General features: G+C 47.7%; 2 protein-coding genes across 3 annotated transcripts in view; both read right to left on the minus strand.

The window, feature by feature from the left end:
- Positions 1 to 15,360: 15,360 nt before the first annotated feature.
- Cpn1 (carboxypeptidase N subunit 1) lies at positions 15,361 to 36,109 on the minus strand. Of its 2 annotated transcripts, none has more exons than XM_055591502.1 (9): positions 35,623 to 36,109; positions 33,932 to 34,128; positions 31,045 to 31,200; positions 29,086 to 29,268; positions 27,518 to 27,629; positions 23,450 to 23,589; positions 21,391 to 21,490; positions 18,459 to 18,577; positions 15,361 to 15,653 (listed from the first exon to the last, which is right to left on the minus strand). In XM_055591502.1, the coding sequence occupies exons 1-9, from the start codon at positions 35,843 to 35,845 to the stop codon at positions 15,537 to 15,539; spliced, it is 1,347 nt and encodes a 448-aa protein (XP_055447477.1). In that variant the 5' UTR covers positions 35,846 to 36,109; the 3' UTR covers positions 15,361 to 15,536. The 2 variants fall into 2 exon arrangements, with proteins under 2 accessions (XP_055447477.1, XP_055447478.1); XM_055591503.1 differs by having other exon boundaries at positions 35,616 to 35,679.
- Positions 36,110 to 52,528: 16,419 nt separating this feature from the next.
- Positions 52,529 to 62,489, minus strand: part of LOC129665075 (cytochrome P450 2C44) — a 22,753-nt gene continuing 12,792 nt past the window's right edge. The window contains exons 5-9 of the mRNA XM_055591574.1: positions 61,810 to 61,986; positions 60,354 to 60,495; positions 59,433 to 59,620; positions 54,697 to 54,838; positions 52,529 to 53,144 (exon numbers count right to left, since the gene is read on the minus strand). Of these exons, the coding sequence (XP_055447549.1) occupies positions 52,963 to 53,144; positions 54,697 to 54,838; positions 59,433 to 59,620; positions 60,354 to 60,495; positions 61,810 to 61,986 (831 nt within the window). The 3' untranslated portion in view covers positions 52,529 to 52,962. The remainder of the gene's footprint in view (positions 53,145 to 54,696; positions 54,839 to 59,432; positions 59,621 to 60,353; positions 60,496 to 61,809; positions 61,987 to 62,489) is intronic.

Raw genomic sequence — 62,489 nt, forward strand, 5'->3', positions numbered from 1 at the left:
CCCCTCGGCGGCGGCGGCGGCGGCGGCGGCGGGCGGGCCGATCCGGGTGACTCCGCGCCGCCCCGCCTCCCTCCGCGCCGCTTCCGCCGGGTGGCCCGGTGCGGCGCTTCCCGCGCCAGCGCCCCCTGGCGGCCGCCCAGCCCGCCGTCCCGCCACGTCAGGGCCGGCGCTCCCCGGACCTCTCCGGGAGACTGAGGCACGGCCCGTTCAGCGCTGCACATCGCTCCGGCTAGGATCCAGCTCCCCGCACCCCCACAGCCGCACCACCGCCAACCAAGGAAACTCAAAATCTCCGCTGCGCGAGGAACTCACCCCGAGGGAAGGCTGGTCTCGAACCTTTGATCCTCCTCCATTCCCCAAATGCTGGATTCCACATTTGGAAGCTCACCAACACCCGGTCTCTCTCCGCTCCCTGTCGATTTTTCCCCCCTTCTTCCTGAGCAGAGTCTCGCAGGACAATTCTGAGAATTTAAAAGCAAGGAAGTGCAGAAGCCAGACGCCCCAGTTTCTCAGAGTCCCTGCAGGATTTCTGCTTGTTAAAAGATCTGCTGGAATTGCTGGGTTTTTCACGGCCAGGGAACCTACTTAGCGGATTTGAGGGATGCAGGAATCATATCACTGTGCACACATAGCAGAGATAAACCTTCATTTCTACTTTTCTTTAGCTGTATTGTTCCTTGATTCCTCTACTCTTTTTAAATCGTAGTAAACTGGACATGGCTTAAAGTGTAGATCACTGTGTCAGAATGTCCTTCCTTTTTACTGCTAAATAGCATCCCATTGTCTACGAATGCTACGTTCCGTTTATGTAACGGTCCTTCGCTGGGCATCTCCGTGGAGTTTCCCTTTCGGCTGTTGTGGACGAGGCCGTGTCCAAAAATGCACACGTGTCTACTGGAGTCCTAGCTTCCAGCTTTTCGGGGCTTGTTATCTAGAAGTGAAACTGCTGAGTCACCTGTATTACTCTCCTCCTTTGTGCTGGAACACTGCTGGAAGATTTTTTTTTTTTTTCCACTAGAACATAAATATTCCAGGTTTTTCTTTAAAAAAAAAAAAAAAAAGCCAGCAGATGCTCCAGTTGCCTGTGTGACAATGTGTGTCGCTACCCCTTTTCAAGAAACACTCACAACCTGTTTCTCACCCACATAATAACCGCCGGGCTTTTTTTGCTGGGCTTTTTTAACACCAGGCTGGCCTCAAAGTCCCAGAGGCACCTCCGCCCGCCTCGCGGTGCTGGGACTAAAGGTGCGTCCTACCACGCCTGGCTGGCAGTGGTTGTTACTCCCTTCTAACCACGATTTTGTTTTCTCTGTGTAGATTTTTCTAATGTGGTTTGGAGCCAAGTAATCCTTATGAAAGCCAGATGAGCTGAAAGCGAAGATTCATTTTGAAACTAAAACAACACTGGAAGGTCTTAATGTAACAGCTCTTTTCCCACATTTGTTTGTTTGTTTGTTTATTTATTTATTTATTTATTTATTTATTTATTTACTTACTTACTTACTTACTTACTTACTTACTTACTGGGGTAGGGGACATTTGAGGCAGGAGTCTTACAAAAAGGTCAGAGGGCAACTCCTTGGAGCCATTTCTCTCTACCATGTTGCCTTCAGGCTTGCCAGCCAGTGTCTTTCGATTTGAGCCATGTCTCCAGCCCCTAATCTAAACATTTTTCTTTCACCCCAGTCAGTCCCAGAATAGCCAGGTTATGAACTCTACTCAGAGGGAGGTTCTTTGGTGGGGCGCTCATTGCCTGAGGGTATCATCAAGGTCCTAAATCATGGCTGGTATAAGGCCGCTCTTCTGAGGCGGGCAGGCGTAGGAAGGGTTTACTGCCCGATGGTTAGGGCTTCACAGCACTCTCCTGTAAGAATGCACACATGCTTTCCATGTCTCAGCAAGAGGGTTCATCTCCAGACCTGGAACCGGCAACCAGGCCGGTAACAATCAATAGTATGTTCCCAAGGTACCCACATACAAAGGGAAAATGTAGCTGATCTGGCCTGACCTCTTTTTTTAAGTATTTCCAGGAGGGAAAGCACCATCCTCCCTTTTAGAGAGACTCTCCTATTACCAACTTGTGTTTACGCATATTGGGTGTGCCAATGATTAAAATCAAATGCATTCCAGGAGGAGACAGACACGCACAGCAAGAGAAACCTAATCTATCAGTCAGAATAGAGCACCACGCAAAACACCCCAAACATGCCCTTTACTGACCAGCCCCTCCCTCCTTTAGGCCACGTGGAGACCTCAATTGCCACCCGGGGGTTAGGCCCTCTCTCCTGGGGCCCCCTGACAGTCTGGCCCTCTCGAATCCCTAGTCTCACTCTGCTCTGAATGAAGTTACCTTGCTTCTTTTGCACATCTGTGTGAGCCCTTGTCTTCAGTCCTTTGGACAGCGGGCTGAGAACGCTGAGACGCCTGTCCGCAGTAACTCGTCCTCTGAACAAGGGAAACTCTCCATACTCTTGACACAAAATGGAGTTGTGCTGGGCATTAGGAAGACAACAGGCTCCCCCCATCATGGAAGTCAAACTCCGCAAAGATGTGAGAGGAACTAAATTATATGCCAGGTCAGCATGGTGTGGGCAGCACCGTGAAGAGAACAAGCCGGGGGCACAGCAGAGGAATGGTAGAGAATTAACTCCTAAGGCCCTGGCCGCGTGTTGTTTCTGAGAATTAACCTCTCTCATAAACGGATAGGGCTGTCAGGGCTGATAGGGGCTGCACAACAGTCCTTGAAGAGATGGAAAAGCAGTTACTCAGTGTATTTTTCTTTTCCTGTTTGGTGGCTCAGATGAAGAATCTAGCCAAAATAGAGGGTGAGAGGTTTCTTTGACTGTAAAGGTAGGTCTGTCTTCGAAGTTAATGTTTTCTGAGGCCAAACTGAGGAAAAGGATTTAGCCGTGCAAAGAGCTAAAGGCAGTGATTTCAGGTAGAAGAAACTAGAAAGCTCTGGAACCAAAAGCAACTTGGCAAGTTTCAGACCCACCAGACGAGCTGCTGAGAGCAAGCAACGAGAGACTCGTGACGTGAGACTAGAAAGCACACCGAGGCCAGCAAAGATGCTCAGCAGTAAAGCCACTAAGGACCTGAGTTTGCTGAAGGATTCCCACATGGTGGAAGAAGAGAATCAGCTCCAGAGAGTTACCCTTTGACCTTTACACGTGCACACAAATGCTAAATAACTGAGTAAATAAATAAAGAGCAATAGAAAGCAAATGGCTGTGAGGGTCACCTTGAGTCTAGTGGGCCACGACGGGCTAAGTTTTGTGATCAGTATCCCTAGTTGAGAGGACTGGGATAAAGAGATCTAATCCGAAGAGATCTCGGTGGGGCTGGGAATATAGCTCGCGTAGCTCAGTTGGTAGAGTGCTTGCCTGCCCAGCAATGCATGAAGCCTCAGGTTCACAGCCGAACAGCACAGAAACTGGCCACTCTGGCACACGCCTGTAATCTCAGCACTCGGGAGGTGGAGGCAGGAGGATCAGAACTTCAAGACCACCTCTGGCTATATAATGAGTTCAAAGCCAGACTCTCCCGGAAGGTGGGAGTTGGGTAGATAGAGAGGGTGGAGGGGACTGCCTTGTAAGACTTAAGGTTAGCATGTAACATTAAAACTTGTAAATAGAGCCCCGCATAGTGGCACATGCCTGTAATCCCAGCTCTCCGGGAGGCAGAGGCAGGTAGATCTCTGTGAGTTCAAGGCCAGCCTGGTCTACAGAGTGAGTCCAGGACAGCCAAGGCTCCACAGAGAAAACTGTCAAAATAAATAAATGAATAAATAAATAAGTAAATAAAACAAAAATATCACCACCAGAAAACAACAAAACTTATAGAGACTGCAGAGATGGCTCAGCAGGTAAGAGCACTGGCTGCTCTTCCAGAGGACCGGGATTTGATTCCCAGCACCCACACGGCAGCTCACAGTCAATCTGTAACTCCAGTTCCAGGAGATCTGACATCTCCTCCTTGCCCCTGCTCAACCCTGACACATATATGGTGCACAGACATACCTACCGGGAAGACACTCATACACATGATAAAATAAAAAAATAAATAAAATAAAATAAATTTTAAATTTATAAATATATCCTTCCTTCCACTTCCAGCAATTTTCAATAAGCCAAAACACAGAATTTTTGCCAGTTTTGGTGACTCACCTGTTTAAACTATTTGGGTGTGTTGACCTTGGGTCTCAGTTCTAAAGGGAGCCCTACCTGCCAGGGTGCTCCGGGTCTGAACTTTCACTGGCATCATGGACGGCATTGAAAAGCAGCAGCCGGTCACGGCTCAGTCCCACATCAGCATTTCTCTTCAATGTGGCATGTCGCAGCCATAAGCTCATTAGAGTATCAGGCTGCTGACGGAAGCTGGCCCCACACAGGGCACAGCCAGGCTTTAATCCTGGAGTGGCCAGGGGCCCAGCCGAGGGTGGCAAGTACAGCTAAATACCCATTCTTACTTGTACTTCTGAGGAAGAAGTGGTCCAGAGCTTAGTGGTCGCATACAGAGGACACAGGCTTGCAACTCAAAATGCCGTGAAGGAAGAGGCATCGCATGGAGATTTTTGAGAACTGGCCATAAAAGGGGGGTCCGAACACATCTGGGGTCCCTGGAGAGAGACACTGAAAGGCCAGAAGCCGACAGGGATGGATGCCAGGGAGGGCTGTGCCCCCTTAGAGAACGGGGGAGTCTAGGACCTGTCTGCAGGGGTTGTGCAAAGGCAGGGCCGGCTCCTAGCAGTGGTTCTGTGGGCCGCAACTCCACTGACAGACTTCTAGCTCTGAAAAGATTTACATTACGATTCATAACAGTAGCAAAATTACAGTTATGTGGGAGCAACAAAATAATTTATGGTTGGGGGTTCACCACAACACGAGAGCTGTATTAAGGGGGCGCAGCATTAGGAAGGGTGAGAACCACTCTCCTAGAGAAACATGACAGACCCCACCCAGGGACCCCGAGCAAAGCCAATTCCTGTTTGTTCTTAGCAAAGTTCCTTGTGAGGAAACTTTTGGGTTGTAGAAAATAAGACAAACCATAACTACCCAGTTTCTTTTTAGGGCCACCTGGTGCTGTGCAGAAGGGCTGCTTTTCTTTTCATCCGCCTTGTGCTTCAAATGGCTTATATTCCATCTCAGCCAGAAAAATAAAAAACCAAGCCAGGCGTGGTGGCAGCTCATACCTGTAATTCCAGCACTTGAGAAGTAGAGGCAGGTGGATCTCTGTGAGTGTGGGTCCAGCCTAGTCTAAACAGAGAGGGATTCCAGGCAGCCTCAGCTACGTAGTGAGGAAACAAAGCAAGTGAAAAAAAAAAAAATAGCCAAACAAATCTCCTTTATTACCAACACCCACAATACACCAAGCCTGTCCCACAGAGAGAGGCTGAACTCAAGCAACATTTTTAAATTTAATTTTTTCCATCTTATTTTTATGTGTATGGGTGTTTTGTCTGCAGGCCTATTTGGGTACCACGTATGTACCTGATGCTGTGAGGGCTAACAGAGGACATCAGATCCCCTGAAACTTGAGTTATACAGTTGTGAGCTGCCATGTGAGTGCTGAATCGAACCCTGGTCCCTCTAGAAGGTAGCCAGAGCTCTTAACCAAGCCATCTCTCCAGTCCCAGAATAGCATTTCTTTAAAAATCCACCCATTTTATGTACCTGCCGAAGATACATCTCTTCCTGTTTCCATAAAGAAATAAGAAAGGGAGGAGATACTTGGGTTCTGAATGAAGGAACTAACGAGCTGGCAATACAGTACTGAAGACAATTTTGTTTTTGTTTTGTGGGTGTGAGTGTTTTGTATGCCTGGTGCTTGAGGAGGCCAGAAGAGGATGCTAGCTCCCTTAAGACTGGAGTTACAGTTGTGAGCTGCCAGGTGGGTGCTGGGAATTGAACTCAGATGCTCTGAGAGAGCAGCCAGGATCACTAAGCCACCTCTCCAAGCCCTGGAGAGAATTGTGTAGAAAATATTTATTATAACCTGACCTATGTAAGGACACAGCATATATTTACATCTTTAGTTTTTCTTCCTTATCAGTAAGAAAGAAAAACAAAAAACAACATTTCTCCAAGGAACAGAACCGAGATTCCTCATTTGAATGGAATTATTTTTTCTTAAAAATATCTTAATGGTTGTTTCTTGTGTGTGTGTGTGTGTGTGTGTGTATGTGTGTGTGTGTGTGTGTGTGTGTGACTATATGTGAGCCTGTGTGTGCCACAGAGCTCCTGTGGAGCCAGAGACCAACGTACAAGAATCAGTTCTCTCCTTCCACCGCGTGAATTCCAGGGATGGAACTCTGACCTTCGGGCTTGGCAGAAGCGCCTGTACTCACAGAGCCATCTTGCTGCCTCCTAGAAGGGATTTTAAAAATTTAATGAAGCTGAGCACAGAGACTCCCACTGTCAGCTCAGCACTCGGAATGCTGAGACAAGAGGGTCTTGAGTTTAATAATACATAATGAGACACAAACAAAACAAAACAAACACAAACACACACACAAATCTTATAGGCCATCTGTTTTCTTGTCATGGTTGTTCTCATTAATGGAGCAAGATAATAAAGTTTATGTTTTTCTCTGTAAATAATGTTGGTTGTTCTCCTTGGCATGTGTCATAATGACGATTAGAGGTGGTCACTATCACCCTTAGCTTATAAATGAAGAGCCAGGGCTCCATGAGGTTGGCTCGCCTCATCTTCCCTGACCTTCCCACAACTTAATCATTCTTTTTACTGTTTGTGTCAGAACACCATTATATATATATGAGGCAAGCAACTATGTTTCTAAAGAGGCCCTTGGACTTCTGAGCCTCTTGCTTCCATCTCCTGAGCACTCGACTGTATGGATCAAAGCCCTGCATGCTAGGCAAGCATCTGCCAGAGGAGCTACATCCCAGCCCAGAAACTGCTGATATGATGCATACCATCTTTCTACTTTTTGATTCAGTGTTTACTTAAACTCACTCTCTTTGTTTTGGAAGAGAAAATTCGTATGACACCTCCAAGTGTGAAACCGGGTAGTGATCACTGCATGTTATCGTCAGAATAAACACAAAAGAAGCAAGCTGATACTAGACTCTGGTTCTGAGCGTGAGGGCCGCTCTTTCCTGTGTTAAGTAAATAAATAACTAAGAAGCACTAAGCTATCCTGTGTTGGGGGCGAGGCTGCCCTGCCCGTCTATTCCATTCTGTGTAAAACTGGTGATTCAGAGGATGTCTCGCCCTGGGGGCTCCGGAATAGGAGCAGCACGTGGACCAGCCACGCAGCACACACTGGCAAATGACTTATTCCCAAGAGTGGAAAGTGGAGACCTTGTAGAGTTGTCTGGTTGGGTTGAGACTGTAGGCTTAACAGGGAAAACAGGCCCAAGGACCTAGACACACCATAGCAAGGAAAGAATGTAAACTTCCTCCCTTGGACCCAAAAGGAGAGAGATACTTAAGCTTGGAGATGGCAGAGCTCTGACGGTCTGGTATGTATCAAGGACCTACCAGGAGGGAACGCTCAGCTCTCTCAGGGCCTGAAACTCGGATCTATCAGAGCACTGAAAGCAGGTACTCAGTTGCCGCGTGCTTACCCTCCTTGTCAGTCTGGACCGGCTCCGTCTGTCTGCCCGTTCCTTCGTCTGGGCCTCACCCAGCCCTTCTGCCTCTCCAACTGGGCTCAGCTTTGCTGTGATGGCAGCCGCTGCAGTGTCCCAGCTTCTTCACCGCAGCGTCTTCTTCACTGCAGCTGTGCTTTAGTGTCTCTCAGCTTCCTGGCTGTACAGTGCTTCAGAAACCTCCTAAACTTGGCCGTGGCCGCTTAGCCCTTCACAGCCATTCTGCAGTCACATGCATGCATCTGGATATAGATGTACTTACTGAATAAAGCATAATGTGTAACCTGAACATTAATGATAATAATTAATTGGAATATTGGAATAAAAGAACTTGTGTTATTGTTTAATGATAACCATATTTTACACACACACGCACACATACACCTTCAGCCTCCATCTTCCAGAGAGCCCCAGACTGATCCACCAGTCACCATGACGGTTTCCCAACTTGTGTTATTGAAAGTCGATACCCAAATGTACACGTGACCCAAGAGTCACAGCTAGTCTGCCTCTAAGCTGGGAGAACACAAGCCTGTAGACCTGTTAGTCACCTGGTCCTCTCCTGGGAGAGACTGTGAGAACGAAAGACAACGAAAGAAAAAGTGGAGAGAGATTTTTAGACCCTGCTCTGCAGGGTACCTGGATCCAACTATGTCTGAAGATGTAGTTACCTATGACATAGAGGCTAATCCGAAGTGAAAGTTGCTGCAGCATGAGGAAAAGGACTTAGTACACTTTTAAAGATGATTCTTTATTTATATTTATTTCTCATTTGAGATAAGGTCTCACTATGAAGACCAGGCTGCATCAAACTCACAGAGATCCTCCTGCCTCTCAGTTGCTGGGATTAAAGGGGCGTGCAGCACCGTGTCCAGCCAAAACATTTTGTTTTTATTTGTGTATCTGAATGGGGTGTGTGTGTGTGTGTGTGTGTGTGTGTGTGTTCTGGATCTGGAGTTACAAGCTCCCCAAGGTGAATGCTGAGAACTGGTCCCAGGTCCTCTGAAAGTACAGCAAGCTCTCCTAACTGCTGAGCCAACTCTCCCGTCCTGGCTCATGACTTTTAATGTTTTTTCCTAACTTGGGATATGAAAAACAATTACAAGTTCTCAAAGATGGAGGATGGCAGGCATTTTCTTCTAATTGGCCTTATTAGAAAATAAGTTACTCCAAAAATAGTTAGTGGGTCCTTTAACTTGCCAGTAAAATTGTTTATTGGTCTGTGGAATAATAAAATAATTTTATGGGTTAGTTATAAGCTAGAGTGTATATAAACGTTTGGGTATTTTGAAAGAGGAATACAGTTGTGGTCCTCTTGTTTCTTAGCCCGTTTTGGCTTGATCTGATTTCAGAGAGGATTTAAGGAGACTCCTCAAGTCCTTTGCTCTCATGCTCAGCATGGTGTCTCCGGGCCCCAGGCCTGGCTAGGGATAGTCTAAGGGAAGTCAAAGAGGCCTTTTCCCTCCCCACAAGGGGAACATGGAGCCAAGGAACAGTTTTATTTGTCTGTTCCCAGGACTGCACGTAGAAGGCCAGCAGAGTGTCAGCAGGAACAGGCAATAGCTCACGCTGAAGAGGCTCTCTGCTTTTTGAGCCCAGGCTGCTTGTGTCCAGGTCTCAGCAGACTCTACCTGCAACCCAGCCAGCCACAGAGAAACTTAGCCAGTGTCAGAGGAAAAGAAAAGTCGGGGAAAGACCCAGGAAGGGAAGAGGCGTGGTGAGGACCATTAATTACATCACTGACAGGTGAGGGGAAGCCTTTCCGAATGGTGAAATTTAACTTTTAGGAGGAGGGAGGGGACTGGTGTTTGCTTAGGCATCTGCCCAGCAACATTCCTCAAGGTTAAACAGAATCTGAATGAAGCCAGTGTCCCAGCAACCCTGAAGCCAGACTCCGCAAGGGGGAGGGCCACTAGAGTGCAGACTGGGTGCTGGGAACGTAGTAGGGCAGCTCATGCAACACCATCCTCCCCCCACAGGGACTTCAGCTTCTTCACGGCTGATGCCAGATTTGCTAGAGCCAGGCGGCCCCACTTTGCAGAACCTTGTTTTGGGGGTGGTCAGGTTCCCGGTGTTTCCTGTTGCCACAGAAAAAGTGCGTTTTAGTCTGTGGTTTGGGTGGCCCGCCCTCCCATGCTGGGTCAGACCTGGAGCGTGCTGATACGGTGGTGGGGATAGTGAGAGCACACAGGCCTTTTACATAGCAGGTGTTCCTGCTAGAGACAGGAACAGGCCGTTCCCCGCTACGGGATCCTCGGGTCTGTGACTCCTTTGGCCTCTTCCTTAATCATCCTGTCGCTACACTTGCCTGTTTTCAGTCTCCAGGCGTCTCTTTTCAGATACAGATCCTTTTGAGTGTCTTTACATGCTAAGTTGTTTTAGTCTTTGTTTCCCCCTCCAAATTTGTCCAGCTCCAAGAAGGTAGGAACCATGTCTCTCCGGTTTGCTCACTATTTGCCCACCATCCAAACAGGGCGCCATCCATGTGTGACACTCAACTCTCTACCAAATGAACAAATACTGTTTTACCATGGTCTGTTCTTGTCGACCTTCCCACACTTTTAAAAAAGATTGATTTACTTGTATGCTTATGGGTGGTTTTGCCCGTGCGTGTGTGTCTGTCTGAACACCATGTACATGCGGCGCCCACAGAGACCAGAAGAGGCTATCAGAGAATCCGGATGACTGCGAGCTGCCAAGTGGGTGCTGGCTACCAAACTCGGGTCCTCTGGAAGAGCAGCAAGTGCTCTTAACCTCAGGACCATCACCCCTGCCCCCAGCACTTCTGACAGCAAACATGTTTTTCCCCCACACTAACAACCAGTTCTTCAGCCCTCTAACAGGCTCCCCAGGAATTTGATTCTGTTATGTCACTGACTACTTCCTAGGAACTGATCTTGGGTCCCCTGAAGAGCAGCAAACGCTTTTCATCATTAAGCCATCTCTCTGGCTGCTTCTGGACTGAATGGAAAGGTGAAAGAGTGTTGGGTGCGCACATTCATTGCTCTCTCTCCGTGGCTATGGAGCGGAGCGGCTGTCTCAAGCACTGGCTGCTGGGACTTGAACTGTGAGTCAGAATAAGGCCGATCTCCCTTAACTGCTTTTGTGAGTTTCTTTTTCTTTCTTTCCTTCTTTCTCTCTCTCTCTCTTCCTTTCTTTCTTTCTTTGTCTCTTTCTTTCTTTCTTTCTTTTTTTCTTTCTTTCTTTCTTTCTTTCTTTCTTTCTTTCTTTCTTTCTTTCTTTCCTTCTTCTTCTTCTTCTTCTCCTCTTTTCTTTAATCATGGAAACAGGTAAATAAATGAAGACACTCATTCCTTGCCCTATCCTGGAGTAAAAGGTCACACTTACAGGATTAAAAAGATAGGTCAGCAGGAAAGAACACATAGCTATAACCAGAATTCAGTTCCCAGTGGCAGTTCACAAGTACCTGTAACTTTACTTTTGGGGATATGATGCCTTTGGCTTTCATGGACACTATTGTCATGTGTACACACACACTCTCTCTCTCTAATGTAAAATTTTTTCAACTCAAAGTAAAACCTTTAAAATGTATTAGTAGGACAGGAACATGGTGGTGCATGCCTTTAATCCCAGCACCTAAGAGGCAGAGGCAGGAGGATTTTTGTGAGTTTAAGGCCAGCCTGGTCTACATAGTGAGCTTCAGGGCAGCCAGGGCTACACAAGAGACTCTGTCTTGGGAGCTGTAGAGATGCCTCAGAGGTTAAGAACACTGGCTGTTCTTCCAGAGGTCCTGAGTTCAATACCCAGCAACCACATGGTGGCTCAAGCCATCTATAATGAGATCTGGTGCCCTCTTCTGGCGTGCAGGTGTACATACAGACAACATTGTATATACAATAAATAAAATAAATCTTAAAAAAAAAAGAGACCCTGTCTCAAAAAACAAACAATCAAGATGTATTAACAGAACACTAGCTTCCACCAACCCAAAAGCCAAAAACACCATCAGTGATCACTGGCAAGCTAAAGAAGTGCTCTCCCCTTCACTGTGACCTGCCTGGTGTCTTACCAGTGTATTCAGAAAGTTGCCTTTTCCTTGTTTTGTGACCACACAAGTTCATAACCCTTTCTGTGCTGGAACCTTCGATTTTGGGTGATGTGAATCCATGTTTCAGGAACACAGCTCAATTATCTCCCTCATAGGGGCAAGAAGAGCGGTTTTGCATTGACACATCCATCACTCAAAGCTCAGTGGGTTTTAGAAAACTTGAGGCCAGGAGACCAAGGCCAGGTGCCCATTTATCGGGTCAGAATCGAACGCTGGATTCCTATCCAGGATCTAACTAGAGTGAGTTGACTCCACAGTGCCAGGATCTTACAGGTTAGAATTGATTTTCAAGCCATGAGAGGCAGTTGGGCAACTCTGCTCTCTTGCTTCACTTTTTCTTCTACCTGACAGTGAGTCTGACTCTTCGGGGAACACAGAAGCGCTCCTGTTGGAAGCCATGCAATACCACCCAGTCTTGGCACACTCAGTACCCACAGCTGTGAAGCCGTGACGTCCACAGCCCCTGACAGGCAGTCTGGTGCAAATATGGGAAGAAAACAACAGCTGTTCAAAGGCTGAAGTCCCCGCTAACTTTAGGTAAAGTCCACTACACCTGATCTCTTCAACCCTGTTGTACAGTGCCATTGAGACGGCTCGGAGTGAAGGCAGCTTGTTGACAAGCCTGATGACCTGGGTTCAAGTCTCAGGTCATCATGCTGAAGCAGTGAACCAGCTCCTGACTGTCCTCTGACCCCCACATGCCATTGGTATGTACACACACAATGGTAACTCAGTATTTTCTTAAACACGGTGGATTTTGTTTTCTGTGATCTGGGGTAGCTCCAGCACTGGGATGTTACTCTGTCTGAAAAGCGGGTATCCTCCTGCCTCAAGTAGGAGGAGGAATCACTTGACCATAAAACACTCAGTTTAGAATGGACAGTGCCACAAAGACCCAGAAATCAAGGGGGACTCTAGCACATGAGGTTGACAGCTGTTTCAGAGACAGGATGGTCCCAGCGCAGCCTCTCAGGAAACTGTGGCTTCCAAGATCATCCATCACCAAGCCTGGTATCCAGATGTTGCTACGGTGGCCGGCCTGAAGAGTGCCGGCCCTCTGAGGAAGGAGGGGCAGGGGTTGCTTTCCCCCTTCACTGTTTTATGAGAGGCTCACTTTTAGTCTCCACAAAGTCCGAGTTAGGCAGATAATATCTCCGTGTTTTTTTTCTTTTCTTTCTTTCTTTTTTTCTTTTGTTCTTGTTGCTGTTTTGATGAGTAATTCACTTGGAGAAGGTGGTTTGTTGTTGTTGTTTTAACACAGAAAATAAAGATCAGAGTTACAACTGAAACTCAGGTCGGTCACAGTTCAAAACCCATGCCACTCACTGTGACATCATACAGCAGCAGGAGGCAGCAGCCTTTCAGGCTGGCATCCTGTACGGAAGAGCTCTTTAAATGGCTAAGTTATAAACCAGTCACGCAGATGCCAAGTCAAAGCTGGAGGACCTTTTTCCGTGCCGTGCCTGCTCTGCCCACTCCTACCCCATGACTTCACATCAGTCTTTCTGTGTTTCACATTGTTATAACACAATCCCTGAGGCTGGATAATCTACAAAGTAAAAAGGTTTATTAGCGGCTGCAGAGTCCTAACAACACGACACCTGTATCCGGGCAAAGGCCTTATGCCTGCTCCCAACATGGAGAAGTGGGAAGGAATCACCCAGAAGCTGAAGGGGTATTTGGAAGTGACCCATTCAAGTTCATTACTCCGGGACACCAGCACTGATTTATTTGGGGGCGGGCAGGGGCTTGTGACCTAATTATCTTGCATTAAGCTCCACCCCTTACAGTTTCCATCGCCCCAGTGCCGCCACCACCCCGGGGACCAAGCTGCTAGTGCACAAAGCTGTAGGGAAGACGTGCAGCTGTGTATGAGGCACAGCTCTCCTTCAGGACACACGGAGTTTTCATGCCTTGGCCAGAGCCTGGCTGCTCTGTACAACGTTGTGCTTTAATCTCACAACTTTGGACTTGGGATAGGCCTTCCGGTTGGGGTGAAGCTTGAGTGTTTCAGCCTCAGGGTGGCAGGCAGAAGAGATCTGAGGAGGGAAGTCACAAGGAGCTGATGGGAGGTGTTCTGGGTCTGCAAGTGTCTCTGCCATTGCCTCTCTGAGGCTGAGTCCATCTTCCCACCTGGCTCCCTGCGGCCTCCCTCCCGTGGGGGCCAGCTCTTCAGGCAGCAGCCATGGCCATGCCCAGCCCTTGGCAGAACCCTTCAGTGGCTCCTGGGTCTTCTGGGGATAAAGCCCAAATTACTCTGTGTACTAGTTCCTCCCAGACGCTCCCGCCTCAGCGTCTCACTCAGCCCCACAATGCTATGTTCCCTGTAGAACCCTGACAAGACCTGCACCTTCCCAGAAGGTCACTTCTCAGACTGACATCCCCCCCAGCCCCCACACCCCGGCGCCTTTACATCTGGCTCTGTCTGACTTTAGTATGGCTCCACTCAGGCTGGAACAGGCTCCTCTCATGGCTGCCCGACACCACCTCAGAGATACAGGGCCACAGCAATTATGACAATCATTTCACCATTTCACGGGTCTTCCCGGCTACATGGCTGCACTGAAACCACGGGCCATGCTTCCTTCCTCTCTGTATCCTCTACATTCTGTGTGAGCGAAGGAAGGAAGGCAAGTCTGTGGCTGTGCCAGTGAGCACCCTGTGACTTCATTTTGTAAACCTCAGCTTGTCAAATGTCTTAGTACTGGGGAATCTGAAGACAAAGTAAGCGGTATTCAGACAACCTAGAAAAATGTAGCATCTTGACAAGTGAAGGCCTCTCGTGTCACTGAGCTTCGCTGTTCCCTCTCAAAGCTGCGTCCTTAGAAGAAGGGACCCAAGGAATGCAGACTGGGGAACTAGAAAGAAAGCATTAGCCTTTGAGCCTGATGAGAGACTTCTCTGAGAGGGAAGACAATGCGTCTTCATCCCTTTTCCTTCTGCCCACAGACTGGGATGGCTCAAGTATAGATCAAGAAAGAGTGTGTTAGGTCACGGAAGACAGCAGGTCCTCACAGCTGCTGATGTGTGTGAAGCTCTGCCCTGGGACCCGAGAGGGGAACTGCTCACCCAGAGGAAAAGCTGGGCTCGCTAGTGGGACAGCTGTGGAAACTCAGACCACTCCCCAACAGCCAGCCCCAGGGACAGAGGACCTGGGACACCAGCCTGACGAGGGTGCACGAGCTTGCACACTCTAGGCATGAGATGGAAGATGACACAAAGTCTTGGGAAACATCTAGTTTTCTCAGTGCTGCAGTCGGCACCAGTGGGTTCGGCTGGGACTCAGCGAGGCCCAGCACATTTCCCTGCAGGACACGTTCCCAGGCTACAGGAGTGCCAGGTCTCCTCCATACCCAGAAGGTAACTTGTTGGCAGTGCTCATGGGTGAGGAACGGGGAACTGGGCCCTGCAGCGCACATCTTCTCCTTGCTAGGAAACCAGTGGCCATTGCGGAAATGGTCCCGGGCAATTCTGGGTCACCTCGGCACTGCAGTCATTTGGACAGCTTACGCAGCACCACACTGCCACCAGCTCCATGCTAGACTCTGGAGACAGAAGGACGGCCAGCTGGAACCTGTCTCAGCATGCAGTACACACTGGCATGGCACCCAAACCAAACTCCCAGAAAGAAGGTCTCCAGAACCCTGCTGGAGGCATGCACAGTGGCGCCACATTCCACAAGGTTCTGACTCCTTTAATGCTGGCCCAGGAAGGCCTGCTCCTGGGACAGAGAGAAATGCTCGGGACTGGTCTGTATGTGCCTATGTCTAACCATGTCCCAGATAATAAGAGTGTGGCCACGGGTTGGAGAGCAGGGACCTGGCCTTGCTGTGTGTGGCTCTGGGTGCTGGGCTTCAGGCAGGGCCTCGATGTCGCTTTGTTGCCAGGTCTTTCTTTCTGTGTATCCGGGACTGCTTTGCCCTGCTCCCCTGTGCTCGGCCGGATGTGCTTCGCTTGAGTTGGAAGTCGACCTGCAAGGGCAAGGCGGAAGCTAAGATCCCGTCTGGACTTTTCCCCGTTGCACCAGGTTCTAACGGTGGGGTCCCACAGACTTGGCAATTATTTCCCAAAAGAGTGGGAGAGAGTCAGTCACTTGTGATAGGAAGTGTGTGGCAGCTGGGTGAACTAAACGTATGGTTTTAAAAACACATTTCAGCAAAAACTTCTGTCTATGCCTCCAGCCGCAGAAACCCTGCTTAGTGCGAGAGTGATGGCTGAAGGGGTCTTACTCTCCTTTCCCTGCCTGCTGGCTCTGTGAGTCACATACCATGCATGCCAATGAGCGTTTCAACCTTCTGCCATACTGCTTGGCAACAGAGAATAGAAAAGATGACAGAAATTGCCTGGATGGTTTTTTGTTGTTGTTGTTGTTTTGTTTTCCTTTATGAGATGGGGTCTCACTACATAGCCCTGGCTACTTAGAACTTGCTTTGTAGACCAGGCTGGCCTCGAACTCACGGAGATCCACCTGCCCCTGTCTTCAGAGTGCTGGGATTAAAGGGGTGTGGGACCATAGCCCCCTGCATTCTCGAGCCCAAGATTACATGGGCATCTGTGTGATCTTCCAAGGGCTGTGCCAGCTGTCCGCTAGCCACGGAACACTAATGGACAGATGCTGAGGACTGGGTGTGGGACTCTGGGCGTGGCAGCAGCAGAGGCAGGAGTGACACCAAGTCCTCACTCCACTCCCCTGGGCTTCCCTGGCAGCCCCTCCCTGTGAGAGGCAGGAATTAAAAACACCCTGCTGAGTTTCCTGCCTCTTCCATAAAAATCCCTGGCCAGACTTTTTTTTTTTTTTTTGCTAGTTCTGTAAAGGGGTGTGGAGGGAGTGTCAGAGAGAAAAGAGAAGAGACTAGCAACAAGAGGAGGAGCCAATAGGCAAGAAGAAAGACTCGAGTCTGGAGAGAGTGCTGGACTCTGGGAGCGATTTTAATCCTCTTCACTGTAATACAAAGACCCTTTAGTAAATATCTGTGTTCTTTCCTCAAGCAAGTGGCTACTGCTCTAAAATACAAATGGAAACAAAGTAGACAGTAGCGAAATCAGTAAGCAGGGTGGCAGCCACTATTGTCTCTGAATGTTACATCCAAATGACAGCTTGTGTCTCTCAGTTATACTTGACATGATGAAAGGTTATGCCGGTTTATTTAAAGGATATGGGAGGTCACTCTGAAATAGGCATAAGTCAGAATGCTGTGGAGATGTTTACATTTGGCTTGCCCACAGTGCACATTTATGTAGGTGGCTGCTGCTGGGCTACATACATTTTAGGGTGGAACAGGGAAGAAAGGGGATTGGCTGGCTGAGAAACAGGGTTCTGCATGATGGAGGGCTGCCTTCTACCCCGCCCCCACCATCAGTATAAAGCTCTTGCCATTCAAGTGTGAAGACCTGAGTGTGAGTCCCCGAAACCCTGCTTAAAGCAGCACGGGCCTCTGTAATCCCATCCCTGGCAGCTCCCAGGCCAGCTGGCCTAGAGGGTAACACTGCTGCAGCAGAGAACAGGGAGACAGGGCTTCCAATAAGGAACCCGAAATTGTTCTCCGACCTCCACCATGGCATGGCCACGCCTCATTCTCACAACGCATGCTCGCACAATAATACCCCCCCCCACACACACACACAGACACAGAGAGACGGTGTGTAGGGCAGGGGCGGGGCAATGATTTTAAGTTTTAGAGGAATTTTTTAAAGACCTGAAGTTCTCTTTGCTCTGTTGGCTTCCAGGGTTCTGCGAACAGGCAGGGAGGGTAGTGTCTGTCCCGGTGACATATTAGGAGGTGAATCCCACCCCCGCCATCCTCTCACTGTGTGGCACTTACAGAGAGGGCTGTGAAGGTTAAAATGGGCAGTTGTGGAAAGCTCTCGTACGGCAATGCTGGAAAGCCCAGCAGCTGCTCAAGAGCATGTAAAAAGATGCTCTGCCTGATTGCACGGTGAGTTGACATCCATGTAAGTCGATGGTTCTTTGTTTCCTGTCCTTTCTATAAAGGAGAGTTGTGGAGAGTTGAGGCCGGAGGTGGCTGGTCCTGGAGGGCAGCCATGGGAAAGAGAGCCTGAGACCACAGGGCACGACGGCTTGCAGAGCGCCACCTAGTGGTAGCCCCTGTCTGTGGCCGTGAAGAAGTTACCAGTGCTGCGTGGAGCAGCTCCAGGGCCTGTGTTGTGCACATTTACTAAATGGCCTGTGTTGTGCCCCCTCGGTGGACCTGTGCTTTCTCTGTGTAGTCCTTCAGGAGGAAGTGTGTACTGGCTGGTTTTGTGTGTCAACTCGACACAAGCTAGTGTCATCAGAGAGGATGGAGCCTCAGCTGAGAAAATGCCTCCATGAGATCCAGCTGTAGGGCGTTTTCTCAGTTAGTGATTGATGGGGAAGGGCCCAGCCCATTGTGGATGGTGTCTTCCCCGGAATCGTGGTCCTGGGTTATATAAGAAAGCAGGCTGAGGAAGCCACGAGGAGCAAGCCAGTAAGGGGCACCCCTTCACCTCATGGCTTCTGCCTCAGCTCCTGCCTCTTTTGAGTTCCCGTCCCTACTTCCTTCAATAATGAACAGCAATATAGAAGTGTAACACAAATCAACCCTTTTCTCCCCAACCTGCTTTGTAGTCATGGTGTTTTGTCTCAGCCACAGAAACCCTAACCACAACGAAGTGTTAGCAATAAATTTACAGAGGAAGAAGCAGGATGAGAAAGGCAGGCTGAGTCAAAGAGGTGAACCACGAAAAGTCAAGCGGGGAACTGAGCAATGTGCCGTCTAAGGCTCGGGGTGACTCACCCGTGTTGGTCCTGCAGGCCCCACGGTCACGGTCATTGTTTTTGGGTCGTACCCTGGGGCCTTGGCTGTGACAGAGTAAGTACCGGGAAGCAGCAGCCGGAAGTAATCCCCGCGTTCACCTAAACACAGAAGGATGGAACTCAGCCGACTTCAAACCCACTTCAGACAGAACCTGGCTATGAAAGCGAGCTGGAGGTTCGAGGTGGCCACAAGCCTGTTTTTCGTTTGTTTGTTTTGTTTCTTCCTCCTAGTGTGATGACACCTATAGCAGCTAAAGTGTTCAGAAGAACGTTCCTCGGTAGGAGTCATGCCTGGGAAGGTTCCACTGTGCTGCGTCTCAAACTACAGTCTGCTCTAAATCCCGGGTCTAATACAGATTCCTGTTCAGCAAAAAGTCGCTAGGGAAGAGAAAAGGTGGAAATGACTGCTAATATTTTGCCTGGTGAGAAAGTGTTGATCCCTCTGACATTTGAAAAGCCATTGCAAAGAAAAGGATGGTTGGTAAACAGACTACCCTGAGGCTAGCACTGTAGAAAGGCAGATTTTGCCAGAGAAAAGCAGAAACTACTGTGAGAAGCAGCTGTCAAAAAAAGAAACAGACTCCTGTATAGAATTGTGGGCCCTCAAGAGGCTGAATCAAGACCCTGGACAAGCTGCGGGAATGTTATACAGATCAGAGTCAGACTAAACGGTCACTAATGGTCTGGCCTGAGAAACTCCCCCACCCCTCCTCTCTCTTTTCTGACCCAAACTACCATCAAAGTAACTATTCGGGCTGGCCTCACATTCATGATCTTCCTCCCTCAGCCTTCTGAGGGCTGGGATTACAGGAGTGTGCCACCATGTCAGCCAGAAAAGATATCTATTTTATTTTTAAAACAGGCTATATAATATTTTATATAACCTCACACTGGTTATTTTGCCTGAGGATGGCCCGAAAATGTACGACCTTCCTGCCTCAACCTCTCCAGCTCTGGGATTACGTGGACTGCATGCTTAACTTCCGTGGGGCTGGGGCTGAAGCCGGGCTTCACATCTCCAGCCCTTCCTGTTTATCATCTCTTCCGTCACCTTCAAACGTTAAAGAGAAAACAAAAATGAAGAGAAGCTTATTGTTTTAGGGCGGGGTTGTAGAATTTTGGTTAATGATCCTTCATCCCGTTAAAGTCAATTGTGAGGGTATCTGGAGAGGCGGCTCAGCAGTGAGGGACCTGGGTCTGGGTCCCTGCTCCTACAGGACATGGTTATCTTCTAGAGGGTTCTGATGCCCCCTTCTGGCCTCCTCGGGCACTGCATGCATACGGCACACACGCAGGTGAAGCCCTACACACATCCAAAATAAATAAAATCTTTACAAATCAATAACATTTCCTTTAGCAGCTGAGCATGTTGGACCGTCAGGAGAATCGGGAGTTCAAGGCCAGCCTCAATCAAACCCTGCCTCAGAAAACAAATGAACAAAAAGAGGGCACCAAGCTGAGGGCCTGGGTGGGGTCCCTGGAACTCACACTCACTGTGGCACAAGTGTGCCCAAACAGACACATGCACAAAATAAATAAATTAATGAGAAGTTAATGAATACTAGAAATAAATTCAATAGGGAAGGATACAGGCAACTGGGCGTGATGGTACATGCCTTTAATCCCAGCACTTTGGAGACTAAGGTTGGGATCTCTGTGAGTTCAAGGCCAACCTGGTCCACATGGAGTTCCAGGCCAGCCAGCACTATATAGTGCAAAACAAAACAAAGAATGACACAGGCAGTAGTGAGGCCATTTTTTTTTTTTCTGTTACTATTATCTCTCTCTCTGAGATGCATGACAGGATCTCGGGCCTTCCAGTCTGCCTCAACCTCACTGTGTAGCCTAGCACGACCTTGAGTGTTCTATGCTAGGATTACAGGTGTGTGCCACCATGCCTAGCTGACTCAGTGCTAGGATTGAACCCAGGGCTTCCTGCACGTTAGGCCAGTGCTTCACCAGGCCACACCCCCAGCCCTGTAATTTACTTTAAAATCCTTTGCAATGCAATGTGTCATTATGCACATATTGAATTGTTTAGATTATATCCAGAAATTGTTGTTGTTTTAATTGGGGGCTTATGCTCAGGGGTAACTAGCAATTGTGTTACAAAAGCTCCATTTCTAGATGTTTCTTCAAAGAGGGCCTTGGCTGTCTCCACCTGTCAGTGATGCCAGGTGCACAGTCAAGGTCCTCAGAGTGTAGCAAAAGGCTCCGAGTTCTAGCACGCATATACTTGTCGCCCTGTTTCCTGACTGTGGGTGTGAGTTCCCCAGATGCTTCGAGCTCCTGTCACCCTGACTCCAGACTATGGTGGAACTATGACCCCGGAACTATGAGCAAGCCCTTTCTCCCCTAAGTTGCTTTTTTCAGAGTGCTTCACCATAGCAACAGCGAAAGAAACCAAGCCAGTACCCTTCCAGCGGGCCCCAGGGAGTGCCCAGACTGCTCCACAGCTCACAGCTTGCCTCAGACCCAGCCTGCAGGAGGAAACTATTAGCTTCTCCTGAACGGACAGGTGGGAAATGCCGAGCCAGAGGGAAGGCCAAGCATGTGTGTTATTGTCCTTCTTGGCCTATTCCACTCCATCATTACTAATAGTGTCAAGCCCAGAAATATTCCTAACAAGACTGTCTCCACGCGATCCCCAGGCTCTGACCAGGAGCTCTCTGCACTCAGAGCCTGCTCACTCCAGAAGTGGAAGAGTTTCTGTATCCTGGCTGCTCCAAGCAGAGCTTGCCTTTGGCTCCATACTCGGTACCCTTTCCTTCTTTCCTTCCTTCCTTCTTTCCTTCCTTGCTTCCGTGCCTTACCTCCAGTGTCCCTGATGTCCCTGCTGGTCTTCCTGGCTTGCAAACTGGTCCCTAGTTCTTTTGAAGGACACAAGGAGCAGAAACTCCCTTCCTGCCTACCTGAAGTGACGTCATGATTGATGCCGGTGACAGAAATGACAGCCCCTGTGAGGTTGTTACAGTTTTCGTCAAGTACCATTCCCTTGATGCCCTGGTGAACCTGCAGGAGACAGCAGCCACTGAGAGTGAGAATCACAGAATGCCTGTACAGCTGGAGAGGCTCCAGCCCTCCCCAAGGCTCCTTGCAGACCACCTTCATAACACCATGGCAGCAGCCGGTAAACCAGCTCTTCACTGCTCCCCAGCCCCATAACCCCTACCTTTCTTCCCACAGCCCTACAAGGCCTTGGGCTCCTGTGCTGGCCTGGAAGGCCACAGTCCATTACTTGCCCAGCCCCATGACAGTTACCCTCTGCCTTGTTCTTCAGGGCTGTTTCCACCCTAGCCACCCTGCTAATCTAATCGCTCACATTTATTGATTGAGTGAGTGAGTGACTGACTGGTTGCATCTGGGTATTTCGTCTGCCTATGCACCATGTGCTTGCCTGGTGCCTGAAGAGGCCAGGAGAGGACTTCAGAGCCCTGGGGACTGTAGTCTCAGATGGTTGTGAGCCAACCAACAGAGTGTGCTGGAAACCCAATTTGGGGTCTTCTGAAAGAGCAGCCAGTGCTCCCAACCGCTGAGCCACCTCTCCAGCCCCTACTGGTCTAACGTTGAGTTTTATTTTAATTAAAAGCTTTACACTGTGGTCAGGGCCGTAGAGATGGCTTAGTGGATAAAGGCATTCGTTGCTGAGCCTGACAGCCTGAGTTTGATTCCGGGACCCAAGTGGAGGAGGGAGAGAACAGACTCCTTCCCACAAGCTGCTTTCTGATTTCCACACGAGCACCGGCACGGTCGCACCTACACACACGCTCACACACAGAGGATTGAAAATAACTCGTGATGAAATACTCATACTGTAAGTTGTACAGTCCAGTTTATTGAGTACATTTGTAGTGTGTGCCCAGCATAACAACTCATCGCTAGAACTCTTTTCCTCTGATGGCACCAAAGCCGCTCGCTCACCTTAAACTACAACTCCCCATCCTCCCACTTTCTACCCCACCCCCTGCTTTCCCAGCCCCACCACCATTCCACAATCTGTCTCTATGACTGAAGGAGCTCTGTCTAAATGGAGTCACACAATATCTGAATTCGTAACTAGCTTATCTCGTTTAACACAGTGTCCTCAAGGTCCATCCATGCTAAGGCGTGAGTCAGCGCTTACTGTGTTTTGAAGGCTGAATAATCTTCCTTCCTTCCTTCCTTCCTTCCTTCCTTCCTTCCTTCCTTCCTTCCTTCCTTCCTTCCTTCCTTCCTTCCTTCCTGTCTTGTCTGTCTATCTGATTCCACTTCTTTGGAATTTAACCGTGCTGAATAATATGATCATTTTATCTTAATTATGGTTTCTTTTGTTGGTCAGGAGACCCAACTTTGGCTCTTGCACATGCTAAGCAAGTGCTTTATCACTGAGCTAAACTTCAGGCTGATTTTTGATTTTCCGGAAGCTCTGTCACACTGTGTTCCACAGAAGCAACATGACTTTCCGCTCCCGGTGACAGTGCCCAGGGAGACAGGTCTTTCCACCTCCTCCTGAGCCTTGTCACCCTGGTTTTTGACAGAAGCCGCCGCAGGGCATGTGAGGCTTTCAGAGGCGAAGCTTGGCTCTTCTTCAAGGCCTGTGTTTGGAGGGCCCTGTCCCTGCTCCTGACACCTGGCCTCACTGTGCCCCCTGCTCCTTGGACCTGTTTAAGAGTCACCTTCTCCATAAGGCTTTCTTCATAGCCTTTCCTTTTTTTAACACTTCACAGGACTCACTTTCTTACTTTGTCCATTGTCTGTTCTCATTAAAATGTCAGCTCCACACAGACAGGGATAGAGGTATGTTTACCCAAAATCCCCAGCTTAGAGGAAAGCTTTTGACAGACAGCTGTGCTCCAGGACATTGAAGGGGGAAAAAAAATCCCGTGAGTAGAGCGCTCCTTGCATTGAGTCAGAGCTGGGTGGAGGCCTGAATCTGTGGGAACCCCAGCCACCCCTGCAGCAACCACGAGAGTTGAAAAGATGAGACCTTACCTGTTCCAAGAACTGGATTAAGGCTTCCCGGTTCCCCAGCCACTCCCGCTGCAGCTCCTCCTGGGGGGGAAACTTGTTGCAACTCAGCTCCAGCGTGATCTCAAAGCAGTTGGTGTGGAGATAATTGAAGTCTTGCATTCCTAGGGAAAGAGGCAGTGGTGCATCCTCCTGCTGAGGCGCCCACCATCGCCCCATCCCCTCGTTCCCTTTAGTCACGACAGAGCCCCTACGTCTTTATCGCCACCTCCTCTGCCTCGTGATATCTGTTAACGCTTACCCTACACAAAGTCGTTACCCCAGCCTCGAGTCACGCGCCTTTCTCTCTCTCCAGTTTTCTTTCTGTGTTAATCTTGTCACCTGAAGCCTTTGTTCCTTCCATTTCATGATTTAATTCCCCTTCTGTGTGTGTGCGCGTGCGTGCGCGTGCGTGCGTGTGTGTGTGTGTCCAGGTACATACTCGTGTGCACACACAGAGGCTCAAGGAACACTCAGGTGCCCTGCTCCTGCTCGATCAGTCATGCTCTGCCTTCCTCCCTCGAGAGAGGGTCTTTCCCTGAACCTGGAGCTAAGCTCGCCACCAGCAAGGACAATGACTTTCCTGTCTCCTCTCCCCCAGCGCCAAGGTGATGGGGATTTGATCTCTTTGACAACAAGAGACTTTGAGGTGAGAGCCAGCTCTTGGTAGCCGGCCCAAATGAAAGGGTTCTTATTCTCTTAGTTGGCTTAATCAGCACAGCTGCCCGTATTATTGGACATATATTTTTAAAATGATATGAAATCACAAAGGACCCACCTCCCACCATTGCCACATCCCATCATTCCCTTTAGTCATGACGTCTCCACTATATCTTCATCACTACCTCCTCTGCCTCTTGACATCTGTTAATGCTTATCTGGGAGGCAGAGGCAGGAGGATTTCTGTGCGTTTAAGGCCAACCTAATTTACCTAGCAAGTTCCAGATCCTGGTCTACAGAGTAAAGCCTTGTCTCAAAATAAATACAAAAATAAATGAAAGAATGGATACACAGAGAGACCTCAATAGATATTGAGCTAAAGAAAATGTGCAAAAGGCTGATAAGCACACAAAAAGGATGTTCAACATCATTAATCTCCAGAGCAGCACAAACCAAGCTGCTGTGTGAGACCAGCTTGTACTCACTGGGTGACTACTACAGAGAGAGGGATGAGGACAGAAAACAATGATAAAGGTGTAGAGAAATCGGAGCCTGTGCACTATCGATAAAAGGATAAAATGATACAGCTACTAAAGAAAATATTTATCATCTAATCCCACAATTTCAGCTCTAGATATGCACTGAAATCAAGATCTCAAAGAGGCATTTTTACATCCACGCTCATAGTAGACTTATTCTTACTAATCAGAAAGTAGACAGAGCCCGTTGTCCATTGATATCCATCAGTATACATCCAGATGATATCCATCAGCATACAAAGAAAATGAGGTGTACGCATATGTTGGGATCTGTCTTCCGAAGAAAGAAATTTCTAGCGTATAACTTGATGTTCTGTGAGAATGCCGCACAATAAACTAGCCCAGAGTCAAAGACAAATACTGCATGATACAATATTACAAAATACCCAGGCTAGTCGAAACCATAGAGGCAGCATGGGCACTGGGACACAGTGGGAAGAGTCTAGAGACGGTGGTGGGGCCAGTTGCACAATGTTAAGAGTGTAATAAGCAAGCTTGTGGTGGTGTACGCCTATAATCTCTGCCCTCTAGAGACTGGAGGCTTGATGTGAAGTCAGGGTTAGCCTAGACTTCAGAGTAAATGCTAGGCCAGCCAAGGCTACACAAAGAACCCCTGTCACAAAAAAAAAAAAACAAAAACCAAAAACCAAAACAAAACAAAAACAAACCCAAAGGACAGTAAGTTCTGTATTTTGCCACAATAAAAATTGAAAAATAATTACCTACGTAGTTAGCCTCCCTGCACTTGTTCTTTATGCTGATGAGAGCAAGCAGCTGTTGCAAAAAGAATGCAGGGGGCTGGAGAGATGGCTCAGCAGTTAAAAGCACTGGCTGTTCATCCAGAGCACCCAGGTTAGACCCCAACCCCGATAGGTGGCTCGCAACTATCCAGTTCCAGGAGAGCTGACACCTTGTGGCCTCCTCGGGCCCCAGGCAAACACTTGTACACATAAAATAAGAAAGACTGGAGGAAGCTGGGGGCTGGGGGCTAATCTTGGTTGTTCGCCTAACTGGGCCTGGACTCAACTAAGAGATACGCTGCTGGGAACATTTATGGGGAACTTTTAGCCATCGGAACCTGGAAATCCCATCCTAACTGCAGGCAACATTTCTTAGAGCAGAAACCCAGATGAAAGGAGGTTCAGGGGACAGCATTGTCTGCTTGTCTTTGTGTCTCACTGGCATGTTCATCTACCCTGTTTTTTCTGCCACTGTCGCTGCTGCTGCCATTAGAACCCAGCATCTTTGGTCTTACGACATGGGCTGAAGGCCATGGGCTCCCCAGGAATAATCTGGGCCTTCAGCACCTGACTGGGAGAGGCCCAGCTTTTAGGACTGTGCAGGTGCCAGGTCCTTGGTGGCTTCAGTGTGAGGACAGCCACTGTTGGGCCACCCAGACTCTATCCTGTGAGTGAGTCTAATGAATTCCTTTTTAACATATATTCACCCTATGGGCTCTGTTCTTCTAGAGAACCCTGACTAATCCAGAGACCAATAACCACAAGTGAATAAGTGGTTTCTTCCCACGCACTAGAGTCCCCTGGAAGGCTGGGCCATCCAGCTAGACACTGATCATTGGACTTTACACCCAGAGTTTCTGATTCAGGAGGCACAGGGTAAGGGCCTTACGTTTCTACATCTAACAACTTCCAGGATAAGGTCGGAGGCCACACTGCTGAGATAGTCATAACTGACCTAATTAATCATTGTTAACCTGGGGACTGTGCCGGTTTGGTTTAGAGTGGAGATTCTCTTAGGAGGCATGGCACATGCCTCCTCAGAGGACAGGGAGGGTGGAAAGGAGAAAGGAAACAAACAAGCATGATTTGAAAAGCATATCTGATTCTTCCAATCCAGGGGACGTGGAGGCCGGCTTCACATCTCTACTTCACACACAGGTAGAGATGTCAGTCTACCTTTGTGTTCAGGTGGGTTTGGGGCCACAAGTCTAACTTCTCGGTGCACAGTGACTCCTTGGCTTTCTCCTCTCCACTCTCCCCAGGACCAAACAGCAACTCGGCCCTTATCAATACGGATGGCTCAGATGTGAGAATATGGAAAAAGACAGGTGTGAACAGCTCCTGAGAGAACCCAGGTCCCTGGTCTAGCCTCTTCCCTGTCCTTAACAGTGGAAGGTTCAAGACAGATGTTTAGCCAGAGCCAGTCCCAGGCAAGGGGCAGGGAACAGAGCAGGGGGGCGGGAGAGGGGGGTTTGCGGGGGAGGGGACAGAGTGCAGAGAACAGGGCAGGGGAACTACGGGGAAGAAGGGGGAGAGGTGCAGGGAAGGGGGCGGGCCGCACCCACTGCTAGAGCTCCCTGAGCTTCCCCGATGAACAGCCCATGCCCATGGTGGGCCCTGCTGTGGGAAGGTGGTAGCCAGGGTCCCGAGCCATCAGGGGAACCAGCCTCTCTGCTCACCTGCTGCAGCCTGCGCCCCACCTGTGCTGCTTTTGGAGACAAGAGCACTTAGAAGCCAGGTGTTTCTAACTGCTTTACCCAAAGCATCAAAATTGTGAGGCACGTTATCAGGCTTAGAGATGGGAAGCAAAACACAGAGAGGGCATGCAATTAGCCTAAAGCCACACAGCTGGTACAGGAGCAAGCTGAATTCCAAGTTGATTTACTCTCAGAGACCACACCCTTCATTCAGCCTCATTATTTTTCTCCTATGCCCCAGCAGATTAGGGCATAAAACATCAGTTTCATAAAGCCACACGTTACCCCCTCCCTGGTCTTTTAGGATCACAAACAGACTGTCAAATGACCTCTCAAGAGCTCTCTCCTCCATTTTCCCATCACGCCCCCGAGAAGGGCAGTCTGCCCCTCGGCCTGGCCATTCCCAGGACTGCTCACCCTTGCTGAGAGAATACCAGGACGCCCCATTGGTGATGCCATCTGGAAAGTAGTCCCCGCAGTTCCAACCTTGGTGCATCCATCCGTGTGCATATGAGTAGACCTTGGCCAGCTGGAGGAAGAGCAGAAGATGCCTGAGAGCAATCTCAACTCCCACAGCAACGCTCAGGCACCCAACTGGGGGATGCCAAGAGACCACAATGACTTGTGTAGTATATGTTTCAGTGCAAGGAAGGGTGTCGGAGACAGAGGAGGAGGTGATGGAGGTGGTGGTGGTGGTGGTGGTGGTGGTGGTGGTGGTGGTGGTGGTGGTGTGTGTGTATGGGGGTGTGTGTGTGCGTGTGTTTGGGTGTGTGTGTGTATGGGTGTGTGTGTGTGTGTGGTGTGTGGTGTGTGTGTGTGTTTGGGGGTGTGTGTGTGTGTGTGTATGGGTGTGCATTCATCCAGGTAAGTGAGCATGATTCAGACTACAGTTGGGAGTTCTGGATTCAGAACTCTGTCCCCTCCCTCCCTCTTGTCCTCCATCTCCATTGGTCTCCATTGGGTCTCACGTCTGTCCAGCTGCCTTTGAACTCAATCCTCCTGCTTGCCTCAGCTTCCCAGGAGCTGTCCATGCTGCCAGGAGCCCTGTATTCTGGTGTTTCCACTTTCTCGGGGATAAATCTGTCATGTCAAAAGGGGAGGGGTGACAGCAGACTGCCCAGGAGGTCCGTTTCAGTTGGACCATTTTTTCCAGCTGAGTTTATTGAAAGAAACCAAAGCCTGACTCAAGTAGAAACGTCCTGACAGAAACATGTGCTGGAAAGAGGCACATGCTGAGACTCTCCATAATCCCTATTACTTTTTAATAATTAAAGAATTTCAGACATCTTGCCCTACCTGGCCTGGAATTGGTTCTATAGACCAGGCTGGCATCAAACTCACCACCTGCCTCTGCCTCCCAAGTGCTGGGATTAAAGGCGTATGCCACCGGTTCTATATTCAGAAAGATTTGTATGTGTGTTCCTGTGTGTGTGTGTGTGTGTGTGTTGTGTGGGTATGTGAATGTGGGGCAAGTGTGCCTGGAGACCAGTGTCCGGTCCCCTGGAGCTGGTATTACCGGCGGTTTTGAGCTGACAAACATGGACTGTGGGAACGGAACTGGGGTTCTCTATAAGAGCCACAAGAACTCTTAGCTCCTGAGCCATCTCTCCAGCCCATTCTACTGTTCTGTAAATTTATTTAAATCTTAATTTGCATGGTCTATTTTTCACTAAAATAGACATATCATCATAAAAGTGTAAATTAGATTCTCTCAAAATTCCCATTTCACGCTACTGACTCATGGACAGTATAATTACTTTTCAGGTTTATTCTCATTTGTCATCAGCTTAAGGGTTCTTTTCATCATAGCAATTATAACATGTTTGGATTTAGTCACTCCTGGATTTATGGCTCATCGACAGAAATAAAGTGTGACTTAGTAGACAGCTCCTCTCTCCAAGAGGAGAGGGGTCTGTGGGGTCCTGTGTCTCGGACATGAACTGCATCTCTCGAGCCCCAAGCCCCTGCCTCTGGGGTCTGCATACCGTCTGGAAGAGCTCGTCATCCGGTGTGGGGGAACTGGAGCTGCGATGGGGACCCCGGAACCGATGCTCAAGGGACTTGTCATAAGGGTAATTGGCCACCACAGCCCCACCATGCATATTGGCTGAGAGAACGAAGTTCAAGGAGCGAATCCACTGGATCACCGCCCGGGTCTCGGGTTCCACCTGTGGAGAGGTGAGAGGTCAGCAGCAAAGGCGTGGCTGAACTGCCACGAGGTCAGCTGGAGAAGCCTGTCAGAAGGGGCCTGTGGGGACAGTGCATCCCGGATATGAGACCTGGAGCTGAGAAACTTTGACCTCTGTGGTGATGATTTCAAAAGTAAGTGTACGGAACCCCTTTCCAAAGTAAAGCATGTGGACAATAATGCACAAAATAGACAAGAAGCAAGCCTCCGGGTTAGTGAAGCTCTTCTGCACCAGACAGTGATGGGCACTTCCAGCATATCCGCCCACACCGTGGAAGCTGTAACACCAAGGGCAGTCACCAGCAGAACTGCAGACTTTAGATCTTGAGGAACAGAAGAATTTCAAGGCCAACCTCAGTAAGCATGCTGGAAGCCAGCCGAGGCTACCTCGATACCTTGCCTCAGGAAATTAAACAAAACAACAACAACAATACATGGCATCTTCTGGCTGGACACACTGAGTAGAACCATGTTCTTTTCAAGTTACTTAATGGAACCAACTGGACAGCTGTAACCAAGCCAAGACGTCAACATGACTTTTACATCATTTTCTAAAAAGGTTTTATTTTATGTTGTGTGCGTACGCATGTCTGCGTGTGGGCACGTCCACAAGTGTGCAGGGCATCAAATATTCCGGGAACTGGAGTTACATGCGACCTTGAGCTGTCCAGCGGAAGTTCTCAGGAAGAATGGCAGGCACGCTTAAGCACCGTGCCAGTGGCGGCATCACTTCCAAGGGGAAAATGCTGACTCTGTTCATGCACGATTGGCCGATGCAAAGCCCCCCCGCCCAGTCTCTCAGCTTAGTCATAAATGGGGTGTCTGGAACCATCCCACACATGAGAAAAGTCAGGCCTGGGCAGCGGTGGCAGTCATTCCCACCCAGCAGCCGGCCACAGCAGAATGGAACCATTCGCATCACCTACAGCTTGCCAAATGCTGCCTCCCACTGAGAGAGCGCAGGAAACAAGGGGAGCTCGACAATGCAAAGGGTCACACAGAGGGAAGGCAGAGAAGCCAGGAGTAAGACACCTCGGGCCTCATTCTGTAGCTAACTTTTTTATAAACTGCTGCTGCTCTCTGCTGACAGTCCAGGACAGTGTTTCTCAACCTGTGGGTCTCGACCCCTCCAGGGTGGACTGACCCTTTCACAGGGGTAATCTAAGACCACTGGAAAACACCAGTGTTTATATTATAATTCATAACAGTAGCAAATCACAGTTATGAAATAGCAACAGAGATAATTTTATGGCTGGGGCCACCACAACACGAGGAACTGTGTTAAACTGCCATAGCAATAGGAAGGTTGAAAACCACTGATCTAGTGTCAGCAGAAAGAACACTGGAGTATGAGTCAGAAGGTCCATGTGTGCTCATGCACACAGAGTGTGTGCGTGCTGGAGTGTGTGTGTGTGTGTGTGTGTGTGTGTGTGTGTGTGTGCGCGCGCGCACGCGCGCGCCCGTGTGTAGGCATGAATGCACGCACACATCAGCCTGATACAGAGGCCAGAGGACAACTTGCAGGAGCCAGTTTTCTCCTTCCACTGTGTGGATTCAGGACTTGCTTCCTCGAAGGCTCCATGCTGCTGGGGGGAAGGACAGAAAGAAGCTCAGCAGCTATCATTCCTCCAGGTAAATTAACAAGAAGTGAGGTGATGCTTCGTTCTCGGGGGTTCTGCTGCTATGAAGAAACCGCCTGACCCCCCAGGCGATTTTTTTAAGCAACCCCAGGCGATGTTTACCTGACTTTTCCTACCTGACTTTTCCAGTTGTCTGGCAGGGGTAAGTGGTGGTTGGGGCCGCCATACTTCTGGTTGTAGTAGAAATAGGTGTTGAGGTCCGGGAAGTTGCGGTTCAAATCCACTCCATTTGCATTGTTCCTGCCAACCAGATACCCAGACGTGTTTGGGCCCTCAGGAGACGAAGAGAGGAAAAATGAGTGTTTAGGAGCGTCCTATATTTCCAGAGTGCAGTGTAACTTTTAAACACTAGCTGCATTAGATACTTTTCTATTACTGTGATAAAATACCATGGCCAAAATCAACTTAAGAAAAAAAAATGGTTTATTTTAGCTTATGGTTTGGGTGGGGCAAAGGGAAGAAGGGACAGAGGGAGGGGAAGAGAGAGGAGGGAGAGGAAAAGGGAGGGAGGGAGGAAAGATGAGTTCATAATGGCCCAGAAGGCAGGACATGGTAACAGAAGCAGGAGGCTGGCTGATCACATTTTTATCACATACAGGAAGCAGTGGGAGAGAACAGAAAATAAGGCAAGGCTGTTAACCCTCAGAGCACACCCACAGTAATGGAATTCCCCAATAAGGCTCCTAAAGGTCCCAAATTTAAGGCTGGAGTCGAGGCAATCTGCCGCGCCAAGCCCACTGCAGCAGCTGTGCCAGGCTGAGGCAATGCCAAGCCTTGGCCATTCCAACCCAGCTCAAGGCGTGTGGCGCCCCAGCAAGCTGAGGTGGCCTGCCACCCCAAGAGGACCTGATGACCCGCAAGCTGTGGTGACCCACTGCCACCCTTCCCTGCTTCAGACAGAGGGCAACCTGGATGGCCCACCGCACCCTCTAAGAGCTATGTTTAGAGGCCAAGTAGCAAGTGGCACACTGGCCGGTCCCCATCCCGCCCCAGGGCAGTCAGCCCCTCCTTCCTGCCCTGGGGCTGTGGAGGCCGGAGACAAAAAGGCGGAAACTCAGTGGGGAGCTGTCTACTGGGAGTTGCCTAAGCCAACTGCACTCGGTAGGAGCTGTCCATGGTGACTCCTCCTGCCTCAGCCCATGGGAACGGGACACTCTTCCTGTCCCAGAATGCCTACTGCCACTGCCATGGGAGCAGTCCATGATAAGGACAACTTTTTCTGCTTCGGTCTACTGCCTCCACAGTGAACTCTTTGTAAATTTTGGACCCTTTGTACACTTCATAACCTCTCAAGGCCAGCCTTGGCTGCATGAGATCCTGTTTCGGAGTGTGTGTGTGTGTGTGGGGGGGGGGTGGTTATTAGAACTATTTTGTGTGGCATTGGAGAAGAAGACTGTCCACCACAGCCCGATAGACTAAGTGGGTGCAGCTCAAATTGTTGGCTCTTCCAGGAAGTGAGGTAAATGAACCTCATTTCCTACCGGAAGCTCAGAGACGCCTGCCATTCAAATTTTCTCTAAGAGTCTTTATCATTCTCAGAGGCTTCTCTTTTTATATGACATCCCACTCCTGTTTTATTCTTGGGCTGCACTGAAAAGATGACATTTCAAAGAGTTCTCTTGAGGTACCAACAGGATTTCTGCCCCATTGCAAACATTTATCCAAGCCTTGAGTTTGCTCTGCACCTCTACAGTAGGGGCTGTCTTGCTGCTTCTTGTTCTTAGCCATGTAGCTTTAACTGTCAGCATCAACAGCAATGGGCTCTCCCGGTTGATTTTGCACACAAGTGGCCATGAGTTAAGCTGGCAAGGAAGGGATCTCTGGGCTGGGGCTTGTGGCTCGGTGTCAGAGTGCTTGCTTCGTACGGGTGAGGCTTCTGCTGAGGATCTCACCTTCAGCAAAGCCAAAAAGAGAAAGGGAAAGAAAAGGGTAGTGGTGGTAGAGAACAGGAGGAATAAGAGGAGAGAAAGGGAGAGGAGAGGAGAGGAGGGACATCACCTAACAGAAGGTCCCCAGGTTCCCAAACACTCAGCAAATGGTCTAACAGATTCCGACTGCTGCTGTAACAAACCCCACAAACCTGGTGGCTTGAAACAATGACAGCATTTTAGCTGGAGCTCAGAAGAATGAAATGGGTGTTACAGTGAGGTACCAGCAAGACCTAAGAGAATCTTTTCCTGACTCCCATGGCTTCTAGGAACCATCCACACTCCTGAGTTTATGGTTCTCTCTCTAGAGAAACAGATGTTAGGGCCTAGCAGCATGGCTATGAACCCAGCCATCTTGAAGCTTGAGTCAGATCTCTGTGAGTTTGAAGACAGCCTGGTCGACAAAGGGAGTCCAGGACAGCCAAGGCTACACAGAGAAACCCTCGAGAAACAACAAAACAACAAAAACCACCCCAAAAAACAAAAAGAAACAACAATAAAAAAAATAAAAAAGGGGGGGGCTCAGAAGTATAGTTCAGTGGTGGAGTACTTGGCTAGCATGTTTAATTTAAAGCCTCAATAAGCTTCAATAAAGCCTCAATAAAGGGGACAAGAACAAACAAACAAAAACAGGAGGAAGAGGAATAATCTAGAATTAATCCCCCCATCCCAAGATCTGGAGAAAGTTTGTGCTCTTCTGCTAAAAGTACAGAAAGGTGGGGACTTGGTAATGCCCTCTCACATCTGCACAGTATTTTCCAGTTTATAAGCTGTTGCCAAGGAATTTCCACATCTGTCCCCATAACAAGATCTCAAGGTTAGCTGGATGGGTATAGGGACCATTCAGGTTCCATCAGAGCCCACAGTTACCCCCGGCTCCCCAGCTGTTTTACCCTTCCTTCCTTCCTTCCTTCCTTCCTTCCTTCCTTCCTTTTTTCCCTCCCTCCTCCTTCCCTCCCTCCTCCTTCCTTCCTTTTTACTGATATTTACAATGGGACATAGGACACACTGTTTTTGGCACTCATTGCATAAGATGGCTTTAGTCTCTTCATGTATCTCCCTTAGAACTGCATACCTGGGCAGCAGCCACCTCGTAGCCATCAGGGTTCATGGAAGGCAAGATGTGAATGCGTGTGTCCTGGATGAGGCGCAGGATGCGCTGGTTCCGGTTCCGGAACTCCTCACACAGGAATTCGGACAGCTGGAGGAGCAGCTCTCGTCCCAGCACCTCGTTTCCGTGCATGTTCCCCACATACTTGACTTCTGGTTCCACTGGAAACAGAAAGGCAACCCAGCTTGAAGGGGCAGGAGGACCATGGGTTCAAGGCCAGCGTTGGCTACATAGTGAGTTCCAGACTAACTTGAGATACCCCACTCCATCTCCCCCATCCCCAGCCCCCCAAAAAAGAAGAAAGTCTCAGGCTTTCGTTAGGTCCTTCTCAGCAAGCCCCAAGCCCCTTCCAGATAAATTGCAATAGGAAAATCTATAGACATCCAGGAAAATAATGATCACTCCTTATTGAACCCCCAAGTGTATTACTGTTCATGTTCTTTATTGCTAATCTTAAGAGAACTCCTGTGGAGTGGGTCCCATAACCTCAGAGGGAAGAAGGGGGGGGTGGAAGATGTTAAGTAACTTGTCTGAGGCTGCCTGGCAGTTCGTGCAATGGAGGTCAAAGCCCAGAGAGCACCATTGGAGAAGGACATTCATAAAGACACACCCAGCACCCTGCTCAGAGACCAGTCTGTGGATGATGGCTTTTCCCCAAAACCTCTCTCATAAAGTGCTCTTCAGCCTAGTGTAATATTTTCAGTTGAAGATGTAAGTTGTTTGGCATTTGGGGCTCTGGAATATGTCTCCTTCATAGCCGGAAAGAAGTGTTTTGAGGCATGGGAGGGGAAGGAATCTGCTTCTGCCTGGCTTTTTGTTCTTCCCATCGGCCACCGCGTTAACTGTTAATGGAAGGCAGAACTGAGGTTCTGTGCAAGCCTCTAGACCAGTGGTTCCCAGCCTTCCAAACGCTTTAACAACACAGTGGCTCATGCTGTCGTGACCCCCAACCATGAAATCATCCCGTTGCTACTTCATGACTGTTAACTTTGCTACTGTTATGAATCGTAATGTAAAAATCTGATATGTGGGGTATCTGATAGGAAACCCCCAAAGGGTCGCGGCCCAAAGGTTGAGAAGTGCTGCTCTAGGTCGCTAATGTGAGACAGCTGTGCCCTCTTTTAAAGGGACACTCCAGCGCTGCCTTCTTCCCTACACAACATAGCTCTCCTTCCCTGGCTTACTGATTCTCTTCCTCTTCACCTCCCTGTTTCCTTGCCGTAGCACCGGTCCAGTTCAAACACTGTTCAGTGTGAGTCACCACCTTGAGCCTAACCTCACGGGAGAGCTAGGAGCTCAACTCTTTATGCTGTGTTCCCAATCATTGAATCCTGGGAGAAAAAGACCAAGGGTGAGAGGGAAGGCAGGGGAGGGGACGGAAGGGAAGGGAGAGCAGAGAGAAACAGGAGAAGATCCTCCGTACCATGGAGTTCTGAGCAAGCAGAACCCAGCAAGGAGGAACGCGCTGCAACCTGAAGTGGGGCGGAGGCTCCCCAGGGCCCAGGGAAGCTTTAAGCCAAGTGGGGCCACCTGCCTCCTAGGTGGAGGAGGAGGAAGGATATGGAGCACCCCGCGGGCGCAGCCGCCGCTGTCTCTACATTTGTAAGGGAAGGAAGTTAGTGGCCCAGCTCACCCCAGCTCTGCTCACCACTTACAGGCCTCATGGGTCCCAGGGTGGTCGCTGAACTCCAGCACGTAGAGGTACCGCCCCTTCACGCTGCGCCCGATGTGGTAGAGCCGCGTGATGTCCGGGCACTGGTTGTGCACCTTGTACAGCGTCCGCACGAGGTCGTCGTAGCGGTGGTGACGAAAGGTCACCGGGGCAACAAACTTGCAGAGCAGGAGGAGGGGCAGGAAGGCTGAGGGCAGGTTTGGCATCTCGCTGAGCTTCCCAGCTGCCTCTCGGAAACGCGGCCCCCTCTCCAAGCAACCCTCTCCCAGTCAGGATCCAGAGCCCAAAGCGCACCGCGCGAACCTGCAAGGAGGCTGGGGAGCGGCCTCCGCGACGCTAGGGATTATTTCTGTGGCCTTGAGATAGCCACGATGCTCCCGGGGCTCATTTCTCTTCCTCGCCTAAGCCTGGAAAACCTTTTGGAAGGGTTCTGCGCATCCCCACTTTGGGAAGCTCTCTGATTCTGGCTTACTGATTAACTGGACGGTAAACAGGCCCCAAGAAACAGCTACTTTTAACCCTTTGATTCCCAGGGGCTTTTAAGAGACTTGACATGTGCTTGTTAGAACTTACAAGAGGAACTATCTGTCCCCTTTAACCTGTGCCCTGAACGGTTCTGAAGCACCGCTCTGTCTCAAAGATCTTAAAGGCAAACAGAAGGGGAAACCGAGGCACCTGCTTGGAGCAAACAATGTGAAATCATGTATTTGATCATGTATCTGTAATTAATAAATATTTCGTAACTCAATGATAGGAAGATGAACCCATCTCAACACGGGCAAAAGATGACGGCTTTCTGAATAGGAATCCAATAGCTCAGGATATTAGAGTGAGAAGTGGCAGATGTGATTACGGAAACAAAAACATCTCTACATAGCAAAGAGTATAGCCTACAGAGCAGGAGAAAATGACTGCGGGATGTTCATCCATAGAAGATTAACAGCCAGAATTTAAAGACCGCAAACAATTAGCCAGACAGTGGTGGCGCACGCCTTTGATCCCAGCACTCCGTGGGCAGAGGCAAAGGGATCTCCGTGAGTTGGAGGCCAGCCTGGTCTACAGAGCGAGTTCAGGACAGCCAAGACTACATAGGGAAACTGTCCCAAAACAAAACAAAACAAAACAAACCTGGCACTGATACCCACCTATAATTCTAGTCCTCGGAGGACTGTGGCTGGAGGACTGTGGCAAGTTGGAAGTCCACCTGGTCTATGCAGTGACATCCAGGCCAGCTAGGGCTATCTGATTGGACCTTGTCTCAAAAACAAAACAAAACAAAACAAAACAACAACAACAACAACAACAACAAACAACTAAATAGGGGCGGGAGAGACGGTTTAGCTGTTAAGAGCAAAGGCTACCCTCCAGAGTTTGAGTCCTGCACCACACGGCAGCTCACAACTGCCTGTAACTCCAGTTCCTGGGGATCTCACAGCCTCCTCTGGCCTCCACAGGCACCAGTCATACACCGGACACACAGAGAGACATGTGAGCAGAACACCTGTACACACAGAGTTTAAACAACAGCAACTTGCTAAACAAACGCACAGACAGTCCAATCAATGAATACAGGAGCTGAGTGGACACTTTTCCACTCAGGATGGTTAACATCGTTAATCTTCAGGGAAATGCAAATGAAAACAAGATTGAAAGTCAGTCTCACTCCAGTCAGAATGACTAACAGAAGAAAACAGCAAGTGCTGGTGTGTGTGTGTGTGTGTTTTGATTAAAAATAGAACTGCCAGGGGCCTAGAGAGATCGCTCAGAGGTTAAGAGCACTGGTTGCACTTCCAGAGGTCCTGAGTTCAATTCCCAGGAGCCACATAGTGGCTTACAACCATCTAAAATGAGATCTGGTGCCCTCTTCTGGCATGCAGGTGTACATGCAGGCAGAACACTGTTAAATAATAATAATAAAATAAATAAATCTTTAAAACTAGGACTGTCATATGGCCCAGTTATCACACTCTTGGATCTAAGGCCCAGGGAATGTCAGCACAACACAGTGAAACCTTTGCAGCTATCTTTATTGTGACTCTGTTCACAACAGTCAGGTCATGGAGTCAGCCTAGCTGCTCAGCAATGGAGGGATGGCAAAATAATACATACACACGGTAGAATATTATTTAGCCACAAAGAATTCAACTTTGTGGCTTTTAAGAGAGGGATGGAGCTGGAGATCATATGATGTTAAGTGAAATAAGCGAGACTCAAAAGTCAGTTGCATGGTTTTTTAAATCACGTGTGAGCACGAAGTAGAAGATATGAAGTAGAAGGAGAATATAAGAGAACAGGAAAGAAACTAGCTGGATGTGGGAGGGAGGCGGGTGTGGGCAGTAGACGGTTAAATACAAATAAAATAACTAGTAAAAACGGTCAAAAGACTGAAATGGACATTTCACCAAAGTACAAATGGTCAGTTTTTCGAAATGCTCGATATTAATTATTTATATTAGTTATTAATCCAAGTTGAGATCAGAGGGCTTATCACTTCACCTCCCCTAGAATGATCATAATTCTAAGAGCAGCTGGTGAGCATGGTCCTTTCGTGGTGCTCATGGGAAAATCAGATAGTGCCTGCTCATGGGTGTTTACCCCAGAGAAACAGGACCTGCATACTTAACAAAAACTCCAGCATCGATGTCAGCACAGCCCTGCGCGGTGGAGATACAGTTCCACCTGACACACCATAGGATGATCACAGACAATAAAAAGGAGTGAATGCTGATAACTCGTGCAACGTGGATTCGTGTTAACTGCTACAGCCCACGAGAGAGGCCGGACACAGACGGAAGACTCCATTTGTACGACACCTTTCACATGAGCTGTCTACCAGAGGCCAACATCAACGCAGAGAAATTGGCGGAGGATTTGAAATTACCCACGGCTAGGCGTGGGAGTGAGGAGCAACTGTCACTAGACACAACATTTCTTTTTAGGGTCATAAGAAGTTCTAAAACCAGATATAGCAATGGCGGTGGCAGTTGCACAACTAGAAATATGCTAGTACGTATTTTAACATTTAGATGCACTCATGTATTTAGTAGGGGCAGGGATGCTTGTATGCCATGGCTCAAATGAGGTCAAAGGACAACCTGAAGGGGTTGGGTCTCTCCTTGTACCACATGAATTTCAGCATCAGACTCAAGTCATGAGTCTTGGGAGTTAGCGCCTTCACCCACTGAGCTGTCCCACTGACCCTGCCCCCCCCCCACACTCATGCATTCACTCACACAAAAGGCTGGGTCTCACTGTGTAGTCCCCACTGTCCTCAGGTGCACAGAGATCCACCTGTCTCTCAGCCTCCTGAATGTTGGGATTAAAGTCATGCACCTCTGTGCCTGGTTGTACTAATATTTTTTAATTATCCACTTAAGCCAGGTGAATTTTATGGCATGTAATTCCGGACCTGTGCAGATGCTCCATGCAGGGTAATGAAGTTTGCAGATGAAATCAAGATTGCTAATCAGTTGATAGGGGGACTGTCCTGATAGGGTCAGCCAGATGGGACCATGTAATTACAAGTGTCTTTATAAACGGGACAGAGAACCATGATGTTTGTAGATGTTTTTTAACTGTAGCAATAGGAAATGAATATTCCCCCCCCCAAAAAAAATCTTAAGCCTGAGCTAGAATTCGAGCTCTTAATGGAGAGATTGAGTAGAGAGATCAGTTGCCTAATGTCTTCTCAGGGCCTTGGCTCAAACCTTGGGAAGCAAGGTCTGCGATGGTTGGGTTCCCAAACCAGATGGCCCTCTTCAGAATTCTCTTCCCCTCCCCCTAATCCTAGATATACCCCTCTTTCTAGGTTCTCAGTGTCCTCAAGGCTACTCCTAACTAGACCACTGACTCCAGCCAACCTTGGACTCGCTTCACACATTGCCTTATAGGTTCGTAAACGCTTCCACATATATTCCTCACAACAGCCTAGCAAAGAAGACGTTGTGTTTCCCTTTTTTAGAGGAGGATAATGCTCAGAGTTACATAAGTAGTAAATAGTAGAGGGAGGGCTGAGACCTCAGCACCAACTCTTATAAAGAAAAACATATAATTGGGGTTGGCTTACAGTTTCAGAGATTTAGTTCATTATTGGCTTGGCAGCTTGCACTCAGACATGGCACTGGAGAAAAAACTGAGTTCTATATCTTGATCCAAAGGCAGCAGGAGACTGTGTGCCACACTGGGCTTAGCTTAAGCATGGGAGACCTCAAAGCCCCTCCCCCACAGTGACACATTTCCTCCAACAAGGCCACACCTACTCCAACAAGGCCACACCTCCTAATAGTGCCACTTCCTATGGAGCAAGCATTCAAACACATGAGTCTATGGGGCCCATCCCTATTCAAATCACTTCACCTACCCTCAAGGGGAGAGAACAGAGGCAATTATCTTCTTCTGTCATCCTTCCTAGAGTCTACAAAAGAGACAGGACCTGTAGGAGAGAGCTATGTCGACAACATAACAAACTGTCCTAGGTCATTTTCTGTCGTGAGACCATGACCAAAAGCTACCTGGGGAGGAAATGGTTTATTTAGCCTACAGGTGACAGTCTATCCTTAAGAGAAGCAAGGAAGGGGCTGGAGAGATGGCTCAGTGGTTAAGAGCACCAGCTGCTCTTCCAGAGGTACTGGGTTCAATCTCCAGTACCCACATGGCAGCTCAGAACTGTCTGTAACAGTTCCAGGGGATCCGACACCCTCACACAACATATATGAAAGCAAAAAAAAAAAAAAAAAAAAAAAAAAAAAAAAACCCAATGCACATAAAATTTTAAAAAATTAAAAAAGAGAGAGAAGCAAAGGAAGGAACTGAAGACAGGAACTGGGAAGCAGGAACTGAAGCAGAAACCACAGAGGAATGCTGATTTGTTTCTGGTTTGTTCTCATGGCTGGCTCAGCCTGCTTTCTTGTACAACCCAGAACCACAGCCCAGGGATGGCACCACCCACAGTGAAAAACACTCTCCTCCATCAACTAGCAGTCAAGAAAATGCACCACAGACATGTCCAAAGGCAAACTTGATGGAGGCCATTTTTTCAACTGAGGATCCCTCTTTCCCAATATATCATGTTGACAATGACAATGAGTCTTGCTTAATTCTCACACCAATATTCCTTCATCAGCCTCAAGGCATCTTAGTTTTAAATCTCTCTTTGCATCCTCCAGTGGTGACTTGCAAAGCAGTCTCAATGTAATTTAATCCTGCTCAATGGACATTAGTCAACTGGATCTATAAATGAATCAAGAGCTTTGTGCCTCGTGGCAGGCGGTGGTGGCTGCCACTACCATGAATGGAGGAGTGGGAAAGATAGAAAAATGGAGCATTGCATGCAGTTTGGAGAGAGGTGGAACTGGAGATGGGATGGCGATGACAGGAGGCAGGGGTGGGGTGGGGACAGGTCGACAGGCTGTCATTGCCCAATAGGGTCAGTGGGATGATGTGCAGCAACCGGGAGCTGATGCAGATGCAGACTTAGCCCCTGAGAGTCCCCTGGCTCTGGGCAACATCAGAGATGAGGAAAGGCTCACTTTCTGGATTGGACCTCCTTGAAGGACTCTCATGGTCCATAATACCACTGGAGGCCATGCTAGTGTCTGTGTTCCATACCGCAGTCCCCGGCCGCAATGAAACCTGAGATCCATGTGGACTTTTGTTGTCTATGCCACTGCCTGATGCCTTGGTGATGTCCTTGGGTTTTGCTGCCTCGGGAGCCATGCTAATGCAATTGGCATCTGTAGACCATACAGGGGCCCATGGTGTGTGCAGCCACCGAGGGCCATGAGTGGGTCAGGGGGCCTGAGATGGCTGGGGGCTGTGTTGATGTCTGTGACCCATGTTACCACTGAAGCCCATGCAGATGTCTGTGGTCCTGCTACTTGAAGTTAGGTTGATGTCCAAAGACAAGGGAGAGCTGGCCCTGCCCCTTCCTGGCAGCCCAATGGTGGCACAGGGTAGACAAAAGTCTCTCCTCAGTTGATGGCTTCTGGCACGCATACAGGCAGAGAAAGACTCAGCCTTTCTTGGGGGCTGGGAACTAGGAATTTGACCATGCTCCAGTGAGTATATGAACAATACAAAATGGACTTGTTTCCTTCCTTCCTTCCTTCCTTCCTTCCTTCCTTCCTTCCTTCCTTCCTTCCTTCCTTCTTCTTTTTCTTTTAGGGGTGGGTAGACATAGGAGAGCTGGGATATGAGTGCAACCAGGGAACATGTTGTGAGATTCTCAAATAATCAATAATAATAACAACAACCTATTCTAAATTGGCACATACAGACTGATACATTGCATGCCTTTGAGTGCACTGGAAGTCATCAGAGCATTGACTGCTGTGGTTAATAAAAGATTCTATCCCACCCCCCAAAAAGGAGCTTTGCTCTAGACAACTCCCAGTCACTCTTTTGAGAAGTGTTTGAGTTTTGAGCATTGTGAAAGCGCAGATCTTGAGGACCCTGATCAGTGCTGGAGACAGATCAAGTCACTTTCCACGTCACTTTCTCTGGGACAGCCATCTTTACTCCATCTTCTACCTCTGACGCTATTGCATGGCTACCTACAGAGCGAGGACTTTCCTCCCCTGGATGTTTCTGACAGTGTTTGGCATTTAGTCTGCAGATATCTAGCTTATCAGTTTCCTTATTTATGTGTTTGTTGACAGTCCTTACTAGGAGAAGATAAGTTTCATGAAGGACAAAGTAATTTACTCTAGCATTTATCACTTACAATGTGTTACATATATTTAAATGTGCTAGATATATTTAAAATGTATCTATATTTCATATCAGTATGATATGAGATCTGGCATCTAAGTGTGATGGATGCTAATAAGACAAAGGAGATGGAGGTTAGGTTGGACTTGTAAGTGGGAGGGCCTATTGCTCCTTCACTATCACCCCCCCCCATGGTTTCATCTAAAGACATCTCCAATAGGTTGGAACTTCCCTGATTTTTCTTTCTTACTTTACTTCTCAGAATTCAGAACTGCACTTCCAACTGCCTACTTCACATCTCCACTGAGATTTGCCAATGGCACCATGCCTACCTGCCCCCCCCACTGTAGTCCCCAAACACAGAGTAGAACCTCATGATACAAGCTGTGCCAGCCTTTCCTGAGAGACCATTCCATCCCGTTTTTCTGTGTATGTAATGCTGAGCTTTAGTTGTCAACCTGACACATTGACGGAACCTAGAATGACCTGGAAGGAGAAACTCAGTGAGGGATGCCTAGATTAGTTTGGCCTGTGAAGATGGCATTCTCTCTCTCTCTCTCTCTCTCTCTCTCTCTCTCTCTCTGTGTGTGTGTGTGTGTGTGTGTGTGTGTGTGTGTGTAAAATGATAAAATCCATCCCCAGACCGGTGGTGCTGTTCCCTGGGTTTGGACTTTGAACTCTATAGAAGAGAAAGTGGTCTGAGCGTTGGTAAACACCCATGCAGTCATCTCTCTCCACTCTTGGCTGCGGAATGATGTCAGTAGCTGCTTGAAGCTCCTGAGGCCTTGGCTTCCCTGCCGTGACAGATTATAACCTGAAATTGCAGCTAAACTAAAGCTTTTCCTCTCCAAGTTGCTTTCTGTTCGGACATTTTATTACAGCAACCGAAATAAAACTGAGATCCACTAAAATGTGTTAGTGTCTTGAATTTTATTACATTTAAAGTTACGGTGTGTGTGTGTGTGTGTGTGTGTGTGTGTGTATGTGTGTGTGTGTGTGTGTGTGTGTGTGTGTGTGAAGATCAGAAGGCAACTTGTGTGAATTGCTCTCTCCAATCCTGTGGGCTCCCGGGATTGAAGTCAGGTCATCCAGTCTGGTGGCGAGTGTTTTTAGCCTATGAGCCACCTCACTCGCCCCACCACTCACGTTTAAACAGTTTACCCAGATCATGTAAGTGTATTTGGCAAATCTGGAAATAGTTGGCTTTCGGACTCCAGGTTTGAGAGCTCTCTATTGTCTCCCCAGGATGCCTATACACACATGGACTTATTACTTGTCAAAGAGAGATTCGTCTGCATGAAATCCCTGTCTTTGCACCTTGAGGCTAGGCTACATCCTCTGTAATGGTTTTGCTTTTCATGGTTTTCTGGCTAGTCAGTTCTGATTCCGCCTCATCTCCCCTGGATATTTGTCTGAACCCCTCTCTGTTGTCTGGAATGGTTTCTCTTCTGCTGTACATTTCTCTAATAATTTCCAGAACCAGAACTCCTTCTGGTTCTTACTCTTGTTTCAAGAGACTGAGCTATTTAAAAATAGGGCAGAGACATTTAGGGACTGTGAGAATGCATTGTCCCAGCCGTTATGTCACAGTGATGTCCAACAGTTCCATTCGCCTCGTGTGCTGTTGCATCTCTTCTCAGAGCCTGGATGACAGTGTGGCTCAGGATGACACATTTTACTCAGCAGTCTGTATTGTAATCTGGTGATGCCTCATTCTTCCCTGTCCAGCTTCACAAAAACAGACCTTTTAGAAAGACAAGGCTGCTATCTGAGACAGGATAGATGACCCTAAGGCACAGGCACAGCCAATGCCCACCTTGTCTCTTCCTTTAACAGCTTCTCCATTGGTTCCACCTTTCTGAGTGGCTTCTCTACATTCTTTGGTTCTATAGAGATGTCACCAAACCCACGACAACCATAGACATCAGGATTAGACCCAGCTGTAGGTGACAGGGAACTGTAATGAAGGCTGAGCCTCTTTTGCCCCGGCTCCAGCCAGCTTGCTATTCCTCCAGGCTTAACGCGCATTTCCCATCTTTTCCAAGACAGTTCCAAATTTGTCTTATATTCACTTTCTGCCACTGGGAAGGAGGATACTTTCTTTAAGAAGAAAATAGCCATTCTTGAACAGTTAGTGCATTGAAAGACATGGAACAGGAGGGGGGCAGCACAGTTCTGAGAATTCCTCAGCCTTCACCACAGAACTGTATCATAACCTCACCAACCAGCAGTTTTCCTCTGGGGTATCTACCCACGAGAATGTGCCCACTCAAAGACCTGTACACAAACAAAGCGGAATTATTAAAATAAAATAAAACAAACAAACAAACAAACAGTACCAAAGTCGAGTTCAGATGAATATCCACCCACTAATGCATGGGTAAATACAACGGGTCCTCTCCAGACAATGTGTCATTAGTAGCACCTGCAGGCAACAACACGGGTGAATCTCAAAAACACGCTAAGTAAAGGAGAGAGACGTAGGAGAACGCTTAGCACTTAGCGAGTGGCTTTACTCACCAGATGTGTTCACCGTAAGCCTGGCTGTAAAGCCGAAGTGCAGACTAGCGGTTATCTGGAATTGGAGGTGCTGGGGACTGGAGAGTGACAGAGAAGGGGTTCAGCATTTCTTTTGTAGGCAACAGAAACGATCTAAGACTGTGTTGGTAGTTGTCTAACTCGGTGAATATAATAAAAGCAGAATTTGTTTGCTTTGAGACATTCTCTGGGAACTTGCAATCCTCCTGCCTCACCTTCCCAGGTGCTAGGATGTTCGTGCCTGGCAAGCCTCCCTAAAATCATGCTTGTTCAAGTGGCTGCATCGTGTGGAAATTCTATTTCAATGACATTTTTAAAAGAACAAACCCCACGGTTTCTACTCAGAGCCTACAGGCTCGAGTTTGGTCACGTGGCCATGCCTACATGCAAGGAAAGCAGATAAATATAGTCATGATGCTACATGGTACAGACGACCATGTTCCCCGTTAACAGTCAGAGATCCTATCGGGAGTGAGAGAGCAGACGCTGCAGAGCATTCACCAACTCCCCCCATCCTTGGTCGGATCTGATAACATGTCCATCTACCCATCCACCCCCAGAGGACCACTCCATGAAACTGTTAGGAACGTGACACTTTGTTCTAGGGAGGATAGTCTGTGCCCAGCGTCTGGACTTGGATGGGTTGGCTCTGTGTCCCCACATATTTTGAATCAAATCCTCTTCATTTGGCATTCATTTCCTTGGTTTTGTTTAATAATGTTTTGTTGTTGTTTTACAGAAGGCAGGAGCTTCTTTTTTCTTTGAGTTTCTATTTTGCTTTCAATTGGTTTTAATAGTTGAAGGGGAATTTAAAATGCTTGTCATAATATGCATATATATCCTTAATATGAATTCTCTAAAATATCCTTGCACACCTTTTCTTCTGAATACTCATTGTTTCAGTCTCCGTGTGTGACATCCTGGGCCCGTGGGGGGCGGGGTGGGTTGCATTCAGCCCAGCCTCCATGCTGGGTTTCCAAAGCTCTCTCTAAACAGCTTGCTCCTCTCCAGATAACAGTCCTCAGCACTCCGCCCCCACACTGCCTGCGTCCGCCGCGTCTCTGCTTCAACAGAGGTTTTGTGCCAACTGCGGAATTTGTGTATATGTCAGTTCTATGTCTTCGTGTGGGGGCTGAGATGTTTTCTCTTTTGCTTGTTCTTCGGGGACCTCAGCTGGGACCTGTTTGAATCTGAAGGTGCCATCTCTCCCTCTCCAGCTGCTCCTCTGGGGAAATGGCACCACCTGTTGCCCAAGTCGAAAACACTGGCACCATTCCAGTCCCCAAACCCTCTGTGTGCTCTGTCTGGAGGTTTTTGCCCTCCCGGTCAAGAGTACTGACTCTTTCTGATTCAGCCTTGCCTAGATCATGGTAGCAGCCTCCCACTTACCCCATGCCCAGAGCTCCACTCCCACCTCCCTGTACCTGTCTCCACCATGAAGACCCTGACTCCACTCTCCAGAGTCCCAAATCCTTTCCCATTCAGGCCTTCCAGGACCCGAACCGTGTTGCCTTTCTGCCATCAGACCATCTGGCTCCCCAGAAATACCCAACACCTTGCAAGCCTTTTAAAGCCTCTTGTGTGTGTGACTGCCCATCTCTCTCCATTTGGAGGTTGGCAGATAACTATTAGTGTTAGAAAAATAAAAGCCAAGTGGTGGTGGTGCAGGCCTGTAATCCCAGCACTCGGGAAGCAGAGGCAGGAGGATCTCTGTGAGTCTGGGGCCAACCTGGTCTACAAAGGAAATTCCAGGACAGCCAGGGCTATACAAAGAAACCCTGTCTCAAGAAACAAAAACAAAAAACAAACAAACAAAAAAAAAACAAAAACAAAAACAAAAGCAACAACAACAAACCAAAAACCAAACCAAAACAAAAACCTCAAGCATTATTTTCTGGGAATGTGCCCTGTGGCTTCCCTGGTCTGCTTTTGGTGTCCTTCCCTGGCATGTGCACCGGACTCTGTGCATACTTCATGGATCCCGGCCTCTGCTGTGACTGCTGGATTGCCTGTCTCCCTCAGATACGATATGAGGTGCTTCAGGACTTTGTGTCTGGATCCCCCGCTCCCACACCTAGCATGGGACAAATACTCCTGTTGAAAAGCAGTAAACAGCAATGGACTTCTCCCTGCTTTACATCGTGCTGACGTTACAGCAGGGTGGAGAACAACTATGTGGAATTTTAGAATCCACAGCTCTTCCACCTGCCTCCACTAATCTGGCTTTTCAAGGCAAGGCTGTGGTCAGTTTGGTGGCGTGTGGCCTCAGACTGCTCTCCAGCCAACAGAAGGCTTGTGTGGTGTGGACTCTGAATCCGTCTGTGTACCAGGCTTGGCTAATGTGTAAACAGTCTGTACTGAAGGCATCTTCTCTGCCGGGAGTAAAGTGCTTCTTTCTGACTTTGGGATGACAGCTGTTATGTATTTTTACTGATTGGACTCAGTGAGACTATCAGGGTGTCGGGCAGAAGGTTAATTGGAAAGCAGGACCATGGCTCTAAATGACCTGGCCACGTGAGAAGGAGGGGCCATTGCATGCCTGACGCTGAGTCATCCTATTAACAAGAGCAGGTAAATAGTTCTGGTTGGTTCTAAGATGCCGTTTATTTGATGTTTTAATGTCTCTGGGACAGAGATGTGTCTTGAAATAGTTCCCTCCCTCAGCTCTGAGAAATACAGGGTTCTAATAAGAAAGGATAAAACAGAGACCAAAATGATCTAGAAACCTCTATGGTTGAGGGATAGATTAGAGAGCAACATAGGTCGTTAATATAGACTAGTAGCAACTTCCTGAAGAGTCCTGGCCTCTAAGGCGGGACATCTCCTGCAAGCTATTTAGCTATTTTAGCTTCTGTTTCCACGCTTAGATTCAGAGTATTGGATACCGAGGAAACCCAGGGGTCAGAAGCAGCCTCCTGCGGGGCCACACATCTCTAAAGGAGGGCTGGAGGTGACCTGCCACTTCCATCCCACTTGTCTCATATTGCTCTTCAGTCCTTTAAAATTAGAGAACTAATGTCAGCTGAATGTGGTGGCACACATCTTTAATCCCAACACACAGAAGGCTGAGGCTGGACACTCAACACACACACACACACACACACACACACACACAGAGAGAGAGAGAGAGAGAGAGAGAGAGAGAGAGACTCGTGTCTCTTGAATTAATTGAGATCTGTGGAATGGATTTCTAGAAGTGCATTCAATGGATTAGGACCAAAGTCCTCTTGGATGTATAGATGAAATGGTTTCCTATCTGGTGGGCTGGATGGTAGAGTGGAAAGACCCACAGGCTTTCTTGTCAGGGCTGGGAGTTAAGCCTGAAATCTGGGTAAGCCTGTTCTAAGCCCCTGAGCATCGGGCTTTTAAACCTTATATGTCTCATGGCATCTGGGGAGGGAGGCGAAATAGGATGACAGCAACCTGCTTAGTGAGTGGAAGATGCTATTTTTGATAGACCCACGCTTCCCTGTGGGGGGAACGTTTCCAGACTCTCTTGACAATGCCGTGCTGTGTCATAGGACATTCTTTGGAGCTAAGAGACACTGTGAGTTTATGTAATAAAAGTAACTATATATAACTTTATAATTATCCCTGACTTGTTTAGAGAACTCATCTTTTGTGCTGCTTTGTCATCTCCTCTTTGTTCTGCTGAGATGTTTTTTCATGAGTAACTGGGAGAGATAGAAACTAAGAAACCAAACCACCTGAGCTAAAAGAGAAGAAGAGGATGGGAAGGGAACAAAAGACTGGAAATGGGGAACTGGATGGGAGGGATTTCAAGTCAGAGAAAGAAAAGAGAGAGAGTCTGAGGCTGGAGGGAGGTAAAATTTTGGGCCATGAGAGATGTCCACAGGTTTGTTTGTTTTTATAGAGGTTTAGTTTTACAATGTATCTGGTTATCCTTCCCTTCCACATGCTCAAGGAATCTTCAGTGAAAGTTTCTAATACACACACACACACACACACACACACACACACACACACACACACACACTTGCACATGGAGGCCAGAGGTCCACGTAAGGTGTATTTCTTAGGTGCCATTCGACTTATTTTTTTGAGACAAGGTCTCCCACAGCCTGAAACTCATTAACTCAGGCTAGGCTGGCTGGCCAGCAAGTTTGAGGGCTGTGCAAGACTCCGCCTCCCCAGTATTGCTAGTACAATCCTACCACTGCATCTGGCTTCTCCTTTTATTTCTTCTCTCACACAGTATCACTCGATGACAGTTTCCCCTCCTTCCATTCCCCCAGTTTTCCCCACACCTTCCCTCTCCTCAGATCTACTCCTCCTCCATTTCCTTTCAGAAAAGAGCCGGCTTCCCAGGGACATCAAATGAACACGGCACAAGATACAAATGACTAGTCACATCAAGGCTGGGCAAGGCAACCCAGGAGGAGGAAGAGGGTCCCAAGAGCAGGTTAAAGAGTCAGAGACACCCCCATTCCCACTATTAGGACTCCTACAGAAACACCAAGCTAAGGACCATAACATGTTTGCAGAGGAGCTAGTGTAGACCCACACAGGTTCAGTCTCCGTGAGCCCTGGCTTAGTTTCTGAGGGCCATGTTCTCCTGGTGTCCTCAACCCCTCTAGCTCCTACAATTCTCTCCCCTTCCTCTTTTGCAGGGTTCCCCAAGCTCCAAGAGAAAGGACCCAATGGAGACCTCCAATTTGGGCACTCTTTCTCTGCCTAACATGGGTTTCTTTATATGGGTCCTGAGTTCAAACTCAGGCCCTTCCTCATGTTTGCATTGCTAGGACTTTGCCAACGGGGCTACCTACTCTTTGGCGTTTTGAAGCAAATTTTGTACTTTAAGAAAAAATATGCATAAAAATCATTTATATATCATAAAACATGTATGACTTTTTAATCTGCTGATTTAGAGATTGATTAGAAAAAAAAGGGAAAAAGTTTTGTGCTTGTTTGTTTGTTCTGTTTTGAGACAGGGTCTCTCCATAAAGCCCTAGAACTCATTATGTAGACCAGGCTGGCCTCAAATTTATAGAGATCTGCCTGCCTCTGCCTCCTGAGTGTTGAAATTAAATGTGTGTGCCAACACACCGGGCTGAATAAGCATTTTTATGCATAGCAATGCTGAGATCTAGTTAAAGCAAATGAAGGACTTGATCTCAGGGAGATCAGCAGGCTGATTCCAAATGTTCGGGTAACTGGGAAGAGAAGAATCTGAATGAAAAGAAGCAAAATTCTCAGTAGCTGCAAAAAATGATGAGGGTGGGAGGAAGGTAAGGAACGCTTATATGTCAACCACAATAATAGCCTGGCATGGCGCATTTGGGATAACCCCAAACCCCAGCATTTGGAGGTGGGTGGAGTCAGGCTGTTCAGGAGTTCAAGGCCATTGTCACATCATTCGCCAGTTTGAAGCCTCTAGCTGAGCTACTAGAGACTCTGTCTCAATAAGCAAAACAAATACACACAAAGCCACAGTAATCATCAACTCCAGTGCGCTGTTCAAAATCCTCACACCCATAGCTAAAGTACCTCAGGTAATCATGTTTGTTCTTTTGCAACCGGCTTATTCTTTAATGTCCTGAGGGACATTAAATGTCTTCTGTGCTATAGTGTGTGTCAGAATCTGTTCCCTTCTAAAGACAGAGAGTGATCAATTGCCCATATGTGAAATATTGTGCCTATCTGCATTTCTGCTGATGAACATCTGTGCCGCTTCTGCCTTCTGCTGTTGGGAATAATGAATGATTCCAAATGGTCAAGTGCATGGGTGTGTTAGCGTCTCTCCTCAGGTTCAGCTCCTTCGGGTATATGCCTAGGAACTCAGCTGGACTTTTTAAAGTAAGCTACAAGGTAGAGCCGAGTGTCATTTTCTTTTTAAGTCGTTGATGTCATGTTAGATTTGTGAAAATGCTGTGTGTGTGTGAGCGTCTGCATGCATGTAAGGCCCACCATGTGCACACCTGCAGAGGGCAGCAGAGTCCCTGGAACTGGAGTTATAGGCAACCCCAGTCATGTGGGGGCTGGAACTGAGCGTGGGTTCTCTGAAGAGCAGCAAGCACTTTTAGCCACTGAGCCATCTCTCCAGCCCCAGATTCGGGTTTTCACAGAGGTCTCAGGTTCACAGTAAAGTTGAGCAGAACTGAGCAGAAGGTACAGCATTGTTCTGGGTACCACCTGCGACACTTGCTCATCCCCGCCCACAAACATTACTCACCAGGGAAGCACATCTGATGAACCTTCACTGACGTAATCATCAGCCAAAGCCGGAAGTGTTCACTAGGGCTCACTGTGGGGGCTGCCCATCGCTCGGTTCTGGGCAGACTCGTCAGGTTAGAGCGCCATGGTTATGTATCACACAGAACATTCACACTATCCCAGAAGTTCTCTGTGTTCCCTCCCTGCACCACCACTGACCTTTTCACCGTCTCCAAGGCACTATCATTTGTTTCTTGTCAGTACCAAATAGTATCCTGTTGTTGAGATGTAGCAAAGCTGACTTATCCTTATCCATTCACGTGCTAAAGAACAGCTTGGTTGATCTTAGTTCTTACAATCATAAAGCTGCGATAAGTAGGTATTTATTTATAGCTATGTTGTATGTCTGTACGGGGGTGTGTCCATGTAAGTGCAGGTATGGGACAGAGCTCAGAAGGCCTCAGGTTCCCTGTAGCTGGACTTACAGAAGGTTGTGAGCTGCCTGATGTGGGCTCACATCTCTGTGAGCTCAGTGTGTGCTCTTCATCACCGAGCCATCTCTCTGGCCCCACACGGGTCGTGTCGGGATAGCTACAGCTTCAAATCTCTTGGACAAAGAGAGCAATGCTGGGCCGCCTGGCAGGCATCCGCTAAGCTCTGTAAGAAACAGCTAAGCTGTCTTGCAAGGCGGCTGTGTGATTCTGCCTTTCAGCCAGCAGGGGCCTGTCGCTCCAGGTTCCAGATTTCAGCATTTCTGTGGACAGGATTTCTCTTGCCTTGTATTTCTTTGATGAGGTAGGATGGGGGACACCTTCTCACTGCCTTGCCAGCTGTGTGTCTTCTGGGGTGAGGCATCTGTTCAGCTCTCGAACCCCATTTTTAACATCTGTTTCCCTTTCAAATGGAGTTCCGGGAGTTGACTATTTGGTGCAACTGTCCTTTATGAGATGCATCTTTCGAGAACATTTTCTCTGGTCTGTGTTTTGTCTTTTCATTCTCTGCCTCAGCTCTGTCTTTAGAGTCTTTGCGTTTGTCCCCAGATTGTTCATATATGGCAGTTGGCTTTTTGGCCCAAGTGGTGGCAGCTGCTGCTCCCTGAACTCGCTGCAGGCCTTTCTAGGGCAGCCGTCACTGCTGTTCTCCTGTGTAGCCCTGTCCTCCTCCACTGGCCCTCTTGCTCTTCACTCTCAGTCCCTCCCCTCTGACTGGCAAGAGTGCCCAGTTGTGAAAGTCTGAGTTCTAGTCCTGGATGTGGTCTAACGTCCTAAGGATGCTCCTTGGGCCACGTGTAAACCGACGCCTGCAGATAGATGGCGGGGGGGGGGGGGAGAGCAGGGAGAGCTCCGTGACAGTGGACCACCATTGGATTCTCCCTCTTCATCTTAACCTCTAGTAGATTATCTACAGGCCAAGGAGGGGGATGTTTTTATCTTTTGAGACTTGAGATAAAGTCAAACATGCAAAGAAACTATTGCTGGGGTGAGAATTTATTTTGTGAATGTGACACAAACCATATGATTTTAGGTGAGAACAGGAAAATGTATGTAGGCCATTACATTAATTTCTCTACTGGAACAAGGACAGAGAATTAGTTTATCTCCAAAGCCACAGATGAAGATGCTCTGCTACTTGGTGGTGGTGTCTGATATGAAGGGTTTCTGGGGCCTGGTGTCAGCTCTGCTGGGCCCTGGTTTGTAGAGAAGGTGAGAACATAGACACATTGCTTGTGTCCTGGGAGCTTACAAGACTCAGACCTTTATGTCAAGGAATTTTTAGATCAAAACAATGCCCGTGGTGGTTTTAATGAATAACATTTTTGTCCTGGGCAGTACTTAGCATAGAGACACTGTTCATAGAAAAGAGAAACAATTACTTAGCTCTGAATGACTAAGAGGATGAACTCTTATCTAGGAACAAGGCACAGCTTATAAGGCGGCGGCACGTTGATGAGCCCAGTAACAACAGGCTTGATATCAAGGTCCCTTAGCTCCACCAGAGGCTTCAGGGAAAACTTCTGTAGAATAGCGGTGAAGAACAGGAACAGCTCCATCCGGGCTAAACTCTCGCCAGCGCAGGACCGCTTCCCTGCAAGGAGAAAACATTATTAGCCCTCTTCATGTTCAAATGAGGCCTGAAAGCCTCTGATGGAAAATGCCAATCAGAACTCTCTGGAAGACAGTAAATTAGCGCTTATCAAAGCACTCTAGTCGCTACGGAGACGGCTTGGCGGTTAAGATCACCGGTCGCTCTTGTAGAGGGCCAGGTTCCCAGCGCCAACATGGCGACTCACAAACAGTTCTAACTTCAGTTACAGGGATGTGATGTTCTCTTCTGGCCTCCCCAGGCCCCTGCACATGCATACATACACATACACTTTTTTTTTTCTTTTTCTTTTTAGTTACAATTTGTTAACTCTGTGTCCCAGCTGTATCCCGATCCCTCACTCCCTCCCCTCCCCAACTCCCTCCCTGGTCTCCTCCCTGCCCCTTTCCAAGTCCACTGATAGGGGAGGACCTCCTCCCCTTTCATTTGACCCTGTTTTATCAGGTATCTTCAAGGGTGGGACATACACTTTTTTAAATAAAAAAAATTAAAAACACTAAAGAAATATTCATCTTCAATGCAGTAACACTTCTAAGGGGTTATCTGTAGGAGTTAGCAAGGCTTTGAGGCCAGTACTTATATCATCATTTATGATAAGACTGAATGACACCTAGACCTGGCTCTATAGAGATCGGTTAAGCAAATCCTTATGAACCTACTATACAATGCAACTGGAAAGCATTTTTGTGGAAGATTATTTAATATCTTTTATCACAGCATATATATGAAAGTAGATTATTATAGACTATACAGAATAATCCAAATTTATTTAAAAAAAATCTACCCTACACATTCCTTACACCATGGCACTATTTGAAGTATCTGGATAAGATAGTAAGTGGTCATCTCTGTAATGGGAGATTGTAGGTTGTTTTTATTTCCTTCCCTTGTTCTTGTTTATAGAGTTTTTATGTTGGACATTTATTATCCTTGTAATTAGAAACAAATTACTGAATTGTTTATTTCTTGATTTATTTTTGCAGGCCTACAGATCAAACTTCTGCCTTTACATACTGTAGGCAACCAGCTTACCCACTACACTCTCAAGCTCCTTAAACTGCCAATCAAATAAACACAAGACTAACAGTGAGAAAGAAGACAGGCTGGCAATGTCAAGCCATTTTTGTGGCCTCACAGTAAATACAACTGGAAGCCAAATTTTGGAGAAGAAGAAAGAAGATGGAGGTTCTTTGATGGACTCTGGCTCCGAGAGCCAGAAGATTAATGGTTAAAAATGAAGACACTTATATCTGTGTTTTGGAAAAGTTAATATCACAAAGGAAAATCAACAGACAAAATTTGCAACCATGGCCTGCTTTATTGCAACAAGTGACATCTGAACTTGATTAATGTTTGTTTTCTTTAAAAAGCAAAATAGTTCTGGGGTGACTTAGCTGGCGCAGCTGGTGTGTAGACTTGAATGTCCCTATCTAAACTTGGGAAGTTACGACAGTTTGATTCTTCACACCAGCGGGTCAGTTACTCATGACATAATTCAGAGAAGCTCAGAGTTGCCCGAAACGTGTGTATTTACCAAGGGAGAAAGGAACAAAGTAGTCTGTCTTCTTGAAGCAGCCATTCTTATCCAGGAAGTGTCCTGGGTCAAACTTCTCTGGGTTGGGAAACTCCTTGTGATCCAACAAGATGGAAGATAGTAGCGGGAATATAGCGGTGCCCTGGAACCAAGAGATGGAGAGCACAGGGGTGCTTAGCTATGCATTAGCTCACAAGTGAGGAAACCATGGAGCAACGGAAAAAGGGGGAGGTACATGCTTCCCCGGTGACTGTCTCAGGTTATAGCTGCTACACCCTCTTGTCTGCCCACATGCCAGACATGTGGCAAGAGGGATGATCAGGTGCAAGCATCAGTTGCTGAAGATCTGAGGCTGCACTGTCCACACAGGCGCTTCACTGGAGAACTCACCCGTCCACACATAAGCTTTTCTGGAGCCTCTGCCTAAGCCGAAAGACTGACTTTGCTGTGTTTGTTTTTCTTTCTGGATTCAGAGCCTTGGATCTATACAACCAAACCGCCATTTCCTTCATTTCTCAAATGGGGTCATAAAAACAGGCCTTGTAGGATTGTTGTGACTCTTAGATTCCAGCTTCTTAAACTGTGGGTCTCAATCCCACAGAGTCTAAGAGTGTGTGTGTCCTGGTTAGTTTTTTTGTCAGCTTGACACAAACTAGTGTCATCTGAGAAGAACTTCAAGCGGAGAAAATGCTCTCGTCAGATTGCCCTGTAGTCAAGCCTATGGGCATTTTCTTGATTAGTGATTGATGTGGGAGAACCCAGCTCACTGTGGTCACCCAGTCCTGGGCAGGTGCTCCTGGGCAAGGCAGGAGGAACAAGCCAATTAGCAGTGTTCTTCCATGCTTCAATTCCTGCCTTAGCGTCCCTCAATGGACCTGGGATATATAAGCTAAGTCTAAATAAAGCCTTCCCTATTCAAATTGCTTTTGGTCACAGTGTTCTATCGCAGCAATATAAAGCAAACTCCAAGGGTGGGAACTGGACATGAGCTAGCATCGGTAAAAGAATACACAAGGACCAAAAACGTAATGGGAGTCAAATGTGTAAAGAATCTGAGGCATCTCTGGCAGTGCTTATGTCATGTCCGTGACTGCACTGCGCTGTTGTTCTGAACACAGCACTCCACTGAGTACGCTGCCACACCACACACCACCAAAGAAAAGGGGCTGGAACACCTCAGCTGTATGCTACGGACTGTTATGTTCTTCCTATACACGCATGGTTTTCTGCTCTTATAGGAGCAATGGTTTAGTTATGGAAAACAAAGGCTTTTCAGGGTTTTTTTTTTTTCCCTTCTGTCTTCCTCCAGCCTGCAAGTCTAAAATTTAATGCATCTTTTTAAATTGTATTGTATCAGAAAGGATGTTTGGTTTTAAAACTTGCTACTTGAGTCACTGACTTGAGTGCCATTAAGACCTTGTTGAAGCAGTTTAGGTCTGGGATTAGGGCAGGATTTTCAGTGACTTCCGGAATGGCACTAAGCGTCCTGCTGCTTTTCTGTGCTGTAGGTTCATGCAAAGTGGCACTCTCGGCATCGACAGTCACAAAACCAAAGTATCAGTTAACTCTGACAACCACCAGAGACGTTCTCCTACTTACAGGAGCAAGCAGTCCACTCAGTTCATTCTTCATATAAAAAATGCATGGCTGCAGTCCCAGCACTCAGGGAGGCAGAGGCAGGAGGATCTCTGTGAGTTTGAGGACAGCCTGGTCTACAAAGCGAGTCCAGGGCAGCCAAGGCTACCCAGAGAAACCCTGTCTTGAAAAACCAAACCAAACCAAACCAAACCAAACCAAACCAAACCAAACCAAACCAAACCAAACCAAACCAAACCAAACAGCACCTAAAAGCACAGCCATCTCATTAGTATGCAAGTTTTGTTGTCTTTAGTACATTGTAAAATTATACATATAGCAAAAATGGTTTTAAATAAATTTATGATTTATCACCAGGAAAAGTTTAATGTGTATACGTGTTTTGTACGCCGACATACAGAGGACAAAGTTTCCCTGGTAGAAAGGGGGTGTGGATGGGGAGTGTTCAGGAAGCTCCAGTTTAGCTGACAAAATGTTACCGGTGACCACGGTTTACACCAGAAGCCTTGAGTCTGCCGACACTGCTGAGCTGTTTATAAACCTCATTTAACTCTCATGCCAACCGAGTACCGCGGATGCTTTTTGGCTCACATCATATAAACAAGGAAGCTGACGTTCAGACAGGAGAAATGCTTGCTCATAGTAGGCAGCACAGCGGCTCTGAACTAAGCTCTGTGTGGTCACGGAGTGCTCAGCTTAGTTGGCTCTTTCTGCGGTTCACTTTGTGTTTCTTTAAACTTTTGGGCAAGGATTGGAAATGATAATGCAATACCAAAGCACACAAAAGACTGTAAAAATGTTTCTCTCCTGTTCTCTTAGATTATTTTCGACATTTATCTGTTTGTTTTTAGCCTCATGCCATGGTGTGTATGTGGGGGCCAGAGGGCAGCTCTCTCCTTCTACCCTGTGGGCTCCAGGATTGGCCTTAGGCCATCACTTGGCAGCAAGCTCCTTTACCTGCTGAGCCATCCCATGGGCTCCTCCCTCCTTTCCCTGAGCTGACTTGTCATCGGCTTCTGTCTTGATGTGATCACTGTTACCAGATTATACCTGTCCTCCGGAAGATACCTTCTAAAGTGACAGAAGGCATACACAGCCCCCACTGTTTCCACACAGGTCTTGTGGTGTTCTGTAGCTTGCACAATGTTACACTTTATAGAAATAGCAGAATTTTTTAATTTCCATGTTTAATGAGCATCTTTTTAAATGGAAATTCTCTAACCTTCAAATACAAAAATACATTATTTTAGTTTGTACTTTGAGCTGGAGTTTCAAACTCATTATGTAACTGAGGCTGGCCTCGAACTCTTGATCGTCCTGCTTCCATCTGCCAAATACTGGGGATGTAAGTGTGGGCCTCAACATCTGGCTTTAAAATATATATATATACATATACATATATATATAATTTTGAGAAAAATCTACACAACAGATACGTTTTTAGCAGTGGGGGTGCTTTTCGGGTGCTTTGAATTTCTGTCACTGTTGTCAGACAGCCTTCTTCAGCGGTTACCCTAGTTACTGCTATCAGCAGTAATACTATTCCTCAAGCAGGGCTCTGCCAGGCCATTCTGGACCACATAGTGAGTTCTAGGGCAGTCACAGTGAAAGCCTATCTCAAAAAAAAAAAAAAAAAAAAAAAAAAAAAATTCTTAAATATCTTGTCAATATAGAATAAGTTAAAACATGAACCCTTATAATTTTTATTTTTAGTCTATTCCATTCTGTGAGTATATTTTTATATATTTCATTAACCATTCATAATCATATATAAAATGTTTAATAAATTAGAAGAACTGTAGATTTGTGTTGTATCTTTTTTTTGTTTTGAGACAGGTTTTCTCTGTAGTCCCTGGCCATCCTAGAACTTCCTTTGTAGATCACGCTGGACTCAAACTCAGAGATCCCTCTGCCTCTGCCTCCTGAATGTTGGGATTAAAGGCCTGCATCATCACCACCCAGTTCCTGTCATTTATTGTTTTAAAATTCCATGTCAAAATTGGAATCTGTTAGTTTGGTCCCAGAAAAAATATGGTTATTTTTATATATGTAATATAAATACATTTATGTATGTAATATAAACAGGTAATTTTATTTGGAGATAACTGGTTTTCCTAGCCTAATATAGAATGTCTTTTAATTTATAAAAAATTGTATAATTTAGCATTCTAAACTTAAACAATTCTTTCATAACTGAAAATACCTTTAAATCTTTAAAATCTTGCAAACTTCCTGCTTACCCCTGAGTACTTTTTCTTAGCTGGTTTGGTGATATACACCTGTAATCTCAGCACGGCAGGGATGAAGGTTGAAGGACTGAAAGATGGAGACCAATTTAGGTGGTAGAGGAAAAACTTGTTCTATTAAAAAGGAAGGAGGGGCCCAGCGAGCCTCCTGCCTCTGCCACCACAGTGCTGGGTCACAGGTGCTTGCCACGCCTGGCTTTTCACATGGATGCCGGGATGTGCACTCAGGTCCATGTGCACGCATCAAGTGCTCTCACTTGACTGAGCCCCTCTGTTTTTCTTACGACGGGTACCCTGGTTTCAGACCAGTGGGGTGTTTCTGCTTATTGTCCCATGTCAGCTGTGTAGACTCCCATTTTAGCAGGCTTTTGCGCTCATTTTTGTAAGACAGGAAGGGTGGTTGGAGTTTGGCAGTGTTTTGGTCACATTTGGTATCTGTTCTCCACCTTGTGTGCTATGGAGCCATTTAAATGTAAATTCAGAAGTCTTGCTGCATCCCCGGCTTGCACAGACTGACTGTTGGGGCGGCAATGATCTAACTACTTTAGGAACGGAAAATTGGGCTTAAAGGCAATGATGTGGCTCAGCATTAGAACTGCTACACCGTCACAGTGTCACCCCTTCTAAAACCCACCCTGAAGGAATCAGGTGAGCTTCTTAGCATCAAAGCCACTGCCCATTTAGTACAAGTCCTCTGAGAGTACGAAAAGCCTGGGGAGGCTTCCGGACAGCTGCCCCGCATTCTGCGAGGTCGGAGACAAGGCCCCAGAGGTGGCAGTGTAATTGACCTTCCTCTTCTCCAGCCACAGGACTGAGAGAGAGAGCCACTGCCCAACATCAGCAGGTACCATGGTGCCCCTCCCTTCCCCGTCATCTTTTCCAAACACATCTAACCTTGGGGATGACATAATGTCTGAATTTTGTGTCCCGGACCACAGCATGGGGCAGGCTAGAAGGAAGGAGAGTGATGTATCTTTGGATCTCGTGCACCACAGCGTCGGTGTAGGGCAGCTTCACCTTGTCCGTCATACTGGGGGGTTGGTGGCGTCCAATGACACGGTCAAGTTCCTCGTGAACTCTGTCTGTGGAGACATCGTGAGGGTTACTCAGGCCTATGTTACCAAGATACTTGGAATTTCCTTCAGTAGGATATCTACTGGTGTGTTACCCACCCCCTGTCAGCAATCCCTCACCCATCCCCTGTAAAGGGCCCTAATTTAGCTCATTGGCGCGCGGCGCACACACACAAACAAAACAAAACAAAAAACCAAAACCAAAACTTGAAAATAGAGGAACTAGGCAACTATCTGGGAAAAGGAAAGGGGTCAGCAAGGAGCGGGAAGTGGGGGAAATGAATAGTAACTAAACACATTATATACATATGCATGTAAAAGTCATAATGAAATCCATCATTGTATGTAATTAGCATATGCTAATGGAAAGAAATATAAAAGTTACATCAGAGCTAAGACTCCCCCTTGGGGAGTTTGGTGCGTTTTGAAGGTGGGAGAATAGAAGCTTGCAAGATGAAAGAGCTCATGTGAGGTCACAAAGCTTGGTGTGGGCAGGTCCAGGTGTAATTTCAGCATGGAGCCCATCACATCTTTTGCTCACTCATGGCTCACCTTTTGTCTCTTTTTCTAACAGATGAGGTTTGAAATTCATAAGTCCTATTTTGAACATATATGAAAATCTTCTCTTAAATGAAATGCTTCTCTTCCATGGGACATAATCTGTTCCCCAAAAGCAAAGCCCCTCCCACGAATCATGGTGCCCTCTCCCCGTTTTCTAACACCACCACCTCAGCCAGGGTACCTTGCACCTCTGGGTACTTCATGATGAGCAGGAGCCCGAATCTCAGGGTGGTGCTGGTTGTCTCGGTGCCGGCTGTAAACAAGTTAGACCCACAGACTGCCAAGTTCTCCAGATCAAATTCAGACTTCTGGTTGTGCTTCTCCTGTTGGGGGGGGGGTAGAGAGATGGGCTCATGAGCTCAAGAGGGGGCTTCGTAAAATCCCAGCACACGGGTCCACTCTGGTCACTCTTGTCTTTTTTCGTTTGTCGAGCGAGACAGGGTTTCTCTGTATGGCCCTGGCTGTCCTGGTTTCGCTCTGTAGACCAGGCTGGCCTGGACCTCATACTGATCCTCCTGCCTCTGCCTCCTGAGTGCTGGGATCACAGGCATGAGCCACAGTGCCCGGCCAAGATTCCACTCTTAACAAGATCCCTTTTGTTTGCTGTACTTCTGTGAATAGAGCAATAAGTCACGGGGCTGGATCTAGTGGTCTCAGGTTGGCCCAGATACTGATGACACGTCCTCCTGACGTGTTACTTGATCTCTCCCCTTTGTCTCATAATGCTTTAGCAGAGACTGGGAAGTTAATGGGCAGGAAGTGCCCACAACAATGGCTCACATACACAAACGTTTGGTGACTGATAAGTTCTTGTGCCATATTTAAGGAAAGAGGCTAGTTGATAAGCTCTGTTTGAGCCCAGAGCAGGAAGGTCACTGGTGCACCGCCGGCCACTTCCGGTTTTCTGACATGCTCTTCTCTAACACTCACTATTGCTAGTGGCACTTGTTTGCTCTGTAGAGCAGGCTGGCCTCGGACTCAGAGAGATTTATCCGCCTTTGCCTCCTGAGTGCCGAGATTAAAGGCGTGCACCTCACCCTGATAGTTTTATTTTTCCTACAGAAGCACGTGGTCCTCCTAACATGAATTGGGATGAACAGGCTGCTGCAAAGGATGCCCTTGGTAACTGGAATAAGTGCAAATGCATCAACTCACTCAGGGAAATCAGTGAGCAGTGGAAGGGACATCATGTTCTTTTCTCAGACATCTTTTCGGAACCTGGCTCTATAGGTCAGCCCTCCCAGAGGGGAGAGCTGATCATTGTGGAAATAGAGCTGCCTGGCATTTTCCTCTCATCTGTACGGCTGGGGGAAGCTTAACATGGACAGTGCTAATTTTCAGAGCTTGGAAACTGGCTTTAGGATCTGGAGCTCTGGATGTGACTTACAGAGCCACACTGTTTTTTTCCAGTCGCACTGTGTTTCATGTTCAGTGGCATTCCAAGGACAAATTCTATGCAACAACTGTTATCAAGTATGCATGACATCACTTACGGTTCATTTATTTATTTGTTTCAAATCCTTTATCCAGCAATCCATACAGTACCAGAATTACAAGAGTTACCTTCATGTACGGCTTCTTGCATCTTCGTGAGGCTGAAATATATAAGGGAACCTCCCCCCTCCCTAGTTCTGTACCTCCTCAACCTTGCTAAGGAAACAGTCAACGTAGTCCCGAGGGTTAGCAAGGTCCAGGGACTCTTGATGCTCCTTCACTTTTTCTAGAATGAAATTTTTAACATCATCAAGTCTTTTTGAGAATTCTTTGTGCTTGCCAGGGATATACTTCATGAATTTTGGCCATAGATTGTACATCTAAAAATGAAAGCAAGCAAACACAAAAAACTGTCAGAAATTCATATGTGAGGAGTGGTGTGGCTAGCAAACAGAAGGGGAGAGAGGACAAGCAGCATGCAAAGAGAAGTGTCCCTCTCATCTAGGGCTTGGCCTACCTCTGCTCAACCTCAGAGTCAGGAACTGAAAGGTACTGAGTGGCTTTCAGTAGAAATGACTGGGAATCTCCTTGACATCCTTCCTTCCTTCCTTCCTTCCTTCCTTCCTTCCTTCCTTCCTTCCCTCCTACCCTCCCTCCCTCCCTCCTTCCTTCCTTCCTTTTTTCCTTCCTTCCTTCCTTCCTTCCTTCCTTCCTTCCTTCCTTCCTTCCTTCTTTTCCTTCCTTCCTTCCTTCTTTTCCTTCCTTCCTTTCCTTTCTTCCTTTCTTTCCTCTCTCTTTTCCTTTCTTCCTTTGCTTCCCTCCTTTCTTTCCTTTTCTTTCTTTCTTTTTTTTCTTTTTCTCTTCCTTCCTTTGCTTCCCTCCT

The sequence above is a fragment of the Psammomys obesus genome, unplaced genomic scaffold, assembly GCF_907164565.1.
Source record: "Psammomys obesus unplaced genomic scaffold, mPsaObe1.curated_primary_1811, whole genome shotgun sequence".
Classification (NCBI taxonomy): domain Eukaryota; kingdom Metazoa; phylum Chordata; class Mammalia; order Rodentia; family Muridae; genus Psammomys; species Psammomys obesus.

Bases quoted from the DNA above. Each gene is read 5' to 3' on its own strand.
- Cpn1 (XM_055591502.1), bottom strand. From the start codon at position 35,845: ATGCCAAACCTGCCCTCAGCCTTCCTGCCCCTCCTCCTGCTCTGCAAG. The intron at 34,129-35,622 runs GTAAGTGGTGAG...TTCTGTTTCCAG, and splicing joins CCCTGGGACCCATGAGGCCT to TGGAACCAGAAGTCAAGTAT. The intron at 15,654-18,458 runs GTGAGTCACCCC...TTGCCCTTGCAG, and splicing joins GGCCTGCAGGACCAACACGG to GTCGACTTCCAACTCAAGCG.